The following is a 72,089-nucleotide window of genomic DNA, read 5'->3' on the forward strand; positions in this document are numbered from 1 at the left end:
TTTAATATCACACATTAAATTGTCTTTGACACCTAGCTTTGGTTAATCACATTAATCAAGTTTGAAAAAACACTTTCATGCTAATGATCAAGTATACTCTAAAAAATAATTAATTAAAAAATAATTATTTAATTGTAAATTATATCTCATATAAAATATAATTTTAACTAAAACCCGATTTGAACATACAGAACCAGAAAAGCTACAGTATTGTTGACAATCTTCTCGTAAACATAAAGTTTGTCAACATTCTGTTCAAAGCCATAAGATTTGATAATAGTATTAAATCTTCTGTTCCAGGATTGAGATGCTTGTTTTAGCCCATAAATGGATCTATTAAGCTTGCAAACCTTTTGCTCTTGACCCTGTACAATAAACCCCTATGGTTGAGACATATAGATACTCTCTTCAAAATAACCATTGAAAAAGTTGTCTTGACATCCATTTGTCGGATTTCATAATCATAAAAAGCGGCAATGGACAAGGGTATCCTAATAGACTTGATCATAGCAACCGGGGAGAAGGTTTCTTCGTAGTCCACCCACTCTATTTGGGAAAGTTATTTTTAATGATATAATTAAAATATGTAATTTGTAAATAAATCCATTTTTTTGGATTTGAAATGTTCAATATGTCGATAATAAGTCTATATTACCTATAAACATAACTTAAGTGACGATAAGTCTATATCACCGATAAGAGATTAAAAGTTGGAAATAATTTATTTTAGACGAGGAACAAGTCTGATGTTCAATTTCATGTAGATATAAGGTTTCTTCGTAGTCCACCCACTCTATTTGGGAAAGCCCTTTTGCCACGAGTCTAGCTTTGTAAGTCTATATCTCACCAGCTTGGTCTTGTTTTCTCTAGAGATCCATTTGCAACCAATGAGTTTTACCCTTTTGGTTGATCTACAAGATTCCAAAATGAAAATTGAAGTACATTGACTCCATTTCGAGGTCAATGGCTTTTATCCACTGGCCTTTATTCGCATCACCCATTTCTTTTTAAAAGTGAATGGATCTTCTAAGCCATCATCAGGTATGAGAACCTGAGTTTCAGTTAAACCTATGTACCAGTCAGGCTGTTGCACAAATCTTCCACTACGTCGAGGCATTCTCAACTCTTGAGAAGGATGTGAAGTAGCAGTTCCATTAACAACTCTTTTGAAGGACCTGCTCGATCAACAACTCTTGTTGATCTATTTGTAATTTCTCTAGTTATCTCACATAATACTAGCTTACTGCAATGTTGCATTTGTCAAACAAATACTTTTTCTTCCCGAGGATAATAAAAATAATCACCTTTTGTCTCTTTGGGATAGGCTAAAAATAGGTATACCTTTAAACGGTGTTCAGGCTTTTTTAGGTTTTGTACCAACACATGTGCTGGACAACCCCAAATCCTAAAGTGACGTAAACTACCTTTACGTCCTTTCCATAACTCATAAGGTGTTTCTAAAACACTTCTCAAGAGATCCATGTTCAATATATACACCGCAGTCTCTACTGCATGACCCTAAAAGGAACTTGGTAACTACGCATAACTCATCATAGAATGAACTATGTCCAATAGGGTTCTATTTCTCCTTTCTGCAACACCATTTTGTTGAGGTGTGCTAGGTTTTGTGAGTTTTGACTGAATTTCATGTTCTATCAAATAGTCCTGGAATTTTAAGTCCATGTACTCACCACCTCGATCTGATAGAAGTGTTCTAATCTTTTTACCTAATTGGTTCTCAACCTCTGCCTTATATTCCTTGAACTTTTCAAGTGTATCAGACTTGTGATTCATTAGGTAAATGTAGCCATACCTTGAATAATCATCGATGAAGCTGATGAAATATTCATACCCTCATCTTGCTTTAACATTCATCGGACCACAAACATTTGAGTGTACCAACTCTAAGACCTTTTCCAGTAAAAGATCTTCTGGTCATCTTACCCTCAAGACAAGATTCACATGGCGGTAAAAAGCTATCTTCTAACTGGTTTATAAGTCCACTCTTAACCAATCTCTCAATCCTATTGAGATTAATGGAACCTAGTCTTAAGTGCCAAAGATAAGTATTTTGAGAAATTTTTCGTTTCTTATTTTGAATTTTAGTTGTTTTAAATATCTCTATATTTAAAATGGCTTTTACGTTAGTTGGTTTTAACACGTATAAGTTATTCTCTAGATTTGCAGAACATACTATATTACCTTTTAATAAAATGAACATTTCATTATATTCAAAAGAAACTTTGTAATTTTGTTCTAGCAAACATGAGATAGAAATTAAATTCCTATTCATAAAAGGAATGTAATAAACATTTTCAAGTAACATATATCCATCTCCAATAAATAACTTTATATCTCCCACTACTTTAGCCGAAATAACCTCCCCAGTCCCTATCTTAAAGAGTACTTCGCCTTCTATAAGTTGTCTCTAAGAACTAGTTTTCTGAGCAAAAGTACATATATGATTAGTGGGTCCTGAATCCATTATCCAGGTTAACTTATCATTTTCCATCAAGCACGCCTCAATGACAAGTAAATCATATTTACTTTGTTGTGCTTTCTGGTAAGTAGCAGAATTGGGAGATAGAAGACATGCCTTTATTAAAACATTGTCTAAACATCAACTACTAGTATATTCGATTTCCATGCTGATTTACCGTTAAAAGTGTTAGAAGCGAGTAAATTTGAAGAATTCAACATGCTGAAACTATAAACAATTTCTAATTAGTGAATTTCTTTTAAACCCAATCAAATTTTATCAAAGTAATAATAACCCAAATTTCATTATTTTAGTTGCAACGATACTATAATGAGTCAGAATAAGTGCTACCGAGGAGCAGTCAAATACTCCTTCACTAAAGTAAGACATTCTTGACTAAATACTATCTCCAGAATAACTCATATTCCTATAGTCATTTAGCTACCGTTTTCGGTCAAGAACTTACTAACATTTAGTAATTCTATAATTATAACCCTTCATTTTTTGATCTCAGAGATTAGCGGCCCCAACGTACTATCACATTGGAGAGTCAAAGTTGGGAAACGACCTAAGAAATCCTATCCATTTTTGGGAGTTTGAGTTGTTCCGAATCCCATGTTACAACTCTTTGAGAGGATAGTCGTCGTTAAACAACTAACAAGGGCCACTTAAAGCAAACCAATAGGCGCAACATAGGAATCTCACACTTCAAACCAACGGAAGAGACTGCAGGATATGTTGACACATATCCTTCACCCACTTACTATAAACTACTTGCCCCATTCACTTTGATCTTGATCCATACAAACACTTATGAATGAAGGTCACTTCCAGGGTGACACGAAGCGTCGTATGTGTTGGGGTTGATGCCCTAAAGTCTCGTGTCCTGTAGTTTTAAAACAGTTTGTACGAACGCTTGTGATGTATAATATATGATATTTACTTCACTTCTTAATTTTGCTCATTTGGATGTTTTATTTGTTCTACCACAAACCAATAGACTAAAATCCCTAGTATTCTTTATGTAACTTAAACATGTATGTGGTGACATACAAATGGATCATGTCTTAAGTGATAACCAAAATGGTTTGTAGTATATGGATATAGGAGGAAAATCTTATCCTGGTAACGCTACGGATGCGACCCGCTATGTGGAATAGTTACAAGTGTTATTACTTGTCCAGATGGTCTGATCTTGATAATTCTGTAAGAGACATGTGAGCGAGGGCGTCCTATACAAAGAGTTTGTATAAGATCTGACCACGAAGTTAATATCACGTTATATAACACCGTTCATGACAGAGACTTCACTTCACTAGGATGACCATAGGTAACATGACCTCAATCCTAAATGAGTTAGGAACTTCTACCATTGAGGGTGATTCTTTGATTTGCTTGGGTGCGTGTGGGCAGGCTGCTGACTTAAACCTACCACTTTGGGGATTCGTCTGATTTGGGAGCTGGGAACTTAGCTACACAAGATGGAATTCACTCCTTCCCCGAAGAGAGGGTAAGTAGATAGATAGCTTCATTAGGGGCTGATTCTAGGGCTTGAATGATGTGGCGCCACACACTTTCTCATGGCCTGAGAGGTGTTCACACATAGTTGGACTATGTTGTATTGTTCATTAGAGGGATCAGTGGTACTTAAGAAGTGAGATGTAACTATAGGGGAAAAATGGAAAATTGGCCTAACTTTACTTAAGAGCGATTTGTGAAGGGTCATTGTACTGTTGATTGGTTATATCCGATGGATATAGAAATATATCTATGGTAAGAAGAGTTCAGTTGTCGGTCTTTAGTGGAATGCCTGACAGTTAACGGATGGTGGATCTCGTGGCTAAAGAGTTTAGTCAGCTATTCAGGTACCGTTGGAGCTTCGAGCCATAGGTTCATAAGGTCCCCTTAGTATCTTGGATACAAGTTGAGAATCAGTTTTTGGGTTAGTTTGAAGTGTTCAAATTGACGAGAGGGAGTTCGATTATATATGATATAATGGAACTAGTTAATTATATATGATATGATTGACTAAATGTCTGAGATATATTATTTTGGAGAAAATTGGATATAAATATAAATTATATCATGTAGACAAGAAAACACTATAGTTGATATATGATATCAAACTATAGGTTATGAATATAATATGATTATATTTATTATTTTATTAATTGAGCGGTTATGAGATAAGTGGCCGGCGTTTTCTCCGAATTCGTGCGTTAGTGGGAAGTTCAATTCAGTTCTAGTATGTAATGACCCGACCCCTTAGGACTTAGGTTAGGCCGTTACTAAAATAAATGCATGCATAGGATTTGAAACGACGCTCAGTTATGTTGAAATAAATGCTAAATAGACAAGAGAAGTTCAAAAGCCATTTATTAAATGCAATTATTAAAACAATAATAGGGTACCCATAATTCGTAAAGACTATTAAAAGTAAAAAAAAAAAAAATCCTTAATAATAAGTTTCAAACAGTAAAACTATACATTAAGGAAAAAATAAGGACTCTAAATTTCATGATGCGGAAGCGTAAAAACTAGTCCCAGTGGCACGATCACGAATTCCGCTGCACCATCGCCGGTGCATCTCTACCCTTACCTGAAACATCAACGTAAGAAAGAATGAGTATGAAATACTCAATAAGTAACCCCACCACTGGGGTCAGGCTAGGCATCTATGTCCTCTAGATACCCACCTATGGCACATATACACACATGAAACAGGTAAGAGATTGAGTCTTATCCTACTGTAGTTAAGTATGGCCACTATCTCTTGTGAATCCCATAGGAGACACAAACTGGTGAATCCCGAAGGAGACACAAACTGATGAATCCCGAAGGAGACACAAACTAGTGAATCCCGAAGGAGACACAAATTGGTGAATCCCGAAGGAGACACAAACTGTGAATCCCGAAAGAAACACAAACTGGTGAATCCCGAAGGAAACACAAACTGGTGAATCCCAAAGGAAACATAAACTGGTGAATCCCGAAGGAAACACAAACTGGTGAGCATCAATCAGTGAGGACATTCACACAGCCTCAACATTCAAAAAATCAACACCGTACGAATCTATGACATACATGTAATCCTCGATACCATGGCTGTACCACATACACATAATCCTTAACAACATATTCTACAACATTCATGTATACCTTAACATCATAGATCCACATCATACAGGTATGCCTCAACATTAGCAAATCAGATACCAACATATGGACACATATACCACCTCATACTAACAATCAAGTGCCTAAGTGTATATTTAAACAAATCAGAACTTATGCCAGAACATACTTTGATTCAGGTCGTACTATCAATCAACATGCTAACATTTACCATAACATACACTCATCATGCTAGCATACAACTAAAGCCTGGCCTGTGGGCAGTTCCAGTGGTAAGATCACTTACCTCTAAGTCAAAATTATGTCTAAGCGACAAGCAAATTAATCTTCCTTCTAGCTTAGATGGATCTTGAATTAGGCCTAAACATAATCCAAATTGCAATTAATAAAAGAGCTAAGTTCCAATAACCAAATTAACCAAATAATTCCCAATAATCTTACCCAAAAGCTTGTCGAAACCACAATCAAATCCTCTTGACAACACACTTTTAACTTCAAAGATTCTCCAAAACCTCATTTTTAAAGCCCAAACAAATATGTGTTAATAGATTGAAGCAGAACACCATTAGCCAATAAATCCAATTAAAAAAATGGCACAATCTTACCCAAATCCACAAGTTCCGATGACCCTTATTGTTGGCAGCACGAACGACGAGATACGACGGATTCGAAGCACCCTTGCGTGACTGGCGGCGAGCGACTTGGCCGTCGGTTGTGAATCTTCAGACCTGGACGCGAGTTACTTTGGAATCTCGAGACTTTGGGCGACGACCTGCAATCCACGGAGACCAACGCGGGTTGGCGAGAGATACCGTCGGGATTCGACGATCCGAGATGTGACTGATCTCGTGAATCGAGTGGCGGTGACTGCTTTGTGGCCCAGACAACTGAAGGGAGTCGAGTCGACTTAGGAGGCACGCCGCTGAACAGATGCTCGCGGTTGGAAGAGGGGGCGCAGCGTTCGTGGGTTTGGACGGAGGTGGCGTGTGGTTGGGAGGAAAGAAGATAGAAAAAAATTAGGGATGGTGGTGTTGCCATGCGGTGCGAGGAAGAAGAAGGAAAAGGGTTGGTGGGAGGTTTTTTTTAAAAAATAATAATAAATGTAATAACCAAAAAGGAAGGTATAATTATAATAAACTATTGCCGTTTCAAAAGGAAAATTGATTTCTGCCATAACTTTCACATTGAAATTCAGAATAGAATAATTTTCCGCCAAACTTAAATTCCCGCATTTATACTTGAGATCCAAAATAAATTACCAAATAATAACGTTACTGAAATCACATTATTATAAAAAAATATGCGGGGTGTTACATGGTAACTGAAGAATAAAATGAAATTTGTTTTCATTTTGCGCTAGAGACGCATAATTGCTCACGGTGTGTTATGCTATGTTATTGTATCGCTTATGCACACTATTGATGAAAGAATGAATCATACAAGCTCATGTCCCCGACAATGGCACCATAAACTTGTAACGGAAATTTTATTCTTTAAGCATATGGACAATGATGAAGCCATAAACTTGATGACTAAAATTTATAATGTTCTTTATCTAACTCTAACGCATGGCTTATGAATTAAAATTGATGATGTGCTATGCGCTCAAGTGCTTTGCGATAAAGATATTTTGCGATACTACGTTCTAATTGTATGCGTTTATGATAATATGTTTCGCAGTATGCGATGATGTAGTGCGTGTCACAAGTTTCCTTGCGTTGGAACCAAGTATAATTCCAATGCAAGTTTCTCAGAATGACCTGAGGTCGAACACGAGGATTGTTGTCATTTAGATGCGATACTAATGTGGTAAATGCGATCGGTTGTCATAAAGAATATAAAATTTGGTTTATGCGAAAATGTAAATTGCGTTGAAAGTAAAATGCGTTGTAAATAAATGTCTAAATTACTATGATACAGGGTGAGGACTGGATGTGAAGTTGTACAAAAGAATATAATGAATGCGATGACAAGTCTTGTGAATGAAGCAGAAAGAGAATGAGTAGACAGAAAGAACATCACAAGTTCGTCAATCGCGTTAAGGACGCAACTAAGGTTCCGCTTTCCCTTGGCTTACACCTTTTAGTGATCGGCCGCGTTCCCATACGTCTATGGTGAAACAGAAATGAACGTAATGAACGCAAGGTTTTTTCCATCTCTGGAAATACTTCTCGCTTTATTAACGCATTCTTCCAACCCTCTCTCGATAGGCGGAATAAAATCTTCACTTCTGCTCTCACAGGTGAAGATGTCGTCGAGCATGCTTTAGCTAAACTTAGCTGCTTACCTTAACAAAGATTAACTCACTTGCTTAATCCTTCCTCTTTACCCAGGGGATTAAGAACACATGATGGAGAAAATGGATGATAAATGTATGGAAAGGAACAGAGAGATGATAATGATGACAATAATAGTATTTAAATCTAAAGATCAGCATTTGATACATGATTTGTGAATGAAAGATTAAAGAAAATGAACACAGTAGATGAAATGAAAGAATAGAAATAAATACGGAAAGAGTGTCAATGTCTTGACACAGATCCTGATCAGAGACGTTGTGCTTGCCGGCATGTGGATGAAGTGGAGTGGAAAGCTTCCCTTTCAGGCTTCCTTTCTCGGTAGGAAGTGACCTCTTGTATAGAGCTTCAGCTTCAAGAATCGAAAAAATTCCTTGCTGGGAGACTCACTTTTCAGCCTTGTCTCGTCATTCTCCCAGATTTTCTCTGTAAAGTCTCTTCAGGCCAGCCTCCTTTGTAATGAATTCAAGGAAGCTATTTATAGACAAGACCTTGGCTCTTTAAATTGGTGGTCCCACTGTGTAATTCTGATAATTCCTACTATGGCATAGTGGAAATGTCTGCTCTGCTCCACGATCAATCTGTCAGAATTGTACAACAGAAAGCTGTACATTTGTCCTAATCGACCGCGAATGCGTTGCTCTTCACATCTTCGATCAATCTCCACATGCGGTGTTGTTGTTTTGATTACCGCATGCGGTGGAAATTTGTTGATCTCTATAACCCATGATCGATCGTCACATGCGTCACCATTGCGTTGATCATTTCTTCGTTCTTGATCGATTGGCGCATGCGATGTAGATGCGTTGTGCATTTTTTCCTCGAGCCATTAACATATGCGGTGATCTATTTCCTGCAAAACAGAGATTTGGACATTTAATTTCGCCATCATAATGGGTTAGTGGGTGTGTTTACGACACTTTATAATTTTTGTATTTCTCAGCCAATTCTTTTACTATCGACGCAACTTTCCCTTCTTTTTGTCGCATTATCTAAATAAAACAGTATAAATAACTTGTATTTCTACAAGTTATCAGTTAGCATTTGATCGCTTAGTGTTTGAGAGCCTATACGATAGCACCTGCTTACTAAATTATCGCACACATGCGCCCGCGCTTTCCTAAACGATCACTTACCTTTTACTAAATGATCGCTTAGCATTTGAGCTGAACTAAATGATCGTATAGATGATCGCTTAGCTTTTACTACACGATCGTGAACCGCGCTCTAAACTATCAAGCACCCGACTATATGATAGTCTTTCCTTTCTCCCACTTACTTGATCGTAGTACACGATAGCCTTTCCTCCTCCCCTCTACCAATTCCATTAAAGCCCACCCTTTGGATTCTCACTCTGAGAATACTGACGGCTCCGAGTGGTGGTGTCGTCCCCATTGCCTGATGTTCGTGTGAAGCTGTTCGTGTAGACGACTAAGGTTTTGCTGGGCGATTACTTGTTAGAAAAGCAAGAGGAGTTCATTCATGGAGAGAGCGAGTTTTGTGAAACATACCAGTAATTTAGAGTTATCAATATTTTTTTATCCTTTAAGCATGCCAGTAAATAAGAGTTATCAATGCATATCTGTGAGTTTGAATGTATATTGTTAAATTCTGTCACAATGAATTGGAAAGATTCGCTTCTGCTCATAGGTACTCTTGTACAAGAGTTTCTTCAGTATGAATCTCACGATGTGAACTTTCTACGGACGTGAGTGTTGAAATCAAGATATCATATATTTGATTTTATAATGAACAACATCCCCTTATTCACCTTAATCTTGATTCATTCAAACACTTTCCAAATGAAGGTTACTTCCAGGGTGACACGAAGCGTCGTATGAATCTCACGGTGTGAACTCTCTAGAGACGTGAGAATTAAAATCAAAACATTGTATATTTGATTTTACTGTTAACAACTTCCCCTATTTACCTAGATCTTGTTTCATGCAAACACTTTCCGAAAGGAGGTCATTTCCAGTGTGACACGAAGCGAAGCATGAATCTTGATGTGAACTCTTAAGGATGCGAGAGCTAAAAAATAACATATCGTATATGTTATTAATCACTCACTGAAGTGTTCTAACAGCATATCATATATGTTATTACATTCCCACTTTCCAAAAACATATCATATATGTTATTAAACTCCCACTGAAGGTGTTCTATAAACCATCAACTTATGTACCCCCAACCTTAGATAAGACCTCCCCGAGTAAGTAAACAACTCTTTTTTTACAAGTAATCGACCTATTCTAACTCTTAAAAAGGGTGATTGAATTGCACTGGGTAACCCTAGATGAGCATGCATCTTATCTTTGTTATAGCTTTTAAAAGTCCAGGTTATTTTATAACAATTAGAAAATAAATTATAACATTTGTAACCCTAGAACATTCATCTATAATCCGCTTCCTTAAAAGACATGTTTTAAGATAATATTTATATTAAAACCTAGCATGCATACTATATACTTTATAACACTTATAATATATATTAAATGCATGCCACATGCTTATCCTATGGTTGAGTTTAAAAAAAAAATTATATGGCATACTTTATGCACACATAATGAAACAATATCATACATTACATGCATAATACTGAAACAGAAATAAAGTGGATCGATTTTGGCATTAAAAGCAAACAAGTAACTAATTTATTACAAAAAACAACAAGCAGGTCCCTCGAACCGGCTTCAAACTCTTTGAACCAACCCAAACTAAACAAAAACCACTCGAACAGGCTAAAAAACTCCAAAAACCAGGTTGAACTGGTCAAACTGACTCAACCAAGTCAATTGGACCGGTCCAAACCATTTGAACCGACTGAGTCAACACACTATAGTCAATTAACGAAGGAGGTGTGCGGGCAGGGTGCACAGACGATAGGCGTGCAAGGAAGCTTCAACGAATCCGGTCAGGTCGGGCATATGGACGGGTCGGATCGAACAAGGAAGTAGGCACGCGCAAGAAGTCGAGGACGAATCGAGTTCTTGGGTCTGGTAGTGGGTCTGGGAGTAAAAAATGGGTCTGTGAGCTTATTTTCTTCAAAATGAAGCTGTCCTCTTTCTCGGAACCGAGAAATTATAGCCTAATAACGAATCTAATGACTAGAAAATTTACAGATCCTTTGCCACACATTAAAGCTCATATACATGTGAGCAATTACAAATTTCAACAAGAAATTAAATGAAAACTAATGCCAAAATCGTAATATATCCACTTTAGTCAACCAAACATTCAATAAATGAAAAAACACCCACCAATATGCAATAGAACGTTATAAGCATGCTCTGATACCAATTGATGAAACATAAAGAATAGCATGCATAGTGGAAGCAAGGATCGATAACATTCTAATTACATAAAAACAAGAATAAGCAAGCAAAAAGGGTTAGAAAGTACAACCTTTATAGAATCTACCACAATCTTCCTCTCTCGAGCTCGATTGATAGCACCAATAGAAAATCCTCGCTATTCTCCTGTTGAAAAATACGATAGTGGGACTGTTTTATTTGTAAAAATAAGGGAATTTCACTTTAGTAAAAGGAGAGAGAAGAGATTTTGGTGGAAGAGTTAGGTCAAAGGTCAAAGAAGCATTAGATTTTACAAAATTCAAAAAACCAAAACTATTTATAGAAAATCTACATGCAAAATCCTATCTTCCATGTTTTCCATCTCAAACTCTACTAGCATGTAATCTTTAGGCGTCAAGCTTGGGAAATGTCACTTCTAAGTCCACTTAGTGGAAAATCCAACAATTGGATTTTTCCACTAACTATTTTTTTAGTAAAAAAAGTGATATACAATATTCAAATTTTAGAAATTATTTAACCAAAACAATTTTAACTAAATAAAATAAACAAATTTAATATCACATATTAAATTGTCTTTGACACGTAGCTTTGATTAATCACATTAATCAAGTTTAAAAAATACTTTCATGCTAATGATCAAGTATACTCCAAAAAATAATTAATCAAAACTTTAATTATTTAATTGTAAATTATATCTCATTTAAAATACAATTTTTCCTAAAGCAAGAATTTGAACATTTCAAATTCTTACTTCACTTAGTTCTTCAATTTTGTCTGTATTAAGCTAACAAGAAGACCCGATGGACCTACAAATCATGGGCTCTAACGATCCGAGACTAACCAGTCAAACTCTTTAACCTAGTTAATCAACATTCATTAACTAACAGGACTGTCCACTATAGCCATTAGTTGTACTCCCCTCACTATAGATATATTATGTGTCCATTTGATATAATCATGATAAGTAAGTCATGAAAGAAATCAAATACGAGGATTTTCATGAGCAGCGGAATGATCTTTCCAAATTTCAATCGTATATGAACATTACAATTACAATCACAAACGAAAACATACGATTATACGAAATACAAAAATTACAACATGCTATACAAAAGATCAAGGACAAGAATTAACACACTTTTGTAGACTCATCATCGAGTTCCTTGACCACGAACGCTCGATCACAGCACAGAAACACATGAACACTCGTCCAACACGACCATTGCACTACACGAACACCACACACTCGAACTAAGTGATTGCCAAGGTCACAAACACCCAGAACATCGCAAATGGCCTCCACAGAACCTCGGTAGTGTTTAGTTGAGTATGACACCACCAAGAAGTTTACCTCGGTATTCTCGGTGTTAGAATCCAGAGGTGGGCTCTGTGTGGACTTGGTTTGAGGTAGAAAACTAGAGAAACCACAATCGTCTAAACAATTGAGCAAGTGGGAGATGCAACAATCTATCGTATAGGTCGATGCCTAATTGTTTTGGAAAAACTATGCGATCGTCTAGCAAAAGCTATGTGATCGTTTAGCTCATCGCTTAGCTGAGTGTCTATCATGTAAAAATACTCCACGATCATTTAGTTAACTCCAAGCTGTTGCTTAGTAAATCTAATTTACTTGACAACTTCTCTGTGAGAAATTTCTAAGAGTGGAAATCTCAAATTAACTTCTTACTAAAATTAGGAGAACATTTTTCCTTTGATCTCACGGTTACTATGAAACCACCAATAACCTCCCACTCAATTGGCTATTAAAGAAAAATAGATAATTATCCTAGAATTATTATTATTATAAATATAAATTATAACTGACTTACCATAATATATTTATAACCTATAGTTTTAATATTTCATCTCATGAAACATATAAACTATAGCTCTTTTTCTATTCCATGGCACTTAATGTAAATCTCATTTACATTAATCCTCCACTTGATGTATCTCATACACTATACCGATCATATCATATATAATCGAATTATCTCTTGTCAATTTGAATTTTTCAAATCAAGACTAAGAACTGATCCTCAACTTGTATCCATTGAGCTACCAAGGGGACCTTATGGATCTGTAGCTCGAAGCTCCAACGGTACGTGAATAACTGATTAAACTCTTTAGTCACGGGATCCACCTTTCGTTAACTGCCAAGCACTCCACTAAAGACCGACAACTGAACTCTCCTTACCGCAGATATATTATGTGTCCATCTTAACCAATCAACAGTGCGACAACCCTTCACAGATCGCTCGTAAGTACAGCTCGACCAATAACTATTATGCCCCTGTAGTTACATCTAACTCCTTAAGTATCACTAAATCCTCTAATGAACATAAGTCATAGTCCTACTATGACTGAGTCCTCTCTTCCAAAGAGAAGTTGTGGCCACTATCTTCAAGCCCTAAAATCAGCCTTAAGGGAGAAATCTCTTTACTTACCCCTGCTTTGGAGAACGAGTGAATTCCATCTTGTGTAAGTGAGTTCCCAGCTCCCAGATTAGATAAGTCCCCAAAAAGGTAGGCATGTTGAGTTGGCAATCTGGCCACTCTCACCCATACTAATTAAAGGTCTGCCCTCAAAGGCAGGAGTTCCCAAAATACTCAGAATTGAGGTCGTGTTACCTATGGTCGTTTAGGTGAGATTTAAGTCTTCAATATCAACGGCATTATATATAGAGTCTAGTCATCTTATGGTCCATTCTTATACAAATTCTTTGTATAGGACACTCTCGCTCGCATGTCTCCACATGAATGGTTAGGATCTACCATCTGTAGTAGTTTACAACACTTACAAATCTCTACAAAATGGGTTGTATCCGTAGTGTCACACGGATCAGGTATCCCACCTTAATCCTTATACTACAGACCTATTTAGGTTATCACTTAAGGCATGATCCACTTTTATATCACATATACATGCTTAATTTACGTAAGATAACCATGAATCTTTGTTTATTGGATATGAGTAAATGCCAGAATGAAATAACAATTATTTTATTCATAAAACAAGTCAAATGAAATAACAGTTATTTTGTTCATAAAATAATGTGTATAATTACAAACAACGAGACTCCGGGAGAATTAGGATACAAATCCCAACAAGTCAACCCTTCACAGGTTGTTCATAAGAACGACTCGGTCAAAAGTTGTTTTACCCCCGAGATTACATCTTGCTTCTTAAGTCTCACTGATCCTCTAATGAACAATTGGTTTGTGATCTAATCACTAAACCTAGTCCCTCTCGGGCCAATGAGAGGGCGGAGCCCCTATGTCCCCAACTACCTGCCTGCTCTTACCCTTGAAATGGGAGGCTTATTGAGCTAGTGTTGTTGAGCCAATCCTCACCCATGCAAATTTAAGGATAATTCCGAATAAACAGGAGTTCATAGTTAGCTTAAGATTAAGGTCAAGTTACCTAGGACATCGCTTTGAAATAGTAAACATCGTTATAAAGTAAGAGTGACTTAATTCTTGGTCCGATCCTATGCAAACTCATTGCATAAGATGCCCCCATTCCTCATGTCAATACATGAACAAATCAGGATCACTTTGTTTATAGCACTTTACAACAAATTGTTACAACTGCAGAGTGGGTTGATGACGGGTAGAAATGTATGTTATTATAGGCCTTTTATTTAAAATTTTGAGGGCCGATAAGAAGAATATGCGGCGATTATACTAAGAATTCATGAGAAAGTGAGCTTGCGTCGATCGGCAATGAAAATCTCGGCTAACCCACTATTATGTGTTATTTTGCATCCAATTGTCTATTTTGCGGCCATTAACAGAGACGGGCATAGAGGTTGCGGCTACAGAGTAATAACCATAATAGAGGTTGCGGAATGCATACCTCAGGAGTATTAAAAGAGAGATGAACGTAAGGGTGGTGGAATGCGATGATACTTCAGAAACCAAGCATGAATGTATACCTCAGGAGTATTAAAAGATGATGTTGACATTTCACCTACCACGCCGTTAGTAGCAGAGATACAGAGTAGGTCCATCACGCCGTTAGCAGTAGAAATTCAGAGAAGGACCATTAATGTTGCCAGCGATCAAGCTCTATAAATAGAAGCCTTAGAGCCCAACTTGAAATTATTCGAGCTTCTGCCATAGGGTAGATCCTTGTGATCCAGACGAAAGTGTGAAAAGACATTCTCTGAGAGTTCTTCATTCCTCCAACCATTTCGAGTGACGACTGGAGCTTCGTCGAAGATAGATCTACAGAGAGACTACTCCACCACCCATCCATGGCACCACCGACAGCCTTGAAACACATCTAATGGAAGCAAGACATTGCCCATTTGTCCCTCCATTTCTCTTCTAGTTATGTATTGTATTACATTGTGGCTTAAGACATTAATACATTTTGTGATCAATGCATTTCTTTATCTCCTTCGATTCCATCTTCATTTACCTCTGTTTTTTCATCCTTTACTTTCATTGCAATGACTAAGTAAGATTGCTAGAGTATCATATACTTAATCATGCGGCATAGACATATGAAGCATATAACAAACCACCAAGAGGTGTGTGTTGCGCGAGTGTTGTGAGAAAATCCTCTTTGCTTAGTGTGAGGCTGTAGCAATGCTTGTCTATGAGTGATCACAATGCTTGTCTATGAGCAGAATTAGTAGCGACTAACTGCCCGAGAGGGTAAGTAGTTGAACTCACCAAGCGAAGTAAGTAGTATTCCTAAAGATAGGAATAATCTTATGTCAACCATGCTTTATGTGATTACCTTGTCTTATGAGCGCCTCATTCATCATTTGGGCATACTTGAGAGAGTAGTCTAAAAACCAAATCTAGGCTTGAGAGAGTTAGATTGGATCGAATAAACAAGAATAAAAGCTTAGGAATAAGTTTTGTTTGTTATTACACAATGCAATAGATAGGATAAGAAAGTATGCGGTCACATCGCATGCATCTAGAAGTAGGATACGGTGATATGCGGTCACCTTGTTTATGTGTGGGAGCATGTGAGCAAGAATAGAGACTTAGACATAAGTCCTATCGACACTATCACAAATGCATCATATGCGTCTTAGTCAATTGTGTATAGCATAATCGCATAACTTGCGTTGGCTGGGGTTACCCTTGCGATCAAATTTATTGATGTGGTGAAGTCATCCCCTCCACCATTTTATCTATTTTTTCTTACATCATGTTACGCGTTAACATTTTTCATGTCTCTAACTCTCATAGCCATACTTCCATTGCTTAATCTGTTTAGTTAGGAGTAGGAGTAGCGCATAGCCCTTAAACTTCAATATTCTTTTGTTCTTCGCCGTAACACATTACTTTATAACATTTAGCTACAAGTCCCTGAGTTCGACCTCGGATCACCTGAGAAACTTTCGATCTCGTTATACTTGGCGAGAGAGCAAGAAAACTTGTGGCAGGAACGCATGGTCATCACATAGATTTTTAGACGCAAATTGCATATCCCTTAGTCCAACGCATGACTAGCGATGCATGGAGAACGAACAATGAATGCATATTTATTTACTCCATTTTCCACGTATCATGGGCCGCATCCGATAGTGTTACCACAATAAGGTACTTAGCCTTATTCATATACTATAGACCATTTCGGCTATTTACTGAACTTGATCCACTCTTATGTCTCCACATAAAGTTCATGTATTCATATAATAGCCATGGATCTTTAGTTTATTGAATTTAGACTTTACAAGTGCAATTCACATGTTCAATAACATTTTTATTGAATAAACATCAATAACATCTTTATTGATAATAGAATATGTTTAACATGAAAAACTGCAAGTTGCTATTGTTTAGTAAATCTAATTTACTTGACAACTTATTCGTGAGAACTTTCCGAGATTGGAATTCTCAAATTAACAACTTACCAAAATTAGTAAAACATTTTTTCTTTTATCTCACGGTTACCATGAAACCACCAATAACCTCCCACTAAATTGGTTATTAGAGAAAAAGAGATAATTATCCACTAATTAATATTATTATAAATATAAATGATAACTAACTTACCATAATAAATTTATAACCTATAGTTTTAATATTTCATCTCATGAAACATACAAACCATAGCTCTTTTTTTATTCCATGGCACTTAATGTAAATCTCATTTACATTAATCCTCCACTTGATGTATCTCATACACCATACCGATCAAAGCCAAACGACTTGACCGCAGTGTCAAATCTAATCTTCCATGATCGAGACACTTGTTCTAGCCCATAAATGGGCCTATTAAGCTTGCAAACTTTTTGCTTTTGATCTGGAACTATGAACCCCTCTGGTTGAGTCATATAGATGGTCTCCTCAAGATTACCATTAAGAAAGGTGATAACGGACAGAAATGCACGTTATTACAGCACAAAGATATAAAACAATGTGAGGATGAAACAATAAAAATATACAAAATCATGTCCAAAAGCAGTAAACTGAAAATATTGCGATCACATGCGCCCATCGCATAAAAGCAACTAATGTACTTATTTTGCACAAGAAAAATGCGTTGGCGCAAGTTAAATTGCGATCCAAAGAATTCGGTGTCCACATGCATTGATAGATTGCGATCGCAAAGTCATGCGATCATATACGTTCGCGAGGAGTTGCTCAAGAAGGTGGTCACATAAAGACGGCGCATCAAGGTGAAAGCATAATAAATCATGATGGGACGGAAAGCTGATGATGGTCGAATCTGAATTTAGTTGAAAGCTTCTTCACCTTGAGTTCTATAAATACCAAAGGTCGCCATCGTTCAAGAAGTTCGCCACATATAGAAGATAGATCATATTGAGTTTTCGATNAAGAAGGTGGTCACATAAAGACGGCGCATCAAGGTGAAAGCATAATAAATCATGATGGGACGGAAAGCTGATGATGGTCAATCTGAATTTAGTTGACAAGCCGTTAACGACACACTGTAACAAGTACATTCAACTTTTCGGTGACCATTAATCTACGCATCAGACAGAAGATTTAATGACCTCCCATCATTGCAATCATTAGAGAGAAAAGCTTCTTCACCTTGAGTTCTATAAATACCAAAGGTCGCCATCGTTCAAGAAGTTCGCCACATATAGAAGATAGATCATATTGAGTTTTCGATTTGGTTGGTGATAGCCGTGAGCCCGTAATAGTTATTCTTATACTTAGAAGACAGAGACGGGCGAAGAGAAGAAGACGCCAAGAGATCATTCTCAGACAGCTCGGAAGACTATCGGGAAGCACAACAAAAGGAGAGAGGGGCAACACTTGCGGGAGCAAGAATATTCTTCTAGGTAGAGTTGGAGTGAAAAGACAATGTAAAAAGACATGGGAAGTAAGACATTGCTACCGGGTTTCTTATCCCTATATTCTGTTGTTATTCTGTATTTTGCATTTAATCTTTAGACAATAGAAAGCTCATTTCAACTTATGTTCAATCTCTCCACATTTTGCATGAGTAGCTAAATTTTCGAATGGGTTGAGAAGTGCTTAGCTAGCATGACCTGAGATCTTCACTTTATGCGATCATCTTTTCTTATGTATGCGTCATTCATCCTTTAGAGATACTCGGAAGAGTGGTCTAAAGATAGAATCTAGGCTTGGAAAAGTCAAATTAGAATCTAGGCTCTGAAGAGTCAGATTAGAACCGCATAAGAAAGAGATAAAAACTTAGGAATAAGTTCTGATAGCTATTAACACATCGCATGCACCCTAGAAATAGGATATGATAGTATGTGGTCACCTTGTGTATGTGTGCATCATTCATCATCGCATAGACAAGAATAAAGGTTTAGACATAGTCCTATCGACATTATCGTATACATCGCATGCGTCCTAGAAATAGGAATTATGGCATTTGTATTGGGAGATGACTTGCTGTTGTGTGTGTGTAGCATAATCGCATAACTTCAACGCAATCTTAGAAAGTGTTAGCCAAATCCATTCTCAACCTCTTCACCGCATACTCATTGTAACTATCGATTTCATCAACTCTTTACTTGAATCTGTCGCATAGTATTTATACTTAAACAAAACTCCAACCAACTTATTTGTTTTTGCCACTACAAAGGAATCAATTTTACTGTCGCATAATAACTCAGTAGTCCCTGTGTTCGAATCAATTTTATGATGTAAAATTATGGAAGAAATGCGGTGATGGAATTACATTGAGCACTCAAGTTTTCTTAGTGGAATCCAAGTATAAACCCCACTGAGTTCCTGTTAAGTCCAGGGTCGAACTCAGGGACTTGGAAAAACAGGTTGCGGTGGTAATTTTTAGAAAACTTTGCGGTAACCGGTAACTCAAATAGTTGTTTGGTTTTGTTGATTGTGGTATTGAAAAATAAACAAATGCGACAGATTTAAGAAAAGTTTGATTGTGTGATAGATGCACTGAGTATGCGGATGAACGGGTTGAGAAAGTCTTTAGCTAGCGTTACTTGGGAATGCATCAGACATGCGATCATGCTACACCTATACACAGCAAGTCATTTTCCAATGCAAATCCAGTGCTCCTAAGTCTAGGACGCATGTGTTGAGTGCAAAAGTGTCCATAGAGCTTATTCCTAAGTCTCTACTCTTTTCCTATGCGATGATGCAAGATGCACGAAGGCAAGGTGACCGCACACAATCATATCCTATCTTTAGGATGCATGCGATACGTTAATAGAAAATAGTGCTTATTCCTAAGCTCCTATCTCTTGATTATGCGTTCTAATCTGACTCTCCCAAGACTAGATTCTAACCTGACTTTCCCAAGCCTAGATCTTGTCCTTAGACTACCCTCCCGAGTATCTCCAATGGACGAATGAAGCATACATAATACAAGATAATCGCATAGAATGAAGATCCCTAGTTGTGCTAACTAATTGCTTCTTAACCCATTCAACAGATTTAGCTACTCATGCATGACAAACAGAGAGTGAACAGATATAGAGAAGTAAATTCCATTTCTATAAATGAGTTTGGATACAAAATAATAATGGAAGATAAAGGTAGAGAGCCTGGTAGCAATCCCTTGCTGACCGAGGATTTTACACTAGAAACTCTATTCGGTTCAAAAGATATTCCTGCATCCATAAGAGCTGGCCCTCTCTCTGATCATGAAGCTTCTGGCGCTCTCCCAAGCTTACCGTAACGATCTGTCGGCACAACCTCCTTCTCTCGCTTTCGCCTTAAAACAAAAGAAAATCTAAGAAAAAGGCTAAACTATCTAAGGAAAAATTCTCTAACTCTCCGAACTTCTTTTCTAAAGGCTGCATTCGATATTTATAGAGCTTCTGGGGTGAAAGGCGACTTCTCTTTTATGATTACACATATGGGATGACTCTAATTCTCTGACTGATGCGCCGAATATTTGTCATCGAAAAGCTGAGTGTACTTGTTATCGTTAGCAACTGTCGACTTAATTCGGATTCGACAGTCATTAGCTTTATGTCCCATCGTGATTAATTATGCCTTTCACCCAGATACGCCCACTAAGTTACGCCAGCTCTATGCGACATTCCTTCTTGAGCAGATGTTTGCGAGCACAAATCACCGCAAAGCCTTGCGGTAATGCTGCACTCGTTCGTTGATTTCATGTGATCGTGCTTTTCACCTCGCGTCAACGCATATTCTGTATAAAAACACAAAAGTTAACTGTTTCTATGCGATGACCGCATGCGACCGCAATGTTATAAACTTTATGCTTTTTGGACGCAATCTAGCATATTTCATCATCGCAAACCCTCATTGTTTAATAACTTAGTAATGTAATAACGTGCATTTCTGCCCGTTATCACCCATCTCCAGAGTTTTATTGAAATCTGCAATACTTTTGTGTTTCCAAACATCTCAGCTGAAGAAGTTCGACTAACGTTGTTCCAATTTTCGCGCGACCAAGCAAGGAAATGGGTCTATTCTTTCGAACCAAGGGAGATAATGTCATGGGAACAAGTAGTAGAGAAGTTCATGAAGAAATACTTCCCCCTTACTGAGAATGCAATAAGGAGGAAGTTGATTATAAATTTTGAACAAGACATTGACGAATCGTTCAACGATGCCTGGGCAAGGTTTAAGAGACTGGTACAAGATTGTCCGCACAATGGCTTACCTGACTGTCTCCAGATGGAGATCTTTTATCATTGTTTGAACCTTGCATCGCAAACGGCTACCAATGTGGCAACAGTTGGAGGTCTACTTGACAAAACGTATGATGTGGCTAAAAAAATTCTTGATTGCATATAAAAAAATCATGAAGATTGGAGGGAAAGCGATCAACGAATAAAAATTCGAGAAGGCAACGCAAACAATGGGTCCATCGCGTACCTAGAAAATCAAATGAATGCGATGATGAATCTGATACAAGGCATCATAGTCAATAGCCCAAGAACGCAATCGAGCAGACAAGCATAAGTTGTGCTACTTGTGGAGATTCGCATCCGATGGAAGAATGTCCGAGGAACCTGCAATTTTTATACTTCGTAAAGAACAATCCTTTCTCTAACACTTACAACCTCGGGTGGAGAAACCACCTCAAGTTCGCGTGGAAAAATAATCAACAGAGTTATCAACCCATGGCGCAAAAAGAAGGGTTGCAAGGATTTTTCCCGCGAACAAGCGGTCAATCTCAAAATCAAGTGAGCAGCGCACAAGCGCCGCCATCTTCTTCCCTAGAGAGCTTATTAAAACAGTATATAAAAAAGAATGAGATGGTGCTCCAGAATCAGGCGACTTCAATCTGCAATCTCGAAATCCAAATAGGACAGATTGCGGGCGAACTTAAAAGTAGACCACAAGGGGCGTTGCCGAGTTCAACTGAGCTCCCTCGCAACCTGGGGAATAAAGGAAAGGAGCAATGTCAAGCCGTGACCTTGCGATGTGGAAAGACAATTGTGGAAGAGAAGACAGAGCCAAGAAGGACTACTCTAGTGCGATGGAATCCAAGACCCTATTGACATAGGATGAACCAAAAGAAAATGAGACGATGGAACCAGAAGTTGCGTCCACTTCTAAGCCAATGGAACAGGGAATTGTGACAATACAACTGCCACCATTCCCTCAAAGACTTAAGAAGCAGCAAAATGATGAAGTGCAGTACCATCGCTTCATGGACATGCTAAAACAGTTACACATCAACATCCCGTTCACAGAAGCGATTGAACAAATGCCAAAGTATGCTAAGTTTTTGAACGACACAGTAACAAAGAAAGGAGCATAGGGAAGTTCACAATGGTGACGTTAACGCAAAGGTCAAACACCATAATTCCATCGAAGATGCGCGACCCTGGAAGTTTCACGATACCATGCTCAATTGGCGAGATATATATAGGTCAAGCGTTTTGCGATCTTAGGGCCAGTATCAACTTAATGCCCCTTTCAATTTCCAAACAGTTGAATGTGGGGTAACTAGTGCCCATGACGGCGACTCTCCAGCTGACGGATAGGTCTCTTGTTCACCCAAAGGGAAAGTTGAAGGATGTTCGAAAGATGAAGACTTATCCGATTCCGACAATGAACCCAGTTGTAATGAAGAAGAAGAGTCCAAAGATGAAGATGAAAGAGAGGATGCGACCGCATCCGTAGTAATCTGCAATGTGATCATGGAAACAACAAACAAAGAAGAAAAATTGGCGTTGAATGAAGAGAGAAAAGCACAAAAACCATCCTTAGAAAAACCACCTACCGTGGAATTAAAAACCTTGCCAAGCCATCTGAAGTATGTTTTCTTGGGGCAAAATGAAACCCTGCCAATGATAATTTCCTCTGTGTTACAAGAAGAACAAGAAAATGTGCTTCTTAGCATCTTGAAGAAGTACATAAAAGTAATAGGGTGGACGCTAGTAGCATAAGAGGAATCAGCCCTGCATATTGCATGCACAGAATACGTCTCAAAGAAAATAAAAAAGGGTCTATCGAACCTCAATGCAGACTAAACCCTGCGATGAAGGAGGTTGTGAAAAAGAAGATAATTAAATGGTTGGACGCAGGCATTATATATCCAATCGTCGATAGCACGAGGGTTAGCCCCGTGCATTGTGTGCCCAAGAAGGGAGAAATGACGATGGTCCTAAATGCAAACAATGAATTAATACCAATGAAGACCGTCACTGACAAGCGGATCTGCATGGACTACCGCAAGCTCAATGCGACGACGAAGAAAGACCTTTTCCCCTTGCTTTTTATTGACCATATGCTAGACCGCCTAGTAGGAAATGATTACTTCTGTTTTCTGGACAGGTATGTGGGCTACAACCAAATAATGATTGCTCCTGAAGACCAAGAGAAAACCACATTCATCTACCTCCTACGAAACGTTTGCTTTTTACCGCATGCCGTTTGGATTATGCAATGCGCCGAGAACATTCTAGAGGTGGATGAAGGCCATCTTCTCTGAGTATCTTGAAGATTCAGTGGAAATTTTTATGGACGATTTCTCGGTTTACGGGCAAAGGTATGAAGTCTTTCTGAACAATTTGTGGAAGATACTAAGGAGATGTGAAGAGACAAATCTTGTGCTGAACTGGGAGAAGTGTCACTTCATGGTGAATGAAGGTATTGTGCTCGGGCACAAAGTTTCCAAGGAAGCGTTGGAGGTGGATAAGGCGAAGATTGAGGCCATTGAAAAGCTTCCAACGCCAGCAAATGTGAAGGCTGTCAGGAGTTTCCTAGGACATGCAAGATTTTAGCATCATTTTGTGAAGGACTTTTCAAAGATTGCTCAACTATTGATTGCGTTGTTGGAGGCCGATAGAACGTTTGACTTTGGTACAAAGTGTCTCAACGCATTCAAGATATTGAAGAACGCATTGATAATCGCACCTGTGTTGATCGCAGCTGATTGGACAAAGCCGTTTGAGCTAATGTGCGATGCTAGCGGTTATGCGATGGGGGCAGTCCTATCACAAAAGAGAAAGACAATGCTACACCCTATCGCATATGGCAGTAGAACACTGAACCCTGCCCAAGCAAATTACACTACCATTGAAAAAGAACTTCTTGCGGTGATCTTTGAGCTGGAAAAATTCAGAGCTTACTTGCTAGGATCTAAAGTGATCGTTCACACCGACCACTCGGCAATCAAATATTTAATGACCAAGAAAGATATAAAGCCGAGGTTAATTAGATGGGTTCTCCACCTCCAAGAATTCAACATGGAAATCATTGATCGCAAGGGGATGGAGAACCAGGTTGCAGACCACTTATCAAGATTAGAAAATCCAGAAGTCGACTGCAACCAGTCGGAGGTGAATGCATCCTTTCCAGATGAGCAGCTGCTAAAAATTGAAGAATTACCATGGTACGAAGACGTGGTAAATTATCTGGTCTGTAAATAATTTCCAGAAGAATACACAACCCACCAAAAGAGGCGGCTTATGCACAAATGTAAATCCTATTATTGGGATGAGCCAAATCTTTACAAGAGAGGGTCAGACTAAATCTTACGTCTATGTGTACCAGAGACTGCTCATTCAGTGCATACTGTCAATGCCATGACTCACCGTATGGTGGACATTTTGGAGGTCAAACCGCACGTAGCAAAAGTGTTACAAAGTGGGATATTTTTGGCCGACTCTATTTCAAGATGCGCGAGATATTTTAATGAGATGCAATAGGTGCCAACGCACGGGAAACATTTATGAAGAATGCGATGCCAATGAATATTATCTTAGAAATTGGAGGGGTATTACGACGTATGGGGCATGAGAACTTCATGGGACCATTTCCACCATCAAATGGTTCAGCAAGTACATTCTGTTGGCCGTCGATTATGTCTTTAAATGGGTAGATGCGGTCAATGCATCGCAAGCGATACGAAGATCGTCTTCAAATTCCTTGCGAAGAAATATCTTCACTCGTTTGGGCAGCCCCACGTGCAAATAAAGTGACGAAGCCTCCCACTTTTCAATGGCATCATCAACAAATTGCTTGCTCAAGTAACAATACCCACCATAAAGGTCAACCACGATACCATCACAGACAAACGGCCAAAGCCGGAGGTGTCCAATAGGGAAATCAAAATGATCCTAGAGAAGGTGGTGAATTCTTCTCACAAAGATTGGGCCATGAAGTTGGACGATTCCTTGTGGGCACATAAGACCGCCTATAAAACATCTATAGGCATATCCCGGTATGCGCTGGTGTTTGGAAAGACATGCCACTTACCGCTGGAATTAGAGCACAAAGCACTGTGGGCTGTGAAGAAGCTCAATTTTGATTTGAAGACTGCAGGGGAAGCAAGAAAACTTCAGTTCCTCGAGCTAGACGAATGGAGAATTCAAGCATACGAAAATGCCAAGATCTACAAGGAACGCACAAAACATTGGCATGACAAATGACTATGCGAAAAAAATCTCCAGGTTGGATAGAAGGTCGTGTATACAATTCTTGGATACGAATCTTTCCTGAAAAATTAAATGCATAATAATGGGTTAGCCGAGATTCTTAATACCGATCGACGCAAACTCGTTTTCTCATGAATTCCTAACATATTTGCCGCATATTTTACTTAACAACTCTTATAATTCTAAATAAAAGGCCTAAGATGACGTGCATTTCTGCCCGTCATCAGATAGTTAAATAACTTTTGATCATCATCCACTAGAATCTTTAACGGAGTGTTTGACCAATTCTCGTATGCTTGTAGAAAACCTATCTAATTCGCATTTCCAGGTAGGTTCCCAGGTAGGGGTGTTCCATTTTCATTAGCTTAAGAACCCCAGCCTAGACGAACCCCCCTTATAGATAGATTTAAAGCAAATTTAATCTTTTTTGCCAATCAATTTAAACCTATTAAATCGATTTTAAAAGATTAATCTAGGTTACTAATCTCATTAGAACCATATGAACTTAGTTCTATCTCAATCCAATTTTAAAACTTTTTTAGAAACATGAGTTCACCCTGAGTCCACATGCAACTCCTTCTTATTGATTTTAGTTCTAATTTCCTTTATAACACTTATAATGGAAATAACCAAAACCACAACGCAAAGCTAAACACATACAAGGCATTCATAACTTTTATAAACAACCTAAGTGTCATGCTCAATGCATTGTTCATTCATTGCTACTTATTTTATATAATGCTTATACAAAACAGCAACGAAAATAAGCACAACATGCTTCCATTCACCCTTATACTATAACGCTTATAATAAAAGGATGATGCATGAATATGCTCACTGCATGCATAAATATAACTCTTATATTTTCATGATGCATGCACATGCTTTCATGTAATTTCTTCATGCAATATTATAACACTTATAATACATGATGCATGAATGATTGCACAATCTAAGGTGGGTTTCAAAACTATATGTCAAATACTTTGCCATATAAATCATACATCACATGTATAATAAACAAATGTTGATGAACCGGATAAATTTTCCTCAAATCCTTAAAAGAAACAAGCTAACTATTACAAATAGGGAGTCTCCGGTTCAACCAGGCGAATTGGGTCTTGAACCGTCCAGGTGAAGCAACACGTCTCCACTCATCGTGCACCAAACACCCTACAATCATCTACATGAAAGAACAAACGCTTTGCTTTATCGTTTACCAACGCTCACAGAACTAAATGATCGTTTAGAAACGATCATGTACCTTTTACTATGCGATGAAGCACGAGGTACGCAATCGTGCAGCGCGCTTTGCACAATGCAAACTCTATACGATTGTCTAAATGTCTACGATGTGGCGAAGTACCATCGTTGATAACTTATAGAAATACAAGTTATTTATACCGTTTTATTTAGATTATGTGGCAAAAAGAAGAAAAAGTTGCGTCAACCGTATAGAAATTGGCTTAGAATCGCGAAAATTATAAAGTGTCGTAAGCACACCCGCTAACCCCATTGCGATGGCAAAATGGAATGTCCAAGTCTTTGTTTTGTAGGAAATAGGTCACTGCATGCGATAATCGCTCGAGAACAAAAATGAACAATGCATTCACATTGCATGCGGCAATCAATCAAGAACGAAAAAGAACAACGCGATTGCAGCGCCTGCGACGATCGATCATGGACTCAAATGATCAATGGATTTCTCCTGCATACGGCAATCGATAAAAGATCAAAGCAATTACATCGCATGCGGAGATTGATCATAGATGTAAAGAGCGACGCATTCGCAAGGACTTCTAACATTGTACAGCTTTTCTATTGTACGATTCTGAGAAATCAATCGTGGAGCAGAGCGGACATTTCCACCAAGCCATGGTAGGAATTATCAGATTTTTAGAGCGGGACCACTAATATAGAAGGAGCCAAGGTCTATAAATAGCTAGCTCAAATTCAAAGAAAGGAGGCTGGTCTGAAGAGACAATTTAGAGAAAATCCAGGGAGAAAGACGAGACAAGACCGAGAGGTAAGTTTCTAGAGCAAGCAATTATTTCCATTCCCGAAGAAGAAGCTCTGTGCAAAAGGTCACTTCTACATGGAAAAGAAGCCTGAGAGGGAAGCTTTCCACTCCATTTTACCACACGCCGGCAAGCGAATCATCTCCAATCGGGATCCGTGTCAAGATATTGACACTCTTTCTGTATTTGTTCTTATTTTCTATTAATCTACTGTGTTTATCTCTAATCTTTCATTCACTATCTGTAACAAACGCTGATCTCTAGATTTTAATATCATTATCGTATTCATCATCATCTCTCTATTCTTTTCCATACATTCATCATCCATTTTCTTCATCATGTGTAACTAATCCCAGGATAAAGGGAAGGATTAAGCGAGTTAGTTAATCCTTGTTGAAGAAATCGGCTAATTTTAGCTAAAGCATGCTCGACGGCATCTTCACCTGTGAGAGTAGAAGTGAAGATGTTATTCTGCCTCTCAAAAGAATCGAATGCGTTAACTAAAGCGAGAAGTATTTCCAGAAATGGACACAACCTTGCGTTCACCATGTTCATCCCTGTTTCACCATACACATATGGGAATGCGGCCGATCACCACAAGGTGTAAGCCAAGGGAAAGCGAAACCTTAGTTGCGTCCTCAACAAGATTGATGAACTTGCAATATCCTTTCCCTCAACCCATTCTCTTTCTAACACATTTCACAAGACTTTCCACCGCATTCATCTGATATTTTTGCACATCTTCACAGCCAGTCCTCAACCTGTACATTTAATTGTTTATTCATTTATCTCTTTCCACATTCTATTTTATCACCGCAATTTACTTATAGCCGTAATTTATTTTATCGCACTTTATTTATCATCGCATTTTACTATTATTATCACATTTTACTGATTACCGCATTTTACTTTCAAAACCTATTCATTATTCTTTATGTTAACCGGTCGCATATACCACATTAGTATCACATTAATAACAACAATCCCCGTGTTCAACCTCAGATCACTCTGAGAAACTTGTGTTGGAATTGTACTTGGTTCTAGCGTAAGAAAACTTATGACACGCACAATACACGAACACATACTTCGAAAGCATTTAAGCATCACCACATACTTCATTTAGAATGTAGTATCGCATATTATTGTCGCAAAACGCACATACATACATATTCATACGTCGTTAGCAGCCTAACAACTGGTTTGACGACAACACGTCATACATACATATTCATATAATTTATCATTACAATCGTCTAAATAATCGCTGAGCGTGCGCCTTTGTATCATATAAAGCGTGATCGCGTAGGTAGTGACTATGTGATGAGGCATGCTAACTACATGATCGTTTAGCACACGCCTTTTTCTAGACAATGAACATCAAATGCTCCTACTACAATCGCCAACCTCCAGTGTCTATGTGATCGGGCAATCAACCCTACGCGATAGAGTAAACGATTTACCCCAAGCTAAACGATGGTTTAGTAAATACTACACGATCATATAGAAAAATCTACACGATCGTTTAGATAAATCCCAATGATCGTTTACCTGAGGCTACACGACACGACCAACTCTTGATCTTCTTCCTCGCTGAGAATTGCATCTCCATGCTTCAAAACTTTTTTACGTACAACTCGACTAACTCAAACTCTTTGAATTATAGACTCGATAACAAGTTAATTACGCCAAAAAACATAGGGACTCTTACAAATTAACACTTTTTAATTGAAGAAAGCTTTAAACAGAGGCAATTAAACCCAAAAACATCCATCAATGTCATCCACAAAAGCATATAACAATTAAAAAAAAATGCAGAAGACCTACCACGACTATAAAAGAAATTCAAAACAGAATTGAAATTTTGGAATATCAGAACAACCTGGCTTTGATAGCAATTGAAGGAAATCGTGCATGAAGATTTTCATGAGCAGTGGAAGGATCTTTCAAAATTTCAATTGTAGAACATTACAATTACAATAACAAATGGAAACATACAGTTATGCATAAAACAAAATTACAGCATGCTTTACTATAGATTAAGGGCCAGAATCAACAAACCTTTGGAGATGCATCTTCAAGTTCCTTGATCACAAACGCTCAAACAAACCGCAACACTGCAACACTTGAACACTTGTACAACACGATCACTACATTGCACGATCACAGCGAACTCGAACAAAGCGATCACCACGGTCACGAACACCCCGATCACCTTGAACGACCTCCAAAGAACCTCGACTATGTCGAGTTGAGTATGACACCACGAAGAAGGTTACCTTAGTGTTCTCGGTGTGAGAATCCAGAGGGTGGGCTCTATGTGGACTTGGTTAGAGGCAGAAACTGGAGGAGAAACAATCGTGTAAACGATTGAGCAAATGGGAGAAGAAGTATCCTATCGTATAGGTCGATGTCCAATCGTTTAACAAAAGCTATGCAATCGTCCAGCAAAAACTATGTGATCGTCTAGCTCATCGTCCAACTAAGTGTCTATCGTGTAAGAACACTCCACGCGTTTAGTAAATTTGATTTACTTGACAATCTATCCATGAGAACTTTCCGAGATTGGAATTCTCAAATTAAAAACTTACCAAAATTAGGAAAACATTTTTCCTTTTATCTCATGGTTACCATGAAACCACCAATAACCTCCCACTCAATTAGTTATTAGAGAAAAATAGATAATTATCCAATAATTAATATTATTATAAATATAAATGATAACTAACTTACCATAATATATTTGTAACCTATAGTTTTAATATTTCATCTCATGAAACATACGAACCGTAGCTCTTTTCCTATTCCATGGCACTTAATGTAAATCTCATTATATTAATCCTCCACTTGATGTATCTCATACACCATACCGATCATATCATATATAATCGAATTACCTCTTGTCAATTTGAACATTTCAAATCAACACCAAGAACTGATCCTCAACTTGAATCCATTAAGCTATTAAGGGGATCTTATGGACCTATAGCTCGAAGCTCCAACGGTACATGAATAACTGACTAAACTCTTTAGTCACAAGATCTACCATCCGTTAACTGCCAGACACTCCACTAAAGACCAACAGCTAAACTCTCTTTATTACAAATATATTATGTGTCCATCTTAACCAATGAACAGTGCCATAACCCTTCATAGATCGCTCATAAGTACAACTCGGCCAATAACCGTTATGCCCCTGTAGTTACATCTAACTTCTTAAGTACCATTGATCCCTCCAATGAACATAAGTCATAGTCCTACTATGACTGAGTCCTCTCTTCCAAGAGAAGTTGTGGCCACTATGTTCAAGCCTCGGAATCAACTCTTAAGGGAGCAATCTATCTACTTACCCCTGCTTCGGGGAAGGAGTGAATTCCATCTTGTGTATTTGAGTTCCCAGCTCCCAGATTAGACAAGTCCCAAAAAAGTAGGCATGTTGAGTTGGCAATCTGGTCACTCTCACCCATACTAATCAAAGAACCGACCTCAATGGCAGGAGTTTCCAAACAACTCAGGATTGAGGTCATGTCAGCTATGGTCGTTTAGGTGAGATGTAAGTCTCCATTATCAACGGTGTTATTATACAGAGTCTAGTCATCTCGTGGTCCGATCTTATACAAACTTTTTGTATAGGACACCCCTGCTCGTATGTCTCTACATGAATGGCCAAGATCTACCATCTGTAGTAGTTTATAACACTTGCAAACCTCTACAAAGCGGGCTGTATCTGTAGTGTCACCAATATCAGGTATCCCACCTTAATCCTTATACTACAGACCTATTTAGATTATCACTTAAGGCATGATCCACTTGTATATCTTATATACAAGCTTAAGTTTACATAAGATAACCATGAAGTTTTGTTTATTGGATATGAGTAAATGCCAGAATGAAATACAATTTATTTTATTCATAAATAATGTGTATAATTACAAACAACGAGACTCCGGGAGAATTAGGACACCAATCCCAACAGGCTGGACAATAGTGGAGGTGATGGAGGCTGTCGATTGAGGTTCCTGCAGATGGCTGAGAAAGAGAGGTAGAGAGAGTTTGCGTGGGAGGAAAACTCAGAGAAAGAGATGTTAAGGTTTATATAAAGACTATTGGTGGCACACCCATTGCCGATGAATGCCCAACCAGACGAAGTCCCTGAATGAAGACCGGACAGAACCGAGACCGGCATTGAAACAACTTTGTCCTCCTTCGCACAGCTGCAACAATTTTTTCACTTTCTCACTCTCAGTGTGTCCTCCTTTGCACAATTGCAGATTCCTTTTTTTTTTTTTTTTTCAATAAGGGTTTTCACGATGGAAGCCCTAAGTAGGGAAGACCACTTATTTACAAAAATGCCATCAATTGTTATTTACTTAAATGCCAATCCGCTTTTGTTTCACTATTTTTTACTTTTTCTTAAAAATTACATATTACTTGACATTTAAAAAAAAAAAAAAAAAAGGTTAAGTAATGTAGCTTTTGTAGTAGTGAAATGGGACCCTTGAGTTCAAAATATTATCTAAAGCTTATTTATATATATATATATACATACATACAATATGTTAGGATAAGCATGAGGTTTCATCTCAATGTTAATTGGCTATAGGAAGAGTAACTCATGTATCTTTTAAATATTGTGATGTATTATACTCATATTTTCAATGTGGGATCCTCGATCAATATCAGACTCTTATGTAGTTTCTCCTTTAACACCTCAACTTTTTTAGTGTTTAGTTTTTCTTATGACTATAAAGGTTGTTGATTTTTATTAATGCAGGGCCTTTCTTACAATACGTGGCTCACCCAATCATTTCAAGTAAAACTCAATTTCCAAAATTTCTTTTCCCATTTCTAATATAGAGATCATTGTTAAATATGATTAAAACCCTATAATAATCTTTTCATACAACTCAAAGTATAGGTCCAAGTTTAACACTTTTGAGTGTATTTGGTTCAAAGAGTTGAAAAGTAGGAATTTGTGAATTCCACTCTTTATTTGGTCTACGGAGTTGTGGATCCCACCACTAGAAAATCTATTTTATATCTTGTCAACTCTTTATATCGTAAACTCCAAGAGTTCACAACTCCCTAAGCCATTATAATAACATAGTTAATGAAATAGTTGTTATGAAACAATTTCATACGTAATACCATCTCGTCAAACTTGAGATGATGTCAAGCTAGGATATTTTATTTCTTTAGAAGGTTGGCCCTTCTTCACTTTCCCCTTTCTTAGTGGTGAAACCTGATATAACCTTTTCTTGATAAATTTTTCTTTGAATACATAAACCCTAAAACCATCGACTATTGCACACATTACTACCATACAATTAAGCACAATTCTTTCTAAAGAAAAATACATTTCAAATCTCCATCTTTTTCAACAAGTCCTTGACCCCCTAATCAAATTACGAAGGCCTTTAAATTAAATTAAGCTGTCTTAATTATTGTCTCTTCACATCTCTCCTCCTCTTGGTCACCATTATTATTCTCTATGATCTTCTCCTCTTCCAAAGGCTTATAAGTATAAAACCAAGCACAAATCACATAATACACAAGATTCATAACTTGGATCCCACTCACTAGCCAATAATAATATTCCAACCTCCCTCTATTCAAATTCCTATCAGGCAACCAATTATGCTCTTCCCCAGTATACTTATGCACAAGATAAACCATCAATGTCCCTATATAATTCCCCACCGATATCGCTAGCCAGTACAATGCCGTAGCTGTACTCCTCAAGCTCTCCGGTGACTGGTCGTACATAAACTCCAAATGCCCTACCGACATGAAAACCTCCGCAATCCCATGAAGCCAAAACTGTGGTACCAACCAAAACACACTGAATGGAATTGTTGCGGTTGGATTGTCGAGCAAACCGTGGAGTGCAGCCACTTTTTTTCGTTTGATTTCGACAATGGACGAGACAAGGGTGGCAAGGATGTTGATGGCAAAACCGACACCCATTCGTTGGAGACAGGTGATGCCCGAGGGGTTGTTGGTTAGCTTTTTGGCGAAGGGGACGAGGAGACGGTCGTAGAGGATGAGACCGGTGAGCATCGATATGATGCCAAAGATGGAGAGGGTGGCTGGTGGGATTTGGAAGGTGGGTGTAAGATGACGGTTCATTGTTCTAGCTTGTTGGATTGTGAAGCTGTGTTGGTGGGATGAGGCTGTGACTAGGAGGATTCCGGCCGCCCATATTGGCAGCATTCTAATGATTGATTTTAGCTCTTCGACTCTGTGCACGGTGGCAAGCCGCCACAGATTTGGTTGATCAGTTGTTGAGTCTGGAGTTGTTATGACCGCAGCCTTGTCCAGCCACCTGAAAATGTTGCAAACATGTAAGTTATTGAATAGAGTTAAACTGAAATAAAATTCGTACCATCGATGTGAGATCAAAAGTTCAGTCCTCCCAATTCGATATATTGTAAAAAAAAATTACGATTATAAGTTACAAGGTGTCAGGGAAAAGTACATTTTTATTCTTAAATTTTGAGATTAGTTTTCATCAAATGAGAATGTAAGTATTTGATAAAAGTCAAGCTTAAAAAAATCTAGGGATCAATTGGAAAAAAAAATACAAGAATAAAAATATGTCATCTAGAAAGTTAAGGACAAAATGGAAATTAGACTCCATTTAAAAAAAAAAAAAAAAAACTGGTATTTTCCAATGAAAAGAGATTTATATATGTAGGTTTAGTTCTCACGTGAAAAAAATGTAATATATGTTTTCCTTTTCTTAATCCAACGACAATAGAATTGAATCATTAAAATCTCGTTTGGTAATCATTTGGTTTTTTATTTTTAGTTTTTAGTTTTTTAAAATTAAGCCTACAAACATCCCTCTCACTCTTAAATTTCTTGTTTTCTTATTACTTTTTATCCATATTTTCAAAAACCAAACCAAATTTTGAAAAAAAAAAATTAAAAACTTCTTTTTGGAAATTGAATTTGGTTAAGAATTCAATTCTTGTACTCAAGAAAGATGCAAATTATTGTATGTGAGAAAATAGAGTTAATTTTAAAAAAAAAAAAAAAAATTAGTAACCAAACAGGGAATAAGCTATCTACCCCTCTGAAAAAAATCATTAAGCAACTACAAATTGATAATATACATTAAAAAAACTTCATTTGATAGCCATCATATTTTTTGTATTTAGTTAAAAATTATGTTTGTCAATATTTTGGTGGACTTTCATATTCCTTAAAAACACCTTTCAATTCTAAGTTAAATTTCAAAAACAAAATAAGTTTTTCAAAAACTACTTTTTTAATTTTTAAAAATATTGGTTTGGTATTTTAAAACATTTTTATAAAATTGGTAATAAAATAAGAAAAGTATATAAAAAAGTAGTACTTATAGACTTAATTAATTTTTAAAAACAACAAATTAAAATAAAATAGTTATCAAAATTATCAAAATTTTATTAAGTTATATGATTATCCATTCTTTTAGTTTAATGTTTATGCTAATTATATTCAATGCATATTACATGTAGTCTATCCTAGTATACTTTGACAAACAAGACACCAATTACTATCTTGGATATCGATTATTTAATCGTGTATCTCTACCATATTGTAAACGAAAAAATAGATTACAAAAGTGAGAGAAGAAACCAAGGAAAATTTTTAGGTATGAGAAATTTTCTCTCAAATCATCGATAACGAGAAAGGTGCCTTATTAATTAAGCTACTTTATGATTGGATTTAAAATGTATTTTACATTTGCCTATGTTTTAAAAATCATCACTAACTATAATCCAATTTCCATTTATATCACTTATAATTGTATTAACCACATCCAAAAAAAACAAAATTTTGAAATAGTTAATCGAATGAAAATTATGATGGCTTACTTGAACTGATCCGTGTGGACAAGCCTTCCTTGAACGGCAATGGCAGCATCAAGCTTATGGTTTCGATACAAAAGCTTAGAGTCATTGGGCAGAATAGCCTTTCGGTTCTTGACCGCCGCCACCACAACCTGAGCCAATCGAACCAAAGGGCTCCCACCCGGCTTGAGTTTGTTGTAAAGGGGCGAACCCACAACAAACGCCACAACAGACAAGGCCATGGCAATGGTGGGAAGGCCGAACCCCCAACCCCACCCCACGTTGTCTTGGATGTACACCACCACGGTCAAGGCTGTAAGAGTAGCCATCCCCATGCAGAAATAGTACCAATTGAAAAAGTTCCATGTCCGCCCTGCGATACCGACCTTTGTCATGTCGAATTGGTCGGCGGCAAATGCGACGACACAGGGCCGAATCCCGCCTGCACCAAGGGATGTGAGGAGGAGGGAGAGGTAGAGGACCATTAGTTGCATGCCGGAGGCTTGGGTGCAATTGAGTTGGGTGGGACAGGGTGGCGGGTGAAGCGATGGAAGTATGGCGGAAATTGTGATGGTGGCCATTCCCTACAACAACATACAAGGATTAGAATTAGATAAAAAAAAAATTTAGTGTTGTCTGATTGCACCTATCTTTGTACTAAGTAATTGTCCAATAAAAATTTGACATGTAACAAATATTTTAAAAAAAATAAATTGTTTATAATACATGCACTTAGTCATTACTCTTAAAACTAACTAAGAATGAAAAAAGTAACTCGTGTATCTTATAAAATTAAGTTAGGTGTTTGTTTCGTACAAGCTCGTAGATGATGGATGCAACGGTGATGGTCCAGAAGCGGCCGGTGAAGGAATCGGCGATGAGAGCGCCGATAAGGGAAGTGAAACTGGAAGTAGCAGCGAAGTTGGTGAGAATGTTGGAGGCAGGAACGAGAGGCATGTTAAGATCCTGTGTCAAATATGTTATTATGTTGGCATGGAACCCTGAGCTTGCAAATCTATCGCACACTTCATTTCCTACAATTGCATTTTCACACAAAAACAAACTTTTACAAATAAAATGTACATAGAATTGAAACATTCTAACCTTAAGAAACGTAATAAATGTTTTATTATATCTTATTTTATTTTTAAACGAACAATGATTAGGTACAATTTAGAGTGTACCTAATTCTATATAGTACCTTGTCAATACATAGTAGAAATATATATATATATATAAACAATTCAATTATTTTATAAAAAAAAAGATTTAGCCACATCGAAAAATTTTATTGGGAAAATGTCTAGGCTGCATAAAGATAGGTGTAGTCCAAAGAACACCAAGATTTTTTCTATTTAAATTAACTATGCACTTAAATTAATTGATGATTTGTGAGATGAAATGGTAAGAGGTGGCTTGGCCGTGAGGGTATGTAGGTAAAATTGATGAACAAAAACATCGATTAAAAGAAGTATTAGACAAGACAAACTACTTTCTTATTTGAAAATACTTAGATGTATTTTAGGCTACACTCATATTTATGCATTCTAATAAATTATCAAATGATAGTTTATGATGAGAGTGAGATATATACAAAAATGGTGCATCTCGAGATGCATCCAAGAACTACTCTTCTCATCTCTGTTCATACTAAATTAATTATTGTTTGTTATTCAACCACCTACCTTTGTCAATCACTAAGTTGGTTTGTGTATGTGTTTTTTTTTTTTAAATGTAAATTATAAGTTTAGTATTTAAAACTTTAATTTTGAGTCTATTTGGTGCTAATTCAACTTAAAAAATATTTAATACGCCTCTCAACTTGCAACTTTGTACCTCATAACTCACTAACTAAAATTCATTTTTCTAAAATATATATATATAATAATAATAATAGATATACATTTCAATTTTATGTCTAACTTTCAATTTTTTGTCTACTGGGTAGGTCAATGACACAAATTTAAACTTCAAAGACCTATTGAACACAAAAATTGAAAGTTAAAAAACCTATTAAATACTTTTTTAAAGTGTAGTACCGTAGGAAGTTAAATATTAGGATACGCTAACTTGAAAATTCAAAAACCTAATAAATACTTTTAAAATTTTAAGGACAAAAAATATATTCATAATTAGGGCCTAAACTTGTAATTTTACCGCATTATCTATTCGTCCATGCTCATTATATAATCCATTTATTCACAAAAGAAAAATATTTTGGGGTTTATACATCCGCAGTCCTTATTCCATATTCCATTCCATTACTTATAATTTAAATTAGATCTGGCGGACAACATGAGCATAATTTAACTGACATATACTTGTATTATCAATCTCGAAATTAAAAAGACTATATTTCCCACCCCACATATTAGTTAAATTATTTTCTGTTTGATCCATACGTTTAACTCCAATATAACTAACCAATTACATTCCCTTAACTTAATAGTATAAGATTTAAAACGATTTCAAGAAGATATTATAAGTATGAAAATTGAAATGTTACCATAACAAAGTACATGACTAAAAATATGTTTTAATTAAGATCTTAATTGTAAAAGTAAATAAATTCAGACATCACGAGAGACGAGTAGTTTGTTGGTAAGAATGGGACAAAGAAAGAAAAAGACAATGGTCAAGGTCAAGGATTTATGTATACGTCCAAATATATATGATATATATATTATATTTTTTATAAAACAATGCCTTAGCTAATTATTTGGCAATCATTTGGTTTTATTTTTCTGAAAAATTAAGCTTATTTCATCCAAATTTCTTACGATGGTGGAATTATTAACCAAATTCTAAAAATAAAAATAACTTTTTGAAAGTTACTATTCTTAGTTCTCAAAATTTGATTTGGTTTTTTAAACCATTCGTGCAAAGTAGATAATAAAGGAAAAAATTAGAAATAGAGCTAGTGTCTATAAGGTTTAATTTTGAAAAAAAAAATAAAAAATAAAATAGTTAGCAAACGGAGCCTTAATTATTAATTTTTACTCGCATGCACATAGTTTATTATTATATAAATCCTCACTCAAAATATCATAATAATTTTTTTATTATGATTATCTAGTATATAAATCATACTAAAGTGAGCCATTCAGTCGTTTCTGCGAGATTAAAGGTTTAAATCTTCCATCAGTAGTTATTTTTAAAAAATTAAGGAGAAAATATCTTTTTGGTCCCTAGGTTTTGGATATAGTTTTTATTTAGTCCCTAGATTTCAAAATATTATACATTTAGTCCTTAAGTTTTGAGATTGGTTTCAATATAGTCCCTATGTTTCAAAATGTTACAATTTTACCCTTGACATTCAAGTTTTGCTTCAATTTGGACATTATGTTTCAAGATTTACATTTTTAAACTCAATTATTACTAAATACTCATTTTCCATCTTTAGTATTAATTTATGTTAATAAATTAAAAAAAATTAAATAATTATAATTAATTAAGTTTCAGTATTTTTTTTTTTTTTTATCATTTTTCGAATTAAATTCAAGATTTCACTTCATAATTATTTTTTAATTAATTAATAGAAATTGGCGTCAATGATTGAAAGTGAATATTTAATGAAAATTGAGGTTAAAAATGTAAAATTTTGATACCTAATGATCAAATTGAAACGAAACTCAAATCTCAAGGATAAAATGATAATATTTTGAAACTTAGGGACTAAGTTGAAACAAAACTCAAAACTTAAGGATCAAATATATAATATTTGAAAACTTAGGGATCAAATAGAAACTACAACTAAAATCTAGGGATCAAAAATGTATTTTACCCAAAAATTAAATATAAATAGTTTGTTCTTTCTATAAATCGATATTTATGTTTGAGACAGAAAATTTATTCTCTACGCAATACCAAAGCCTTCCTAAAATATCAGAAAAAAATAGAGGAAAAATCAGGACGTCAATTTAATAATCATTTTATCATTAAATTTTTTTACAACGTTTTTTTTTTTTAAATAATAATCAAACTATAAAAAAAATAAAAAAAAAATTATTTTAAATAGTAAAACTGTTGAAAATATTTATAAGATATAACAAAATTTTAGAACTATCAATGATAGACGTTGATAAACACTGATAGACACTGATAGACACATTAGTGACATTGATGGACACAGATAGAACTATCAGTGTCTATTATTGATAGTTCTAAAATTTTGTTATATTTTGTAAATATTTTAGTTCATCTTTTAATATTTAAAAACAATCAATAAAAAAACTGAGAGCAAAAATAATATACTTCATTTTTCTAGCCTATAAAAAGTAATATACTTCATTTTAAAGAAAAAAAAGGGTAAAACTTAACTCGTGGCTGAATTATCTAAGTCCAAATGGTAAGAAGAAAGATTCTATTTTTCAAACTATTATTTTAGAAAAATCACAAGAAGAAAAAATAATAATATTTAAACACAACTAGCTCCAAAAAGTTATCTTTTCTAGTTTCAATTTGGTGTGATTTAAAATTTTTTAAGTTATAAACCCTTTTGGGAATCTATACTGTTCTTAAAGGTAAATTTTCAAATTCTCACTGCCACTGTAATTTTTATCTTAATTTTCTTTAAGAAAAAGATGTTTTTAAATTCATTAATCGATTCATAATAACTTGATATCCATATCAAGCATTAAAATATTGTTGTTGATATCAAGAATTTTCATTTTACAGATATATCGATAAATATATCAATAAGATATCAAATAATATTGAATATAATGGATGTAAAAAAAAAAAAAAAGAATTATATAAATTAATAATTATTATTTCTTATTCCTAATAGATCTGGTTTTTAGTATCCATATCCCTATTGAAATTAATAGTATCTCTATTCGTATTGCAATATCCATTACTTGTTAATATCAATGTGGAATCTTTCAATTTATAGATATATCGATTCCTTGATGGATATTTCAAACTCTTCAGTAATCACGGTTTTAGAAAACAAAACTAGAATATTATTTTTAAAAATGAAATAATTTATTGCAATAAAAGAAAAAAACTATATTGCCCATATTTTAGAGAGAGAAAAGTACCAAGAATGAAAGGCATTGTCTTGACACCACCAAGCTGCTTCTTCTTCTTAATTTCTTCTTTCTCATCTTTTTCTTCATCTCTCAAAATCTTCTCATCAACACTCACTCTCAAGGACTCAATCTCCATTCTTATAAATTTCTCACCCCATTTCTAAACCCTCCTCTTTGGCTCTATTTATATGGCTCTAAGAGACAAAACGGTGCGTTTAATAATGGTCCTTTCATTATCAAAAAAATGGGGCCCTCCCAAAATTGACCCCACTTTGGCCAATGGCATGTGACCCTCTCTGCCACACCCACTTTTTATTTATTTATTTTGGTAATTTTTGGGTCCAAATAATTGAGAGAGTTCTCGTCTTGATTCAAATACCTTTTAATTTATGATGTGTGAAAGAAAGCTCCAAATTGCATATGGATCACACACACATACACTACTATTGGTATAAGTTTTTGTTCTTACCTTCCAGCTTCTAGGTCTTGGCTTTTTTTCCCATTTTCACTAAAATAAAATTTGTTTTAGATTTTATATATGTGTCATTGTTGCAATGATTTTGACTTGAGATTATGTGACCTGATTTTTTATTCTGTGTTATATTATATTTGTATTTCTCAACTTTTTAGTTGTTCTTCATGATATATGCGTTTTAAAAATTTAACGTTAGTGAAGATTGTGTTGTACGATAAAATATGTGAATTTTTTACTTCATTCTAATGTTTGTGGTATGATTTTTTGGTGTAAAGAACAAGAACTATGTGTGTCGTGTGTGTGAGATATTATTGGTCAAGTGTTTTGATATATTAAATTATATCATTTTAAATCTCAATTTAGCTAAGTAAAATTAAAAGAGATTTTTTCTTTGTGGACATTATTATACCTATGCATATATAATGTTAATGTTTATTAATTAATTTAAAATGATATTTAAAACTTTTTTAACTAATTAAGTTTCATTATTTTTTTCATCATTGTTAAAATTAATTTTAAAATTTCACTATATAATTAGTCAAATTAATTAATAAATATTAATGTCAAAGATTAAATGGATTATTTAATGAAACATTAAAGCTAAAAGTATAAATTTTGAAAACTAGGGACCAAATTAAAATAAAACTCAAATCTCAAATATAAAATTATAATATTTTGAAACTAGTGACTAATTGAAACTAAACTCAAAACTCAAAGTACTAAAAGTGCAATAAATTGAAACCTAGAAACCAAATGAAAACTAAGTCCAAAACGTAGGTAACAAAAATATATTTTTCCCTATTTTAAATCTCAATTTAGCCAAGTAATTTTTTTTTGGAAAAAGAAAGTCTTGGTTATGTATGTTCAAGTCCACTGTTTTCTTTTCACAAAGGTATTGGATTGAAATAAAAGAAAAAATGAACTTAACAGCTGGGAGTCAAAACACAAATAAAGTGCTAAAAATAAGGTGAACAAAAAAATCAAGCCAAAAAAAAAAAAANGAACAAAAAAATCAAGCCAAAAAAAAAAAAAAAAAAAAAACCAGGTCCAATGTTTGAACAAATAATGACCTAGTTTCAAGTATGTGTATTAATGTAGTTGTGACATGTTTACTAAAGCCAGAAAATTGAGCCAGTATTTTTTCATTACTTTCACAATTTCTCAGGCTTGGCTAAAAAGACTTGATTTTTTTTTTTTTTTTTTGTTGGCATAGAGTGAATGCTAATTATTAAAGGAAAAAAAATCATTCCAAGCTCCATCTATCTTTGTGTAATCCACTCTTGTGTCCAACACAAATTGTTACGTCACGACTACAGAAATTGAATTACGTGACGTTTTTTCAATGTTAAGTAAAGGGTATACTTGACGTTTTATAAGGTGATAAATTGATTATGAAAAAACATGAAGAGAAATATTTCTTGATACGTAATAAGTGTCAAGAATTAATACACTTGACTAGAAAAAGCATCAAGAGAAATATTTCTTAATACAATTTTCAGGTCAAGAAATATAATACACTTGACACTGATGACATGTCAAGTTTATTAATTCTTGACACTTATTACGTATCATATGTAATTACTCTTGACATTTTTACTTGTCAAATATATTTTTATCTTTATACGAAATAATAGACAAGTAATCTAATTCTTGATACATTTCCAATGTAATCTCTGTTTTTTTTTTTCAAATAAAACATTCGAATTTAATTTACATTTCTCATTTCCTGCATTACATGTGTTCCAATAAGACAATTTCATCAACTAAAATAAACAGTTGCACGTATTTCAGGTCTATATATCAGCCCAATATATCCAACGTAACTTAACATTTTCATTTTTCTATTACCTTTTGTTGGACGAAGAATTTTGGACTAATCACAAGTTACCACGTCGTTTACTAAATTAATGACGAATTCCTAAATCATTAAATTTGGGTACAATTAGAAGTTGACGTATGTCCCAAATTGAATTGAAGAAAAATTTCGATGACGCCATGTGGTTGAATCATATGAGATTAAATTGGCTCAATTTGATATTATTATTGGATATTATTTGGACCCAAATTTAAAATCAGACTCAAAACCAACTAATTGGGCCCATGGACCAACCAAGCCCAAGTCCACAAAGCCCGCCTGAGAACTCTATAAATAGAGAAGTTCTTTTCATTTATAGGGGCAGTATTTTCTACATTCAGAGAGCCCAGAGAGAATTCATCAACAAGCAAAAGACTTCCAAGACTCCTGAAGCTGCACTCCTATAAGACAGAAGACCCTTGAAGATATAAAGACTCTTCCAAGACTTCTACTCCAAGCTTCCAAGACTTTTACTTCAAGCTTCCCAGACTTCTACTTTAAGAACATTTGGTGCTTTTCTTCTTCAAGTCAAGCACATCCACCCAACTGAGAGAGAATCAGAGGATCAAGTATTAGAGATCGAACCACATCGCATCAAATCAACTTCACCATCAATACCAACTTGAGTTCAACTCCACAAAGTACGTTTCTCTGGAAGCCTCGTGTGAACAAATTAGCACGCCCAGTGAGACCTCTCTACCTCTCATCTCTCTCTCAGCATCCAAACAAACCAAATGGCACCTAAGAAGATGACATCCAAAGCTTCCTCCATAAATGTCTCGTACAGGGGACCTGTTGGCACCTAAGAAGATGACATCCAAAGCTTCCTCCACAAATGGCTCGTACAGGGGACCTGTCACCCACGACCGCTCAAGAGAAGTCACACAGGAGCAAGAGCAGAGCTCCCTCATCGTCCACAACATCTTGAGGCAAATGATGGAATCCCCACAAAGTGGGGTTGTCATCAAGGAAAACCCCTTATTTGACAACTCTACTACCGCATCCAGTAGGCTGAAAAGAGATTCACCGCCAGATGTGATTTCTGTCATGATGGCGGATATGACGGCGGAAGTGGCCATGGTAGCGCAAGAGAGGTCACTAGGGGAACTATTGGCACAAGAAAGAGAAAAGGGAAAAGAATGCACTCTCTATTACTTGAGTAGAACTCTGAATGGAGTCGAGATCAATTATTCCCCTATAGAGAAGACGTGCCTCGCGCTCTTCTTCACCATAGATAAGTTGAGGCACTACATACAGGCCTTCACAGTCCACTTAATTGCGAAAGTCGACCCCATCAAGTACGTGTTGTCCAGGCCAATCATCTCGGGACGTTTAGCCAAATGGGCAATCATGCTTCAACAGTACGACATTGTTTATATACCACAAAAGGCAGTTAAAAGGCAGGCATTGGTCGACTTCCTGGCAGATCACCCGATTCCATCAGATTAGGAGTTAAGTGAAGACTTGCCTGATGACGAAGTTCTCTTCACAGAGACTTCAGGACTGTGGGTCATGTTATTTGACGGTGCGGCACGAAAAAGTGGTGCGGGGGCAGGTATCGTCCTCATTTCGCCAGAAAAGCACATGCTGCCTTATAGCTTCGCACTTGCCAAGTCATGTTCAAACAATGTCGCCGAATACCAAGCCTTAATAATTGGCCTCCAAATGGCCTTAGAGATTGGAGTAGCTTGTATAGAAATCTTCGGCGACTCAAAGTTGATAATCAATCAACTCTTATGCCAATATGAGGTGAAGCATGACGACTTGAAACCTTACTTTACTTACGCTCGCCAGTTGATGGAGAAGTTCGAAAGCGTGGCATTGGAACATGTCCCGAGGATGGAGAACAAGAAAGCCTGTCTCTTATACACATCTAGATGTGTATAAGAGACAGACTCCCGCCGTAAAATCGAGGTTTGCAGGAGGGCCGCACATTTCATTTACTACAAAGGGGTCTTATACCGTCGATCCCTTGAAGGACTTTTCCTTTGATGCCTCAGTAAGAAAGAGTCAGCGAATGCTTTGGAGGAAGCATACTTAGGCGTATGCGGCGCGCATCAAGCGGGACCAAAGCTACAATTCTAGCTGAAAAGAATGGGTTATTATTAGCTAGGAATGATCCAGGACTCAATGGATTATGCAAAGAAATGTGAAACCTGTCAATATCATGCGAATTTCATTCATCAACCGCCCGAGCCTCTACATCCGACCATAGCCTAGTGGCCTTTTGAAGCATGAGGGCTCGATCTGGTCGGCTCTATAATGCCTAAGTCGACAGCAGGGCACTCCTACATCCTCGCATCCATTGACTACTTCTCAAGATGAGCTGAGGTTGTCGCACTAAGGGAAGATAAGAAAGAAAACGTGGTGGATTTTATCTGCACTCATATCATTTATCGGTACGGTATTCCCTATCGGATCATGATGGATTCTCCAATAGTTTGATGGATAGGTTGTGTGAAAAATTCAAATTCAAGCAGTACAAGTCATCCATATATAACGCCGCCGTAAATGGGTTGGCTGAGGAATTTAACAAGACATTGTGCAACCTGCTGAAGAAAATTGTTTCCAAGTTGAAGAGAGATTGGTAGGAGAAGATCAGTGAAGCGTTGTGGGCTTATCGCACAACTCACCGTACCCCTACAGGAGTCACCTCGTACTCTCTCGTTTATGGGGTAGAAGTTGTCCTTCCTTTGAAAAGAGAAATTCCATCGCTAAGAATGGCAGTGCAAGAAGGGCTGACTACAGAAGACAACGCCAAACTACGGCTCCAAGAGTTGGAAGCACTGGATGAAAAACGATTAGAAGCTCAGCAAGCGCTAGAATGTTACCAGGCGCAAATGTCTAAGGCCTTCGATAAGCATGTAAAGCCTCGGTCCTTCAAGTAGGTGATCTAGTGCTCGCCGTAAGGAGACCAATTATCACGACAAGACATACGGGGAATAAGTTGGAGACCAATTATCACGACAAGACATACGGGGAATAAGTTTACACCTAAATGGGATGGGCCCTACGTCATCAAAGAAGTCTACACAAACGAAGTGTACAAGATAGTTGATCAGGATGGGCTAAGAATTGGCCCAATCAATGGCAAGTTTCTCAAGAAGTTTTACGCATAAAAAAAAAAAAAACCTTTGTATGAACTACGTTACGACTTGATCCCTGTCATTATAAAGGGTACGTAGGCAGCTTAAAGAAATTTAAGTTCAGTCATGTGATGAAAAAAAAATATATGTGTATGTACATGAATAAAAAAAAATATAGATAAATAAACAAATAAGAGAAGCAGAAATTTAAAGGAGGCTACAAGGCGCCAGAGAACATCACCGAGAAAATGACAAAAAAAACTTCCATTTAAGATATTTCAACACTACAATAGTTGAATCCAGTAGCTATGCCTAGGAGTACGCCTAATCCAATAAGACGAGCAACATCAAGTTAAGGTACCTAGTAGTAGTTCCCCAGCTCATGCTGCATGGCTTCTAACACATGGCTTAGGACATCCAAAGCTTTGACATCCTTGTCAGAAAGGATTGGGGTGGTCTCAATCTTGTTTATCGCCCCCCTGCATCTCCGAGGCCTCAAGCTTATGCCGAGTCAAAAGCCCTTCGCTCTCAGAAATCAGTAGCGATATTTTGGCCTATTTGGCCCTGATGGCCTCCAACCTGACTAGTATTGTCTCTTCTTCTTGTAAGGCCCGAGAATCCCGTTCAAATAGCGCCTTTCATTTAGCAAAAGCACTACTCTCATCGTATAGTATCTTCTCCAGATCAGACTTAGCCTCCTTCAGACATTGCTCCTTACTTGTTTGAGTTAACTGAGAGGAATAGAATAACTGAAACTGATTATACTTCTCCACGTTTCGAAAGTACTCATCGACAAGTTTTCTGAGAGGAGGGAGGTTGGCACCACAAATGTCATAAATGGCTCGAAATATCTCATATGTTTCTTTCTCTAGGCTAAGAACCTTCACGAAAGGAGTACGCATGATCTTCTTGTGCATAGTCTCCCACATGGCCAAGGCTGCATGGCGCCGAACGTCGGAAACTACAGTGTTAGCACAGAACTCGGAAACTTAGGGGACGACCCGGGATGGTGCCTTATCTACTTTCCTCGGGAACTCACTATCACTTGGACTTGCCAAGACCCTCGACGCTTCTTCGGGTTGGAGAACCCTTCCTGCCACAGACACCGAGGGGGAATTAGTTTCCTTGGCTACAAAATCTGAAGCCTCGATGTTCCCAACGACCACCGCCTCCTTGACATGAGGGATGTCACCGAGGATAGCATGTACTAGACAGGATCTTGGCATGGGATCCACCGGCAGCAGTTTGGAGGTACCAACGCCCTCAACGACTGAGTCAATGGTAAAAGGGCCCACCAAAGATTCTTCGCTTCGTGAGGCTTCAAGTCCTTGAAGAGAGAGGTTTAGGGGTGACTGCAAAAGGGGAGACTAAATGTAAACCGTACAGTTTAAAAAAAAAAAAAGGAGACGAGACGAGAGGACTTATATTTATATAAAGGGACGACATACCAGTAGGTTGAGAGCGTTAGAAGCCACCAGATCATTCTGAACCCTCTCAAGAAAATCGGTATCTGAGGCCCTGTGCTTTTTGGAGGGTCGCTTCCAACAATGATCACTAGTACTACTATGACTGTCCTCCTCAACCGGTTTGGAAGCGTCTTTTTGTGCGATCGTTACCCCTCCTCAGNAAAAAGGTGTTCACACGTCTTCGGCAAGTACATCTCTTTGTCGCGGTGGCCGGTTAACTCTTTGAGGGAAGGAACCACCTCCTTGTAAAAGCTTCCTCTGGCTGGAAGGTCCCCAAGCAACCAGAGGTCCCATAAAGAAATCGATTCTTCGCCCACCGCGGTATGGAGAGTGTTGGTTGAAGGGCATCGGGTTTCACAGAAAGCTCGAACTATGTCACCATTGCGATCATACATGTACAAGGACGCCATCACTGCGCTAAGCAAATTGACGTTACGAAGGAATCATTCGTTTCGACCTACCACAACCCTGTCTCTTATACACATCTAGATGTGTATAAGAGCGCTTCCAACAATGATCACTAGTACTACTATGACTGTCCTCCTCAACCGGTTTGGAAGCGTCTTTTTGTGCGATCGCCGCCACCTCCTCAGTCAGGCGAAGTTGCTTCCCCCCATGGTTGATCCATCTACCTTTGGGTAATCTTGGCAGTGTTGGGGGAGGAATAGCACTAGTCACTAACAAATGACGATTCCCTTCGAAGTAGTTCCTGTGCTTTGTTAACCATCAATCCTTGAACCATGGGGTAACATGAGTGTGCGGATCCAATGTACGGGCCAGCAGGAATGCCTGAGATGAGGGCTTGCATCTCGTGCATACTCTCCAGTAATGTAAAACATTTTTCGATGTAGGGATGGGAAGTATTCCCCCTATATCATTCGGAATGTCCTGATGGAAGCCGAACTGTCGGTTGAAGCAAAAAGGACTATACGACTCTATATTTCGGACATTCCTACACTGGGAGGATAAGTAACCTGATCGCATGCTGGAGAAATAACTGGATTTTAAAAAAGACAGGTCTCTATCGTCAGTTAGGCGTTCATGCCTGCTCCTGTTCAGAATGCTTGCGTGCCATTGAATACGGGCTCCGCTATGGATCAATTCCCATGCCTCGTACTCGTTGAAATAAATCGAGCCACCTTCGTCAGAAATAACAGGCCATCTTGGGATTTCGAACAGCTGCAGGAATGGGGTAATGCGTGTTGAAGTAATGAACCAGCCACTATGGACATAATGCATGGGAAAGTGAAATCCATGTGCCCGATCGGGTTCGAAGCCTCGCTATCAGCCCGTAGGCCATGATAGAATGTTGGCCTCAATGATCGGAACATACGAGACTATATATAAAGTCTCGCTGAGCCATCAAACTACGCCATTCTGAAGACACCTGGGGCAAAGGTATCCTCGCTTTCTAGGGGAAATACAAAGGCATACCAACAGGATAAGAAAAGGCGGCCAAGATAAGTTTTTATCTCTTCAACTTGGTCTTTGAACTCTAGCTCCACGAAATAGCATGTTCTCCCTGTTTGACCAACCTCGAAATGCGCCAATCTACGAACCGTCAAGGATTTTGCATGGACCGAGATCGAGAGGCTTTCTTTGCTTCCGTGTAAACCGGGCTTGTCATATTTGGTTGGAGCCCCTGGAGACCAAAAAGTCGATCCCAGGGAGCTGATAGATCACTGAGGAGTCATGCTTTCGAGGGATTCCGTGCTAATTTTATCTTCTGCGAGCACACTATTGAAAAAATACCGCCTGAAAAAGGTGTTCACAACGTCTTCGGCAAGTACATCTCTGTTGTCGCTTTGGTGGGCCGGTTAACTCTTTGAGGGAATGGAACCACCCTCCTTGTAAAAGCGTTACCTCTGGCTGGAAGGTCCCAAGCAACCAGAGGTCCCATAAAGAAATCGATTCTTCGCCCACCGCGGTATGGAGAGTGTTGGTTGAAAGGGCATCGGGTTTCACAGAAAGCTCGACACTAATGTCACCATTGCGATCATTAACATGTACTATTAGGACGCCATCATCTTGCGCTAAGCAAATTTGACGTTACGAAGTAATCAATTCGTTCGACCTTACCACAACCTCAAGCTCCACTCCAATAACAGTCAACGTAAGTTCGAATTCTCCAGGGACTTTCGTCACGTACTGATCCAGGACCTGACCCCTCAATTATGCGTACGTATCAATTGAGTTAGATCGATCGAGATGGGGTCTCTCTCATGGAATAGTATAAAGTATTATTGCAGGATCCAGCATCGCTCCTCCTCGGGTCAAGTGTCACTTTTCCATCGACAATTTGGAAAGGATAATGTTGTCCGTTCTATTGACTTGCAACGCAAATCAGCGAAGGATTCGACTATGATTTTTTGCCTAACATGAATAGGCTAAGTCCTTCCTTCATTTGGCCGTGACTTTGGTGCTTTAAGAATTCACGAGATTTCCTCTCATCAGATGACTGCTCGGTTGAAAGTGACTATTGTTCTGCAAAAAAATATCTAGAGGGATAGTTCAACCATTCAAATGAAAAAAATAAAATAAAAAAAAGAGAAAAATTAAAACCCCTATCCTCCCGTTGAAAACTTGCTAAATAGAAGGGCGACCAGGGGATCCCATAGTAGACCCTTCTGAGATTGAATGGGAGAGTTATAGCCTTTGCGGGGCCCCTTCTGACGACCTAGATGCTAGCGAGCAGTGCATAAGGCAGGACCTTTCGAGGATCCTTCCTAGGGTGGACTGAATGGGAGAGTTGTAAGCCTGTATCAGGGCCCCCTCTCATGACGATCGGGATGCATTGAATGGTGCTAACAGGCAGACCTTTCGAAGATCCTCCCCTAGGGTGATCGATTTGGGAGATGTTGTGAGCCTTTAAACGGGGCCTCTCCCATTGACGATCAGGAAGCACGAACGACGTTTTATATAGATAGGTGCTCGAAGATCCTCCCTAAGGTGATCGAATGGGACAAAGTTGGTAATGCCTTTTGCCAGGACCCCTCCCATTGACGATAGTGATGCAATCGACCGGTGCTACAAGGCAACAACTTTGAGGAATCCTCCCTAGGGTGATTGAATGGGAGAAGTTGTAAGCCTTTGTGGGGCCCCTCCCATGACGATCAGGATGCACAGAACAGTGTTACGAGGCAAACCTTTCGAGGATCCTTCCTAGGGTGATCGAATAGAAGAGTTGTAAGCCTTTGCAGGGCCCCTCCATGACGATCAGGATGCACGAACGGTGCTACGAGGCAAACCTTTCGAGGAATCCTCCCTAGGGTGATCGAATGGGAGAGTTGTAAGCCTTTGCGGAGCCCCTCCCACATGACGATCAAGAATGCACGAATACGAGGAAGAAATGTTACACACAAGGAGCCGATCACACAGACGTGAGAAGAAAAAAAAACCACCCTGATTACTGATGGCCGACGAGATTTAAAAAAATTGGTTGTGTCTCTTTTAAGTTCGCTTCAACTCCTACAAAAAGTAGAGGGGAAGTTGGTAGGAAAAAGCATATAAAGAAAAGATAAAATTAAAAAAAAGAAAAAAGAAAAAAAAAAAGAGAGAAACAAAAATCTTCTTAAAAAATGGGGAATAAAAGAAATATGTGAAAAAAAATGAAGGAAAAAAAAAGAAAAAAGAAAGAAAAAATTAGAAAAGAAAAGGAAATTGTGAAAAAAAAAGAGAAAAAAAGAAAAAGAAAAGGAGATGGTGAAGAAAAAAAAGATTTTTAGAAAAAAGAATTAATAAAAAGGGGAAAAATAAGATAGTTTTTTTTTAGAAAAAAAAGAGAGAGAAGAAAAACAAAAGAAGAAAGAGAAAGAAAAGAAAGGAAATTGTTGAAAAAAAGAAAAAAATGTAAGGAAAGAAAACAAAAGAAAAAAAATTTTAAGAAAAAAAAATATATAAAAACAAAAGAAGGGAAATCCTAATTTCCCATCTCCCTCTTTTCTTCTTCACTTATAGCCGCCCCCCTCCCTCTTTTTCTTCTCACTTCCCTCTTTTCTCCATCTCTCTCACTCTCGTTTCAACACTCCAACCGTTCCCCTCCTTTGCATTCATCCTATTAGACGGAAGGCAACACTGAAGATGCCATGTGCGGGTGGCAAAGCAAAAAAAAAAAAAAAAAAAAAAAAGGTGCCCAAACAGTCGACGCACCCAAAACAGGCGACGAACCGATTCGACCGGCGACTCGTGATGTGGACTCCTACGCAGTTCCAAACAGGTGGCCTTCTCCCCACAGCAATCCATGTCTGATTTGCAACGGTGTGTAAACTGCAAAGGACATAAGAACAAAAAAAAATCACACTTTAAGATGAAGAAAATCATGTGTTCTGCCAGTATATGTATAGTTAAGTTCGGACGAGATTTTCTACTAATCAGTTGAAATTTGAAGTTATCTGAACTGAATGCTGCTTATTGGGTTTTGGAATCCCGATTTTAGCCGAAATTGGTTAAGATTCAAAAAAAAAATTGTCTGAATTTTAGCCGCACAAGTTTCTTTTGGATCTTGAACCTTATGAAGGAATGGAATTTGAGTCGTGCTGGCTGTCACTTGTTGATAGATATGATCTCAGGGATCATGAGTGGCTTTAGACAATATACTCTGCTCGGAGGCAGTGGGTTCTGGTGTATTTGTGACTTTTTTTTTTTTAGTGCTGAAAGACATTGAGGACCACAAGTTGCAATTATCTATTAAAGTACAGAACATAAAAATTAGTATGAAAGACAGAGAGAAAATAACTGGGTTTGAAGATAGTGGCAATGTTCATTTGATTGATGGCTAACCTTTTCAGATTAGGATCCAAATTCAAATTAAAGATCTTGGCCAGAAAGAAAATTCGGTCTCAAATCAAAATTCTACCACATTCAACTCCGTCAAATCCTATAAGCCTTAATAAACTCCGAATTTATCAAAATCTTAAGTCTAAATTTCAGGCGATATCCAATTATTCAAACTTTAGATTGAGATTCAATTATACCCCAAATTTTATTCCAAATTTAAGTAAAATATTTTTGGGTAAAAATTCAATTCCACTCCAAATCACCAAAATTTGGGATAAAATTCAAATTAAATAAAGGCCAATTTTGAGGAGAAGCTTCATTTTATTAAATTTTAGGTATATTTCAATCTTTATATGGTAGGAGAGTTTTATTCAAACCCAAACTAAAATTTTAGATTGAATAAATTCTTCTCAAGTCAAATTCTAGCAACAACAAATGAAAATTGGAAACAAAAAGTTACCGTTCCAAATCGTGAGTACCAACAAAATTACACCCGAATATGTCAAAATATAGATATATTAACATAGACCGTGGCATAATCGAGTGTTGTCTGAAATCAAAATATAGACACACTCCAAACATCCACCATATCAAAGTCGAATTAAAGAAAGAAAAGTCAAAATTCTACTTTAAATTCAAATGAAGAATTGAGTACACTCCAAATCTAAGAAAAAGAATTGTTAGAATCTGAGATACTACTCAAGAATTCAATTTGCAATTAAAGTGGAGCATAAATTCTACTTTACTTCAAATTAAAGTTTACTCGAGAACAAGAAAGTCAAGGACTGAAATTCATCTCTTGGCAAAAGTGTGTCAAACAAACAAAATTTCAAATCAATTTTTTTGAGCTAAATTATCATATTTTGGTCAAAATGATGCATCAAAATAAAGGTGTTAAAATCCCACTTTGATTTTGAATTATCTTTTCGAGATCTATCCACCGTATAGACGTGCATAAATCTCGAAAAGGGGGCATTTATTGGATAAAAAATTTTGGACTAATCACAAGTTGTCACGTCATTTACTAAATTAATAACGAATTCCTAAATCATTAAATTTGGGTCCAATTAGAAGTTGACGTATGTCCCGAATTGAATTGAAGACAAATTTCGATGACCCCATGTGGTTGTATCAGATGAGATTAAATTGGCCCAATTTGATATTATTATTGGATATTATTTGGACCCAAATTTAAAATCAGACTCAAAACCAACTAACTGAGCCGCTCAAAACCAACTAATTAGGCCCAAGGGCTAGGGCCATGGACCAACCAAGTCCAAACTCACGAAGCCCGCCTGAGAACTCTATAAATAAAGAAGTTCTCTTCATTTGTATGGGCAACATTTTCTACATTTAGAGAGCCCGGAGAGAATTCATCAACAAGCAAAAGACTCCCAAGACTCTTGAAGCAAGACTTCTACTCTAAGCTTCCAAGACTTCTACTTCAAGCTTCCAAGACTTCTACTTCAAGTACATTCAGTGCTTTTCTTCTTCAAATCAAGTACATCCATCCAACTGAGAGAGAATCAAAGGATCAAGTATTAGAGATCGAACCACATCGCATCAAATCAACTTCATCATCAACACCAACTCGAGTTCAACTCCACGAAGTACGTTTCTCCGAAAGCCTCGTGTGAACACCTTTCATGTATATTAATGATTCCAAAATTTACAAGACCAATCCACAATAGTATATACTCTATCAACCCACCCCAATATATGATAATTCCAAAATTACAAGACCAATCTATATGTGCTATATATTCCAAAAATCATAAGACTAAACCCCCACCACACATTTCTTTGAAGTATATAACCTATAATAGTAGAGCAAAACATTTACATAAAAAAAGTTTTGAGCATTCCCATGTAGCTACATACACAAAATTTATAGGAAGTCCATCAAATACAGCGACCTAAATATTCAGCCCATTCCGTGCGTACTTCATCCAATTCAATTTGCGAGTACAAGCTCCTCTTATCAGTCTATAAAACATAAAAAGTCAAATATGTATTATTTACACTATTTATAATGTTACAATATATATATAAGTGGTTTAAAGACATACCGTATCTGTGATAATATTCTTCTCTATAGTCATGATTTCTTTTATATATCTCATAACATAATACCCACATTCGATAATTCCTACTTGTAAAGGACACTACAATATAAAGCCAATAATTAATACATATCATACAGATGCACTAAATAAACATCATTCTATTAATTTTTGTAACGCTCTTATACTTGCCTTTACTGTTTTCCAGAATGTGGTTTTTCGAGTCTTTTACAAATTACTTTGAGACTGAAAAATTGTCATGACCCTACATTCGCCAAAGAGTATAGTATAATATTCAAAATGAAATAAACTTTACACTAAAGAAAAAACTCAAGCAAAGTTAGCTTAGATATTTGTTATGTATTTGATATCTTCTTGCAAACTTATTCTCAATGAGTCAAGATAATACACCACGTCATCATACGCATTGATAACAATTAATGACCAATAATCACTGAATAAAATACACAACTAATTACTATGGAACATGAAGGTTGCTCATTACATTAAAGTAGAACATGAGTATAAGGAGCTTTCAAGTACAATGATCCCAACACAATTCTACATTGGAAAAAAACAGGAAAAAAAAAAAAGAAGAAGAAGAAGTGATTTTGCTTTCAAGTCACCCAAGAAGTAAGGTAGAACATGAGTATAAGGAGCAATAACTAATTATACTTACTGGGGATTATAAGGAGCAATAACTAATTGATCGTGTTCGGAAGCCATTAATCTACTAAAAAGGTTTCGAGCTAACTTCTCAGTATTTTGGCCCACGGATATAAGAGATGGATCTACAAAAATATATTTCGACCCTTTATTTGAATCAACAATGAACGAGTGTAGGTACCTACAATAATAGATCAAACACATTAACTTATTACTAATTAATAAACTAATAATATATCATAAACAAATAACATTTACTTACACGATATAAACCACCATTGATAAAGTCTTCACTTTTTCCATGCTAAAAAATTCAATCACATCTTCTCGTAGAACATAACTTTTTTAGCAAAAACTAAAGAGCTTAACAGATAGTTGGAAGGAAATACTAGTCCCATAAACTATTACCTTTTTAGCGTACCTATGAATAGATTTCAAGGATATTGATAAATTGGATGGTGCACTAGTAACTTCATTCTCTTTCGGCATCGTCCTTGAGCTTTTTTCTAACACAATTAAGATAGAACATGAGTAAAATGTTCATTCCAAAATAAGATAGAAGAACATGGGACTTATACAATTCACCTTCAAGATTGGTGGGAGTACATCGAAGGTGGGTGTAACAAAAGTTGGGGTTCATCCTTAAAAGGGATAATATATTGTGTCGTTAACCAAGACTTAAATTGAGGAAATGCAACGTCTGCAGGTTTGAGAATAGCCTTCTCACTTCTACCGTCAATTATGAAAGCACCCTAAACATTTAAAAATTTTGATTATTACTTTTCAAGTAAAATATTAATATAATACATCAACAAAGGACAATATATATACCTCAACAATATTAAACAGTTTTTCCTTTAAGTCAGTCGATACACACTTCTAAGATGTATATGTAATCAGGATATGATGATGCACAATAGATCCAACGAAAGATTTTAACTTATATCCATTGTCTCCAATCGGTAATCCTTCATCATTATATTCAATCAACTTTTTCTCCCCTACACTCCTAATTTTTGTTACCTCATGCATAATAGTCGGTCCTCGTGTTTGCCTTTTCTTTTTGTTTGGTATTTCATCTTGCTTCAGTTCCATATTTTCATTGGCATTATCGAAACTTTCTTTGACATCATCCAAACCAAGTTCCAAGTCCTCATCACTTGCTATCTCCATGGTGTAAGAGTTATCCTGAAAAATAGAATAAAGTTTAGTTAGGTGTCAGATACAACAAAATTATAAAAATTAATTAGTAAGTGAAAACCCACCCATACATTTACTCTTTAGGAATCCACGTGCCTTCAAAATCAACTTGTACATATGTTGAAATGTTCTCATCCAAATCAATTATAGATTCAATAGCTAACATAGCTTTAGGCATTCCTTGACAATGTAGAGCAGTATCTCCAAGTTCATCGTCATTGTATTGATCTTCAAAGTCTCTTTGTGGTAGATTAAGAACAATAGACCATCGACCATCACTTGGATCCTCAACAAGGGATTTTCCATGCAAGGATGAACTAGGAAGTTCCTCACCATGCCAAAACCAAATCTTATAACTTTCATCAATGCCACTAAAATATAAATGATCTCTAATATCATTGCTATTATGTCTTTGACAATTTCCACATTTCAAACAAGGACAACGTATAATAGTATTATTTGTATTGGAAAATCCAAATTTGATGAAGTTTTCCACACCTAACTCAAACTCTTTAGATAATCTACTCTTTGTCATCCATGATTTATCCTTATTTATAATAAGCTAATCTTGGAACTACAAAAAAAAAATTTACAATATTCCAAATTAGATAACTCATACAACTTATAAAATTTGTGTGGAATTGATATTTATAGAGAACTTAAGAACTTGAACTCTCAAGTGTGCTAAGTTTAATCTAATTGAATTTTAAAAAAATTTAATCCCAGTTTAGTTCTAATTCTCTGTTGTTTTTTTTTTCTTTATAAGAAAAAAAAATAATGATCTTTCTTGATTAGAGAGAGGAACAAATATAATCTCAAGGGATTTAGATGTTTACCATATAAATATTAAACCTTTAATCAGATCAGAATGACTTTAAATAATTGTTAACATTTCTCATAGCACAATGGTCCAAAAATAAGCTTCTTTTTTTTTTTTTTCCCTCTCAAACCAATACATTTCTTTCATCTCTCATTTTAAATTTAATTTAAAGGAAAAGAGACAATATAAGGAAAGAAATAAAAGTTAAGAATTTGATTAAAGATTTACAATCACACAGTAGTATAAGAAGAGTGAGAAGGAAAGAAGAAAACTTAAGTGGGGGAAGAAGAAGAAGAAAATGGCAAATGGGTAGCCAACACATCTTTTTCTTGACTTTTTCTGCTTTCTATGGTGTTTTTATTTAGGGGTGGCCACATTAAACCTGAAAAAGCAATTGCCACATGGAAAAAAAGTGTCTTGAAAGAGAAGGGGAATGGATTTTCAGTCCATTGACTCTGTTTGTGTTTGAAAGAGGAACGCTATCTCTCAATACTATTCTGTTTCAACGCATAAAAGTGTAGAGATGAGACAAAAGATTAAAAGAAAAAGAGAGGATACATCACTCCCAATTCTTATATGTGACACAAAATTCTTGGTTTCAAATATCATCATATCATTTCTCATTCTCAACAACAAAAGAATCTCATTCAAACTCTTATCCATTTCTTTCCCACTATAATATAACAACTCTCTCTGTCCAATTTCTTTTATTCCTTAACAATCTCTCCCACTTCTTTTCCTTCTCTCTAAAGAGAACAGATTATGAGAACTTAAGAAGGAACTACCAATATGGAAAAGAGATCGAAACAGGGCACATGAAAGTAAGTTGTAGACGCAATCAAAATGAAATAAGGCCTACTAGACGGAGGAGAAAAGCGGAGGTGAGAAAGATGGAAGACGAGTGGCAGAGTAAGCGATGAAGACGAGGGGCAAAGACGAGAGGGAGAAGACAAGCGGCGATCAAAGACACGAGTGGCGAAGACTGGCTAAGGGACGAGAGGGAGAAGATGTGCAGCGATGGAAGAAGCGAGTGGCGAAGAGTAATGGCTAGGGTTTGAAAAATCAGATATTTTATTCGAAAAAATATTATTAGGAAATTATTTTTTATATTTTACTTGACACGAAAAACATATCAAGTAAGAGTTTTCTTATACTTGACACACGAAACGTGTCAAGTAAAACTTTATATTACTTGATATGAAAAACGTATCAAGTAATGGTTTTCGTGAAAATATCCAAAACATTCCGTCAATCTCCAATTTTTTAATCCTTTTACTTGACATTATTTTTTTTTTCTAAAAAGTCATTACTTGTTTTTTTTTTCCAAAAGAAAAGTCAAGTAATTAAAAACTACAAGTGTTAATTAATGTAGATTTTGTAGTAGTGCCTGAAAAAATTTTCTTTTCGTTGAAAAAGATAAATTTTAAATTTGTTTTCCTCTATAATTAAAGGGAATGCATAAAGATGGGTAGAGTACAGGTTGCCATTATTAATGTGACATAACTTTTTTTTTTTTTTTTGACAACACATAAACTCATATTTTTGGAGCAAACAACTATAAGTCGTATTTGAAACTGATGAGTTGATTTTAGCGGAAATTGGATCGATGACCTAATATTTCGGCCCATAATGCCAAATGACCCCATTTTTTAAATAACTGTCAATTGACCCTCTACTTACGTCATCACGGTATCAGATTACAAAAATGCCCCTCTAGTCTATACGATACTCGTGCACTCAAATCAACAGTCGTCCCACGCTCAAAGTTCTCATGCAAGTATCGTTCAATCTCGTTCTACAAAACCATTGTCCATCTACTGTCATAATCAAAGTTCTTGGGTAAGTGAATTAATTTTTGTCTTGCATGTTGTGTTGCATCTGTTTAGGTTGGTTTCGTCTGATCGATCTTCACGTTCATAACTATTATTGGGTTTAATCGGTCGCGTCTGTTTTTATTTTAGGTTTTGATGTGTTCTGCATTAGTTGAGGACAAAGAAAATATAGTTAGAATAAGACAAGGTAGTGGACGGGTTTTGCGAAAGCGAGATGGGCTAAGCGAGACGGGCGAAAGCGAGATGGGCTAGAGTGAGATGGGATAGAGCAAGACAAGCGAAAGCAAGATGGGCTAGAGTGAGATAAGAGAGAGCGAGATATGCGAGAGCAAGATGTGCGAGATTGGTGAGAGCGAGAGTTTAACAGTATGTTTTGTTAGTGATTTTTTAGTACGAACCTGTTAAGTGAAGAAGTCGGGAGCGGACTCAATTAGTTTCTTTGTCAGAGGAAAGGTCATCACATTTTCGAAGGATGACTTTTTATTGATCGCTAGTTTGTGGTGGTCTCCTACACGAGTTGTACAGAGTAAGGAGTACTCACAAGAACTTTTGATGAGGTACTTTTGTAATTGGTCGACCTCAGACGCATTCTACTTGAATTTACTAGAAGAAGAATATAAAAATTTGGTATTTGAAAATGACGATGATGCTGTTAAAATTACCTTAGTATATTACACAGAGGTTACAATGATGGGTAAAAACAAGCAAAAGCATGTTATCGATCGTACTCTATTTGATGATGTTGAAGACATAGATTACTACAAAAATCTTGATTGGGGTACAATTATTTAGGAGAGGACACTCGACACCATGAAGATTGCACTGAATGACAAGGTTGGTTTATACAAGGAGAAGGTGAGGAGAAATAAAAATTAAGTTGTGAAGTACTCGCTCCGTGGATTTTCCCAAGCATTCCAAGTAGATGTTCCTTAACTTAACTCTTTCTTTTGTTTAACATTAACATAGTTATAAATACGAGTTTTTTGGATTTAGGTGTGGACATATGAGATCCTATCGTCAATAGTAGGGAACATTGCCACTTCAAAAAAGCAAGGTACTTGTGCCTTGTATATTACAGATGCCATTCAAAGTACTCGAGAGAGACATTTTTTAGTCTCAAAATGTATGTGTAATCTATCTAGCCACAGTATGTTTATTGGGTTGTTAAATGTATACTAACCATCAAAGAGAGTTTTGTCATGTCTGATGCTGAGAAGGAGTTTCAGGACACCACAATTGATAGAGGGTCGTAAGACAAGTACACTCCGACACTGAGAGTTTAGGGAGCTCTAGTAGTTCAAAGAGTGACAGTAGTTCAGGGAATAGTTCAGAAGGTGGGGAAGGTGAACAGTAAGGTAATTTAGAAGGTGGAATGAGAGACGACAAATCTGATGGGGACCAAAACATCTACCAACCCACTTTCACCTCTAACGAGGATATGTTTCATGATGTGCTGGTGGGTGATGTACGTCCTGAGCCTGAGGAGGAGGAGTCTTAGAACATTTAGTGACTGGTAGTGCCCCATCTGTAATCACTCATGAAAAGATGAGTGACTATAGGATGCAATTGGCATGTCAATTGTGGATGAACACTCCATATTATTGACGTACATGTATATTATGTATATCATGTATATTATGTATATCATGTATATTATTGATTTAATTTTACTAACATGTTATTTAAATTGTTAGTGTAAAACTAATATGAATAGACAAACATTAGAGTAATATAAATAGAAAAATTTGAGGAAAGTTGTATAAGTGATAGCGAGATTAGCAAGAGCGAGATCCAGACAGAGCGAGAAATTTCCAGGAAGATTAATTCATGAATAGCCAACAAGTTAATTAAACTTATAAAAGGGAAAGTGAGATAAGCGAGACATTTGAAGAGATTCGTGAATAGACAAACTTTAGTAACTAAATTTATAAGCGAGACATTATAAAAGGGATTACAAGTGATAGCGAGATTAGCGAGAGTGAGATGTTTCCTGAAAGATTCATGAATAGTCAACAAGTTAATTAAACTTATAAAAGAGAGAGCGAGATAAGCGAGACATTTGAAGAGATTCATGAATAGACAAACTTTAGTAATTAAACTTATAAGCGAGACATTTTAAAAGGGATTACAAGTGATAGCGAGATTAGTGAGAGCGAGACGTTTCCAGAATGATTCATGAATAGACAATCACTTAATTAAACTTATAAAAAGGAGAGTGAGATAAGAGAGACATTTGAAGAGATTCATGAATAGACAAAGTTTAGTAATTAAATTTATAAGCGAGACACTATAAAAGGGATTACAAGTAATAGCGAGATTAGCGAGAGCGAGATGTTTCTAGAAAGATTCATGAATAGCCAACAAGTTAATTAAACATATAAAAGGGAGAGTGAGATAAGCGAGATATTTGAAGAGATTCATGAATAAAAAAACTTTAGTAATTAAACTTATAAGCGAGACATTTTAAAAGGGATTACAAGTGATAGCGAGATTAGTGAGAATGAGATATTTCCAAAATGATTCATGAATAGACAACCATTTAATTAAACTTATAAAAGGGAGATCAAGATAAGCTAAACATTTGAAGAGATTCGTGAATAGATAAACTTTAATAATTAAACTTATAAGCGAGACATTTTAAACTTTTTGAGGATTATAGTGGCATATAAAAAATTACAATTTTGAGGATTACAAGTGGACATAGAAAATTACAGTTTTGAGGATTACAAGTGGCACATAGAAAATTACAATCGATTGACATTTGAATCATTTGGATTAGAATCAGTAGGTCGTCTGGACATGAGCGGTTTACTGCAGTTTTGTAGATTATGCCCGTTGTTCCCACACCCACCACATTTTATTTGTCTGTGTTGTTCTTCTCTTGATGGTATTCTTTGTACTATTTGTTGCCCGACCTGTACCACTCTTCTAGAAGGTGCAATATACTTTTCCAGATATCTCGTAGGTCTCTTCCATTCAGATATGTGACTGAGTGGATTTATGGGCTCTGCATAAGCAGCCATGAGGGAGTCAACGCTATAGAATAGACGGCACAAACCTCGGATGGGGATGTTTCGTTCTAGCGCAGCCACAATTGCATGCGAACCAAGTGAGTCAAATTCCTTGCATGTGTATTCCTTCATATGGAGGTTCACAATACCGTCCAATCGATTATCCCGCACATGGATAGCAATCAATCGGCTCAACTCAATATCGTCTACCCTTGTCACACTCAGTTGCTAATCAATTTTCACAGTAGTCCGAGTGTGACGTCGTTCGAGATGCCCAATAATTTCTCTATTCATAAAACCATGATTGGATGAGGCCTCGAACATGTTCCAATAAGCACATTATGGGCAGTTGTTCATATTTTTTGGTTAATGAATTGAAACACTCTGCACTATTGGACGCCATGTTATTGTATCTTCGTTCTATTTGATAAACACGCGCCCACCTTTCAAGACCAATATCCTCCAAATATTTTGATACAGCATCATTTCAAAAAGTACGTAGTTGGTCCTAGTGTGCTTGCAACTCTAACACGCTAAATGCCCTGGCTGCATCCTTGAGCACCCCAACAATCGTATCATCCTTAAAGTTGGAAAGACTATTATTTTCTAGGTGGTATGTGCACAATCTATGAAATGCCTTGGGAAAGACTACACGAATGACATTGCTAATAGATACCACTCGATCGGACATGAACACCAAGTTAGGGGGTTCTCCAATGGCACATTTCAAATTTTTACATAAATCACTTTCAAGCTCGATCAGTTTCATTATCCACTATGGCATATGCTAGTGGGTAAACTTGGTTGTTACCATCCATGGAAATGCCAACCAACATGGTCTCTTTGTATTTTCCTTTCAGATGCGATCCATCAACAATTATCACAGGTTGACAACTCGAAAAACCTCTAATACAAGACCCTAATGCCATAAACATGTACTTGAAATGGACAGTATTTCATGTTCAATTTCAAACCTTGTACCTGGATTTTCCATTTTTAACGGTTTACCATATGCATGTAAAATAGCATATTACTCTTCTGGAGTACCTTTAGCGAGAGCACAAGCGGTTTCACTTGCACGCCTTATCGTAACTTATGTTTACACCATACTCTTTCTTCATATCCTCAACGATGTGACGAGGTTTATAAACACGTCCTATGCCTATAAACTTGTCTTTGATTAGTTCACCAACTACGGTAGTTGTTTCTTGTCTATGGTCATGATTTAAAATTCCAATAGAATATGTGTATGACCGCATATACTTCATGATCTTAAATATGTCACACCTTGGAATTTTCATTTTTATGGACAGAATAGAAAATCTCATTTTTAAATCACTCTTACTCATAAAAAGTTGACTACCTTCAACATCTGTCTCAAATGAAAAGGTACCAGACATAATCAATTGCCCTCTACGACATGAAGACATGGAATTCAATCCTGCTAATCTCTCATTAACAGCCACTACAGGTCTATGCACCTCTGAAGGACCACAGTCTTCAATCCTACTAATCATTCATTATCAACCAAAAAAGGATCACGCTCTTCTGAAGGATCACAATCCATAAAATTCAAGCATGTTGATCTCTCATTACCAACAAAGAAAGGATCATGCTCTTTTGAAGGACCACAATTCATTGAAGTAAATCCTCTTGATCTCTAATTACCAAGCAAAGGTCCGTTACATTGAGTTTCTCTTTCCAAGTCCACTGCATGAATGTTGTCATTATCTATTGATAATGTTGATGATTGAGTGTTCATAGACAATGGAATACCACCCTTTTCTCGATTAAGCTCATATGATACCTTATATTGTCTGTTTACACCTGTACCATCATAACTCATATTCACATTTTCGTCGTGGTAAGATTTTAGCGTTACATATAACTGAACCCTACAAAGATCTTTCCAGAAAAGAAGGAAGCGAAAATCATCATCATTCCATATGTACTGTGGAGGGGCTTCAAAGTAAGTTTATATTTGACTCTCATAACAATATCAAACTCTGAGCAACTTACATTTGCAACCCTATAAATGTGAGCTTTAAGTTCTTTATACTTCAAGGTAATAGGCACAATGATTCCTGTTAGCTCGCCTCCAACATACAATTTTTTTTTCTCATCTCAATGACCTCCGTATTGAGTACACACTTTTCTGTCATCCTACAAAACAAGAGAAAATTGTTTATTAAGCAGATAGTAATACACATGGATCTCTCTCGCTGTCGCTCCCAATTGCTCTCGCTCTTACGACTCTCGCTCTCGCTGTATCTTGCTTTCACGTTGTCGCTCAATCTCATTCTCTCACCATCGCTCTATCTCGCTTTCTCCACCTTTCTCGTTGTCGCTCTTTCTCACACCCCTTTCGTTATGCTATTTACATACCTTTTTTTAGACCACGTTCCTACAAACACCAATGAAACCAGGTTCAAGAAAAGTTTGTTCCTTCTGAAAAACCCATTCTAAAAACTCCGTTTAGTTTCGGAAAACTCAATTATGGAAAACGTCGTTCAATAAATCTCCGTTCAACAAAATGACAGTTCAAATGAATTTTAGATTTTAAAGAATTCACCATTACATATTTGCTGTGTGTTAACGATTTTAAGTTATAGATAAATTTTGTGAAAATTGTCAAATCAATCATATAGTGACAAACAATCATATCACGATGGAAGATAGACAGACAGTAAGAGCGAGATCCAAGTAGCAAGAGTGAAACATCTATTAAGGACAATTCTTGTAATCTCATACTGTGATAACATCAGCAGAAGGTCAATTGAAGGATCTCATACCAAGAGTTCCATGAGCATGTTCAGATTGCTTCGATCTCACCGCGACCGAAATACAAATTATATATATTCAACACATATAGTTATGTAAATAAATCTAATAATCAGCATGCTCAGAACCAGATAAATAACAGGGAAAGGGTTCCATACTAGTTGAAGACTATCTTCGAACTTCAAAACCCCAACGTAGCGGATCCCTCCAATAGATCTACTAACACCCGACGGGAACATCAACTACAGCAACACGATCAACATGAACACGAACGCCGCAATGAGGACGACACCACCACTAATGAGCCCTGGGTATTCTCGGAGTGAAAACCCAAACAGTGGGCTTTGGTGAATTTGGTAAAGGACGGAGGAAACGAGTCGTGTAGGAGATAAGAAAGTGGGATAATAAACAATGCTATCATATAGCAGAAGTGCTTATCGCATAGAGGAGCTACATGATCGTGTAGTAAATGCTAAACGATCGTTTAGGAAAAACGTATACGATCGTTTAGTTAAATCGCGAGGTGGACGATCGTTTAAGTGGAAAAGCAACTATCGTATAGGCTCTCGGGCGATCGTTTCACGAAATCTTTTTGGGTAAAAGAATGAATATCGATTGCACGATTCAAAATGAAATCTTTTTTCATTTTTAACCCTTCGGTTATGATAACTGGCAGAAATGCCAGTTATTATAAGCCTTTTATTTAGAATCATGAGGGCTAATAAGTAGAAAATGTGGTGATAATACTTAGAATTTGCGAAAAATTGAGTTTTGCGTCAATTAGCATCTAAATCCTCATTGACCCCAATATTATGCATTACTCCATGCCAAAGTGTCTATTTTTATAGTTATCGCAGGAATCAAACGCGTGCGTTGGAAATAAGCAATCAATGACAAACACATACGCTGAAGCCAGACGATCGCAAAGACAAACGCATGCGCTGAAGCCAGGCGATCGCAAAGACAAACGCATGCGCTGAAACCAGGCGATCGCAAAGACAAACGTATGCGCATGGAAGTTGCGGTGATCATATGCATCTATCGCATGGAAGCGAATGCGGTGATCAATTAGAAATTGCGGCCATGGAGTGACAACCATAATAGAAGGACGATCGCAAGATGGGTAGAACGCGTGGATGCTTCAGCTGAATCAAGCTCGAATGCATACCTTGGGAGTATCAACCAGATAAGACGATGTGATATTGCCTATACCGCGACAAAAGCATTAGTGAGCCATAAAACAATCATGATAGCTGTCGGCGTTTAAACTCTATAAATAGCCTTTGGACCTTCATTTCAAGACATCTGAATTTCTGCCTCAAGGCAGATGTTTATGATCACAGATGAGAGCTTGAACGAGATTTTCAGTGAGAATTCTTCATCTCCACAAACTAGACCGAGTGACGACCAGAGCTTTCGCCGAAGATAAAGCTCGAGAGAGACATCTCCACCATTCATCCATGGCACCACCGGCAGCCTTGACGCAGAGTTCTTCATTTCTCTTCTAATCTCTATATTGTATTACATTTTAGCTTAAGATATTAAGACATTTTGTGATCAATGCAAATCTTGACTCATTCATTATCGTCTTCTTCATCATCTTCATCTCTATCATAGTTTATCATCAGCATTTATTAATCAAAGACAATCGCATGCTTAATCGTGTAGCCTAGAGATAGGACGCATGTAGCAACCTACCGAGAGGTGTGCGTTGTACGAGTATAGTGAGTTAATCCTCTTTGCTTGGTGAAAGGCTGTAGCAACGCTTGTCTATGGGATGTTGCATTACTTGTCTATAAGTTAAATAGCCGCGTCTAACTGCCTGAGAAGGTAAGAGATGGAATGCACTAAAGCAAAGTTCGCATTGTTCCAAGAGATAGGCACAATCTTATGCTCGATGCAACCATGCACTATAGAGATATAGTCATGTGGCTGACCACCGAGAGGTGTGCGATGCGTTAGTGCAATGAGCTGGGATTACTCGGGCGATTTAAGATAATAAACATTACTATGTGTTATTGGTTGTTATGTCTCTACCTATTCTCATCACAAGTCTTCTACTGCCAAATCTGTTTAGTTAGAAGTTGGAGTAGTGTGTAAATCCATTAAACTTCTTTCTATTTTTTTTATTCATCGTCTTAAACGCATTGCTTTAATAGCATTATTGAGTGACAAGTCCCTGTGTTCGACCTCAGTTTACCCGAAAAACTTGTGTTCGCGTTATACTTGGTGCGAGCATAAGAAAACTTGTGATAGGAACGCGTGATCATTGCATACTAGATTAACGCATTTTCATTCCCATGTATGACCTCAGACGCATGGGTGCAAACGTATAAGCCATGTCTAATGCATGATTTCATGTACAACCCCATCCGTCCTTAATAATAATAAATAATCTTTCCAGCCAACAAGTTTTTGGCGTCGTTGTCGGGGACTTAGCAGCTAATGTTTTGTGAAGTTTTTGTGTTTTCGCAGGCACCCTTTCAATCTTAGGCGTATTGTAGATTGTGCGACTAAGCTGCAAATAATATTTGAAGTATAGATTATGCGTCGAAAGTCAAATATTGACCCCGAGATAAAAAGGCTATCTGTCGCATGAGCTGGAAGCAATTTTAGGCGCATCATACGTCCAACAATTGCTAGAAGCTCCAATGGTCAGGGCAACTCCTTGACCCGAGCAGTTGAGAACCATCTCCTGCATGGGAGACTCCTTGCGGTGACAACACTCCAATTTCTCCATGGACGTCTTCTACTCTATCTTTTACATTGATTTCTTAGTTTAGTTTATTATTTTTATTTATTGTTATTTTGGATATGCGGCTGTTTCCTTGGTTGTAGTACGTTTGCTCTTTTTAGGTGCAATAATAACTCTCCTCGGTGCGCAGTTACAACGAAAGAATTCTCCACATCCTTTAATGCATGGCTTCAATCGCATGAATTCCAACGCATTGTCGCATGCGTTATTCTACTTAAGGTTCTGTTCTTGTTATCTTTTATGCCTTATCCTTTTGAAATTCTCTTCGTCTGACTACGGATCTTTGCGATGCATCTATAATGGTACAAATAATTCACCGCATCCTCTAACTAGTATCGCAAGAGTCTCTATACTTTTAATAGCTTCCTCAAATTGTGAAAGTCTATAGTTTTGTTGTATGCAAACCCTTGCTCAAGCATTTGTTATCACATTCATGTTAAGTTTTTTTTTTAGCTTACAGTGAGAACGCTGCTACCCTCTAAGTTTGTGGGTGGTAGTGTCTCGGCGAATTGCGTTCATCACATTGCGGTCATTCCCTTAAAAAAAAAAAATTGAAAATAACAACTCCATTGCCAACGCAATGGGGCAACCCATTTTGACAAGAGTTGAGTTGTGAAATGCACTTACCCGTAATTTGATGTCCGCATGACACCCGTGGGAAAAAGCCAAAATGAAGGTAAGTCGCCAGGATCAACGCATAAGCGCAACTCCTCTGTCTGGCGCAAGCCAAATTAAGCAAGACATGAGTTGAGTTGAATATGGAACGCAACCGAAGTTGGATCCTCGTATGACACACGTGGGGGTAAGCCAAAATGAAGAGCGTAACCAGGTTCAACGCCGCATTCGAATAAGTAATCACATAATCTAGAATTGTTTTGAACGAACGCATTCTCAAGAGCTTAACGCAAAGTTGCAATGAATGAATAAAAGGTTTTTGAGCAAAGGCTTACCAAATGTAACTTAGAAAAGATTTATTTGGAGAAGCAACCGAAGTAGAGGAGAACTTTGCATCCATAGTTAGAGGAACGAGTAAATTATATTCTGAGAAGATGGTCATCGCATAGAGACGCTGGAAGGTGAGTTATGAATTTCTTGAGTATAATGCGTGCTTGAGGACAAGCATGATTCTAAGTTTGGGGGGGGGGGGGGGTGAATAACTGGTAGAGAATGCCAATTATTTAAGCCTTTTTATTTAGAATCATGAGGGCTAATAAGTAGAAAATGCGGTGATAATACTTAGAATTTGCGAAAAATTGAGTTTTGCGTCAATTAGCACCTAAATCCTCACTGACCCCAATATTATGCGTTACTTCATGCCAAAGTGTCTATTTTTATAACTATCACAGGAATCAAACACATGTGTTGGAAATAAGCAATCAAAGACAAACACATGCTGAAGCCAAGCGATCACAAAGATAAATGCGTGCACTGAAGCCAGACGATCGCAAAGACAAATGCATGTGCTGAAGCCAGACGATCGCAAAGACAAACGCATGTCTGAAACCAGGCGATCGCAAAGGCAAACGCATGCGCATGGAAGTTGCGGTGATCATATGCATCTATCGCATGGAAGCGAATGCGGTGATCAATTAGAAATTGCGGCCACGGAGTGACAACCATAATAGAAGGATGATCGCAAGATGAGTAGAACGCGTTGATGCTTCAGCTGAATCAAGCTCGAATGCATACCTTGGGAGTATCAATAAGATAAGACGATGTGACATTGCCCATACCGTGACAAAAGCATCAGTGAGCCATAACGCAATCATGATAGCTGTCAGCGTTTAAACTCTATAAATAGCCTTTGAACCTTCATTTCAAGACATTCGAATTTCTGCCTCAAGGAAGAGGTTTGTGATCACAGATGAGAGCTTAAACGGGATTTTTAGTGAGAAATCTTCATCTCCACAAACCAGACCGAGTGACGACCGGAGCTTTCGCCGAAGATAGAGCTCGAGAGAGACATCTCCATCATTTATCCATGACACCACCGACAGCCTTGACGCAAAGTCCTTCATTTCTCTTCTAATCTCTATATTATATTACATTTTAGCTTAAGATATTAAGACATTTTGTGATCAATGCAAATCTTGACTATTTCATTGTCGTCTTTTTCATCATTTTCATCTCTATCATAGTTTATCTTCAGCATTTATTTATCAAAGGTAATCAAATGCTTAATCGTGTACCCTAGAGATAGGACGCATGTAGCAACCCATCGAGAGGTGTGCGTTGTGCGAGTATAGTGAGTTAATCCTCTTTGCTTGGTGAAAAGCTGTAACAATGATTGTCTATGGGATGTTGCATTGCCTGTCTATAAGTTAAATAGCCACATCTAACTGTTTGAGAAGGTAAGAGATGGAACGCACTAAAGCAAAGTTTGCATTGTTCCTAGAGATAGGCACAATCTTATGGTCGACGCAATCATGCACTATAGAGATATAGTTATGCAGCTGACCACCGAGAGGTGTGCGATGCGTTAGTGCAATGAGCTAGGATTACTCGGGCGATTTAAGATAATAAACATTACTATGCGTTATTGGTTGTTGTGTCTCTACCTATTCTCATCGCAAGTCTTCTACTGCTCAATTTTTTTAGTTAGGAGTAGGAGTAGTGTGTAAATCCATTAAACTTCTTTCTATTTTTTTTTTATTCATCGCCTCAATTGCATTGCTTCACAAGCATTATTGAGTGACAAACCCCTGTGTTCGACCTCAGTTTACCCGAGAAACTTGCGTTCGCGTTATACTTGGCGCGAGCGTAAGAAAACTTGTGATAAGAACGAGTGGTCATTGCATACTAGATTAATGCATCTTCATTCTGACGCATGACCTTAGACGCATGGGTGCAAACGCATAAGCCATGTTTAACGCATGATTTCATGTACAACCCTATCTGTCCTTAATAATAATAAATAATCTTTCTAGCCAACAGGTTACCATAACCAACGCTGCCCACTACCCACGTCCGAACGTGAAAAAATGATTAATTATCATATAATTAATCAATTAATAAATAAATAAATATAATCATATTATATTATATCCTATAGTTTGATATCACATATCTGCTATAGTATTTTCTCCTCTACTTGATATAAATCATATTTATATCTAATTACCTCCAAAATAATGTATCTCATACATTTGCCAATTATATCATATATAATTAACCAGTCCAATTATATCATATATAATCGAACTTCCTCTTGTCAATTTGAACATTTCAAATTAACCCAAATACTGGTTCTCGACTTTTTATCCAAGCTACCCAGAGGACCTAATGGACCTATGGCTTGAAGCTCCAATGGTACGTGAATAGCTGACTAAACTCTTTAGCCACGAGATCCATCATCCGTTAACTATCAAGCATTCCACTAAAAACCAACAGATAAATTCTTCTTACCACAGATATATTTTTGTGTCCATCGGATATAACCAATCATGAGTATGATGACCCTTCACAGATGCTCATAAGTATAGCTAGGCCAATTTTCCATTTTGCCCCTGTAGTTACATCTCACTCCTTAAGTACCACTGATTCCTCTAATGAACAATACAACGTAGTCTAACTATGTATGAACACCTCTCGGGTCAAGAAAAGGTGTGTGGCACCACATCGTTCAAGCTCCAGAATCAGCCCTTGCCATCTATCTATTTACCCCTGCCTCAGGGAAAAGGTGAATTCTATCTTGTGTAACTGAGTTCCCAGCTCCCAATTCAGACGAATCCCCAAAATGGTAGGTTTGAATCGGCGACCTGGCCACTCGACCCATACAAATCAAATGACTGCCCTCAATGGTAGGAGTTCCTAACTCACTCAGGATTGAGGTCATATTACCTATGGTCATCCTAGTGAAGTGAAGTCTTTGTCATGAACGGTGTTATATAACGAGATGTTAACACTTCGTGGTCAGGTCTTATACAAACTCTTTGTATAGGACGCCCCCGCTTGCATGTCTCCAACACGAATTATCCGGATCAGACTATCTGTGACAAGTCACAACATTTGTACCATTCCACAAAGCAGGTCGCGTCCGTAGCGTTACCAGGTTAAGGTTTCCCTCATTTATCCATATACTACAGACCATTTTGGTTATCACTCAAGACATGATCCACTTGTATGTCACCACATATATGCTCGAGTCACATACATAATAACTAGGGATTTTATGTTTATTGGTTTGTGGTAAAGCAAATAAAATAATTAACCGAGTAAAATACAAGATGTGAAGTAAATATCATATATTAACAATACAAGTGTTCGTATATATTATTTACAAACTATAGGACACGAGACTTTAGTGCATCAACCTCAACACAATTGACAGTTTTTTAAAAAAATGGGATCATTTGGCATTATAGGCCTAGATATTAGGTCATTGACCCAAATTTCCCTTGATTTTAGGCTTACTAAAGTTAGTGGTATTTGGACTGTTTTGGTGGTTAAAGTAAAGCCAAACTTGGCCCTCGATTTCTTTTTCCTTTTCTTTCAATTTTTCTTCTTTTTAATGACCAATGCATTTTCATTATGAACCCAACTTTATTTTCCCAGATTTCTATACGTATAGTCTAAATAAATAGGTCTAATTATATAATTTCTATTTTTCACCTGAATAGCTTATGGACTATTCTTTTATATAAAAGTCTGATCCAATTTACTTTTTCAACCCTCCTTACCTTCACTTTTTTCAAAAATATATATATAATAATGTTAACACCAAAAGAAGCATGTAAAGGAGTTTATTGCAATTATGAATCTTTCAAAATGATTTTCTTTTCGAACATACAAAAGTAAGAAAAGTTTCTCCAAAAATTTGAAAATTGTTCCGCTCATAAATGAAAACAAGAACCAACAAAAAACTTCGAAGGAGAAAAC

General features: G+C 36.9%; 1 protein-coding gene across 2 annotated transcripts; it reads right to left on the reverse strand.

Moving 5' to 3' along the window:
• Positions 1–32,687: 32,687 nt before the first annotated feature.
• LOC120090407 (protein NRT1/ PTR FAMILY 3.1-like) lies at positions 32,688–40,603 on the reverse strand. Of its 2 annotated transcripts, none has more exons than XM_039048044.1 (4): positions 40,435–40,603; positions 36,209–36,358; positions 35,417–35,976; positions 32,688–33,879 (listed from the first exon to the last, which is right to left on the reverse strand). In XM_039048044.1, exons 1-4 carry the CDS (start codon positions 40,510–40,512, stop codon positions 32,982–32,984), a joined length of 1,686 nt encoding a protein of 561 aa, XP_038903972.1. In that variant the 5' UTR covers positions 40,513–40,603; the 3' UTR covers positions 32,688–32,981. The 2 variants fall into 2 exon arrangements, with proteins under 2 accessions (XP_038903972.1, XP_038903971.1); XM_039048043.1 differs by having other exon boundaries at positions 32,693–33,879; positions 36,209–36,426.
• Positions 40,604–72,089: the final 31,486 nt, after the last annotated feature.

The sequence above is a fragment of the Benincasa hispida genome, chromosome 11 (genome assembly GCF_009727055.1).
Source record: "Benincasa hispida cultivar B227 chromosome 11, ASM972705v1, whole genome shotgun sequence".
Taxonomy (NCBI): Eukaryota; Viridiplantae; Streptophyta; class Magnoliopsida; order Cucurbitales; family Cucurbitaceae; genus Benincasa; species Benincasa hispida.

Bases quoted from the DNA above. Each gene is read 5' to 3' on its own strand.
- LOC120090407 (XM_039048043.1), bottom strand. From the start codon at position 40,561: ATGGAGATTGAGTCCTTGAGAGTGAGTGTTGATGAGAAGATTTTGAGA. The intron at 35,977-36,208 runs GTACGAAACAAA...ATGTTGTTGTAG, and splicing joins CATCCATCATCTACGAGCTT to GGAATGGCCACCATCACAAT. The intron at 33,880-35,416 runs GTAAGCCATCAT...CAACATTTTCAG, and splicing joins GTCCACACGGATCAGTTCAA to GTGGCTGGACAAGGCTGCGG.